This window comes from Chelonia mydas, chromosome 3 (assembly GCF_015237465.2).
Source record: "Chelonia mydas isolate rCheMyd1 chromosome 3, rCheMyd1.pri.v2, whole genome shotgun sequence".
NCBI lineage: Eukaryota > Metazoa > Chordata > Testudines > Cheloniidae > Chelonia > Chelonia mydas.
The window spans coordinates 11,560,274-11,632,362 of NC_057851.1; the positions used below are offsets into that span (position 1 = coordinate 11,560,274).

At 42.4% G+C, this 72,089-nt stretch overlaps 1 long non-coding RNA gene across 1 annotated transcript; it reads left to right on the forward strand.

The window, feature by feature from the left end:
• Positions 1-9,983: 9,983 nt before the first annotated feature.
• LOC122465287 lies at positions 9,984-41,654 on the forward strand. The gene is made up of 2 exons (XR_006290019.1): positions 9,984-10,039; positions 41,531-41,654. It is a non-coding gene; the product is annotated as an uncharacterized LOC122465287 (long non-coding RNA).
• Positions 41,655-72,089: the final 30,435 nt, after the last annotated feature.

A 72,089-nucleotide genomic window follows, 5' to 3' on the forward strand; every position in this document is an offset into this window, starting at 1 on the left:
CTAGTATTCTTCAGACATCGGGTAGGGATCTGGGTGTGCCATAAGGGCAGAGGCAATCACTGTAGCTCAGAGGCAAGCACTGTCGGTGCTCCAAGCACTCGGATCTCCACGCTCTAGCTCTCAGTGGACTCCCATAATGCTGTCACTGAAAATTTGGGTGAGTTTATGAGATTCCTAGGGGCGGCCAGGCATCAAAGCAGCAAATATCCCAGGCACAACTGATTTTTCAATTCGAACTAAAGATGGACCTCACTCGGTTTCTGTCAGGGTTCCTTCCCCACTCTGAACTCTGGGGTACCGATGTGGGGACCTGCATGAAAGACCCCCCCTAAGCTATTTCTGACCAGCTTAGGTTAAAAGCTGCCACCACCAAAGTGTTACACAAAGAACAGGGGAAGTGCCCACTTGGAAACGTCTCCCCCCAGAAAATATCCCCCCAAGCCCTACACCCCCTTTCCTGGGGAAGGCTTGATAAAAATCCTCACCAATTGGTACAGGTGAACACAGACTCAAACCCTTGGATCTTAAGAACAATGAAAAAGCAATCAGGTTCTTAAAAGAAGAATTTTAATTAAAGAAAAGGTTAAAGAATCACCGCTGTAAAATCAGGATGGTAAATACCTTACAGGGTAATCAGATTCAAAACAGAGAGAATCCCTCTAGGCAAAACCTTGAGTTATAAAAAGACACAAAAACAGGAATATACATGCCATTCAGCACAACTTATTTTATCAGCCATTTAAACAAAACAGAATCTAACGCATATCTAACTAGATTGCTTACTAACTCTTTACAGTTCTGACCTGCATTCCTACTCTGGTCCCAGCAAAAGCATCACCCAGACAGAGAGGACCCTTTGTTTCCCCCCGCTCCAGCTTTGAAAGTATCTTGTCTCCTCATTGGTCATTTTGGGCAGGTGCCAGCGAGGTTATCTTAGCTTCTTAACCCTTTACTGGTGAAAGGTTTGTTCCTCTGGCCAGGAGGGATTTAAAGGTGGTTACCCTTCCCTTTATATTTATGACAGTTCCTGACTCTAGCACTCCAGTCCATACTCTCATCATAACCCCTCCATACCATCCGTTGCCTCAGATCACAACCCATGGCAGCTACAACCTGTTTTCATGCTGCCTCTGGCTGCATCCTGAGCTTTTCCCCCATCTGACTTCCAGTTGTACCTCCTTTACCAGTACCCTTGGGATTACGGAGTCCTCTTCCAGATGAGTCTTGAACTGGGCAGCACAGTGCCTTTCCCACCAGCTCAGCCCACATGGAAAGAAGGTAACCAGATCAGGTGTATTACCCTATATTGTTAGCATGAACCAATCATCAGACTTCAAAGAGTGGTTCATAAATTGCTTAGAAGTTGGCCTAATGCAATAACCATTTTATTTCCACAGATAACCATTCATTTTCTCATCTACACTTAGAAAAGGAGAACTGGCTCCTTGTTAAAGTAGGAAAATCCAAAGCTGTTTTCACTGGTTTATCCAGAGATACCGTAAGTCCATTGAGTTCAGAAGCTGACTCATCGTCTCAGTCTTGGAGATCATCGGTTTCTGGGAAAAGAATAGAATGTGCGGAATGGTATAAAGGTCCAGGAAAACGATGGGTTATTCTAGTAACTATTATTGATATATTTATTATTAATTATAGACTTAGAGCAGCACCCAAAATGTACTAGACATCTTACAAACAAAAGAAAGGACAATCCCTCCCTTGAGGAGTTCACAATCTAGGGATGGACAAATACACAAAGAGACAGAGGCCAGAATATATGTATGTCTGTGTTAGCAAAAGTACATAGTTTGAAATTATTATTCAAATTTGTCACTACCTGTCGAGATTAGGCCTGCCTAGATTACCATCAGGGGATGGTAACACTTTAGGTAAAATAGACATACGTCTAGACTGTTTTACAACCCTTTTTCTCTAAAAGCTTTATTCCTACTGCTAAAATAAGGTATACTTTGATTTTAAAAAAGCTGTTTGGTCATTATATAGCACTGGTCACAGACTCCTAAAAGGAAGGACCACAGATGCCAGAACCCAGTTCGACCTTCTGGGTAAGCATGGTTGATATACCAGGCCATGGGCCTGTGTAAGTGTGAAAGAATTGCAAAATTTCACCCTGAGATAAGTAAAGACTGGAGGCCTGACACCTGAGGGGACACACCCAGAGAGACGAGGAAGGGGACAGAGATGCAGCTAGCCCAGTAACCATAACAGTTTGCATAACTGTTTCAATTCTATCTCCCTGTCAAGGTTCCTTCCCCACTCTGAACTCTAGGGTACAGATGTGGGGACCTGCATGAAAGACCACCTAAGCTTATTCTTACCAGCTTAGGTTAAAAACTTCCCCAAGATAGAAATTTTGCCTTGTCCTTGAACAGTATGCTGCCACCACTAAGCATTTTAAACAAAGAACAGGGAAAGAGACCACCTGGAGATGTCTTCCCCCAAAATATCCCCCCAAGCCCTACACCCCCTTTCCTGGGGAAGGCTTGATAATAATATCCTCACCAATTGGTACAGGTGAACACAGACCCAAACCCTTGGATCTTAAGAACAATGAAAAATCAATCAGGTTCTTAAATTTTATTTAAAGAAAAGGTAAAAGAATCACCTCTGTAAAATCAGGATGGTAAACACTTTACAGGGTAATCAGATTCAAAACATAGAGAATCCCTCTAGGCAAAACCTTAACTTACAAAAAGACACAAAAACAGGAATATACATTCCCTACAGCACAGCTTATTTTACAAGCCATTAAGCAAAAGAAAATCTAATGCATTTTCTAGCTAGATTACTTACTAACTTTACAGGAGTTGTAAGGCTTGCATTCCTGATCTGTTCCTGGCAAAAGCATCACACAGACAGACCAAACCCTTTGCCCGCCCCCCTCCAGATTTGAAAGAATCTTGTCCCCTCATTGGCCATTTTGGGTCAGGTGCCAGCGAGATTACCTTAGCTTCTTAACCCTTTATAGGTGAAAGGATTTCGCCTCTGGCCAGGAGGGATTTTATAGCACCGTATACAGAAAGGTGGTTACTCTTCCCTTTATATTTATGACACTCCTTGTGTTGAATTGCTCATAACTTTCATTGTTTTTATCTGAAAATTTGCTCTATACAGCAAATAGGTATGTGAGTTAACTTTTTTCCTAAATATTGAAGTGTGCCTTTAATCTTTGCTCAAAGTTGTTGTTTTTTTTAAAGCTCAAATTTGATAATATGACTTAGTGGGATTTAAGAACATGATTAAATGCTTTCTCAAATCAAGACCTATGCCATGAATGAACCATCCCTGATAACTTTTGTCTAGTCTCAGCCTTGAGTATCTCAAGTGATGATACCACATGCTCTCATGGCAGCTCTTCCCATTCCCTGAATTCTTCTTATCGTTGTTCTTTTGGCTTTTTTTTTAACTGAAATTTAACCTAAATTTCCCTGCTGCAGTTTAACTCCATTACTTCTTCCTCTGTCCTAGTTGACTAATGAGAATAATTATTGAACTATTTTTCAATGTGAATGATCTACTAAGGCTAAGATGAAACCACCAATCTCATTTTCAGTGAAAATCCCCAGGCTGGCCAACAATTTCAATCCCTGAAGTAAAATTACAGGGTTTTATTTACTAAGGTTTTCAGTCTATTCGTTGGTTTTTATTGGCATTGAAATAACATTTGGGTGAGATTATAGTGTAGATTTTTTTAATATGGCTGTTAGAAGACTCACAATTAAAAGCCTCTCTTAATACTCTGAGACTTCCATCAAAAGCAAAAAGGGTTCCAGGGTTCTATGCCCACAAAGCAAGCACAAGGGATCACACACAGGCTCTCTGTGACGTTTACTTCCAGAAAAAGGGGACGTGGAAATCTGATTTTTTTTTTCAAAATGCCCACATTTGCAGAAAAAGGTAGGTCTGTCTTCCAAACACCAGAATTTGGTTGCAGTCAACCAGCTGAGAACTCGCCGTGTCAGAGGGTATAAAGCCAGCATACCTAACTCCTACACCTACCTCCCCTCTATATGGTGTGTGTCAGGGGCAGAGTGCAGTTATGTTCTGCCAGTTCTTAGCTGGTGCATTGTTCTTGAAGACCACAGATAGCTGGCCCAGCCCCTAGGCTGTACTGATTTATTATGAGCTAGGGCCAATGATGATTGCACCTGATGTTGGAGAGGTAAGCTCCACCATGACATAGTTGCTTAGGGTGGCCCAAGGAGATAAAAATATAAGTAGTGGGATGAAAGTGAGAAAAGGAAAATGTTGACACAATACCAGGAATGAATATATATATAGTGCCTTAGTTTGTGGGGTCCTGATCTGGGCATAACAATAACATAACACTATATAATGGCGAGGATCTCCCTTTGACATCACATGGCTATCACTAATCTTGACAAGTGCACAGGTAACCTGTACTGGGGTGGGGGAGAAGGGGGTCTTTCCTCACCCATTCTAGTGTCTAATCCACATAGACGGGTAATACTTTATTACAGTTTTTTGCTGATGCAGTTCCTCTACAGACTTATGCTTTTAGCACTGAAGGTCACAGTTTCATAACCTGCTCTTGACCCAAGCAGGAACTTGGTTACATAAGGCAAGATTAGAGAAATACCAAAGATATTAACACCCCACTGGAATTATATGGTTACACAGGTAGGGCACTAGACTAGGACTTGGAAAATCAGGTTCAGTTCCATACTTCACCACCGACTTCCTGTGTTCTCTTGGGCAGGCCGTTTAGCCACTCTCTATCTCGTTTCCCCACGTGCAAATCTAGGATAATAGCACTGCCTTGCTTCACTGGGGTGCTGTGAGGATAAACATACATTAACAGCTTGTGAAGTGCTTTGAGATCTACTGATGAGAAGTGCCATATAAGAGCTAGGTGTCGTTATTCTAGCTAGCCTACCTTTGGAAGTCACAGCTAACAACAAGCACACTTTCCCTGTAACGCCTGCTTAGAGACATGTAAACCAGGCAGAACAGCTAAGACAATATATTCCTTTTCTGTAACAGCTAGCAAAAGGGAAAGCTATTAGGCTTCCTACAGACTCTGAATTAAGTGGGTTGTTATGACACAAAATGTCAGTTTCAAGGGCAAATTTGAAACTGTTCTTCCATGGATTAAAAACTGTCATCTTAAAATGACCGGTATACCATGATCGCTGTTCCTGAAGGACTTGAGAGCATCTTTGATTTGAAAGTAAAAGAAATTTGGGGCTAAATTCTGCACTTGCTCATGCCAGTATAAACCAGAAAATCTCCACTGATGTAAATGGCATTATTTCAGATTTATACCAGTGTGAGAGCAGAATTTGAGCAACAAAGGATGACGTAAAGTGCTCAAAAAGAAAAGGAGTACTTGTGGCACCTTAGAGACTAACCAATTTATTTGAGCATAAGCTTTCGTGAGCTACAGCTCACTTCATCGGATGCATACTGTGGAAACTGCGGAAGACATTATATACACAGAGACCATGAAACAATACCTCCTCCCACCCCACTCTCCTGCTGGTAATAGCTTATCTAAAGTGATCATCAAGTTGGGCCATTTCCAGCACAAATCCAGGTTTTCTCACCCTCCGCCCCCCCCCACACAAACTCACTCTCCTGCTGGTAATAGCTTATCCAAAGTGACCACTCTCCTTACAATGTGTATGAAAATCAAGGTGGGCCATTTCCAGCACAAATCCAGGTTTTCTCACCCCCCCCCCCCCAAACACACACACACAAACTCACTCTCCTGCTGGTAATAGCTTATCCAAAGTGACCACTCTCCCTACAATGTGCATGATAATCAAGATGGGCCATTTCCAGCACAAATCCAGGTTCTCACCCCCCCCCACCCCCATACACACACAAACTCACTCTCCTGCTGGTAATAGCTCATCCACCTTGATTATCATGCACATTGTAGGGAGAGTGGTCACTTTGGATGAGCTATTACCAGCAGTAGAGTGAGTTTGTGTGTGTATGTTTTTTTTTTTTTTTGGGGGGGGGGGGGAGAAAACCTGGATTTGTGCTGGAAATGGCCCATCTTGATTTTCATACACATTGTAAGGAGAGTGGTCACTTTGGATAAGCTATTACCAGCAGGAGAGTGAGTTTGTGTGTGTGGTTTTTGGAGGGCGGGGGTGGGGGGTGAGAAAACCTGGATTTGTGCTGGAAATGGCCCAACTTGATTATCATACACATTGTAAAGAGAGTGGTCACTTTGGATGGGCTATTACCAGCAGCAGAGTGAGTTTGTGTGTGGGGGGGGGCGGAGGGTGAGAAAACCTGGATTTGTGCTGGAAATGGCCCAACTTGATTATCATACACATTGTAAGGAGAGTGATCACTTTAGATAAGCTATTACCAGCAGGAGAGTTGGGTGGGAGGAGGTATTGTTTCATGGTCTCTGTGTATATAATGTCTTCTGCAGTTTCCACAGTATGCATTCGATGAAGTGAACTGTAGCTCACGAAAGCTTATGCTCAAATAAATTGGTTAGTCTCTAAGGTGCCACAAGTACTCCTTTTCTTTTTGCGAATACAGACTAACACGGCTGTTACTCTGAAACCTGTAAAGTGCTCAGACACATTCATCAATGCTAATGGAATGTCATCTTTCATTAGTAGCATCACAGTAGTACCTACAGTTTCCAACCAAGAGCCTCATTGTGTTAGGTGCTGTACAAATACATGGTAAAAGACAGTCCTTGACCAGAAGTGTTTGCAGATGGAATAGATAACAAAGATAAAAGCTGGGGGAAGGAAGTATTACTGTCCCCATTTTAAGGTGGGGGGAGAAATGATGTACAGAGAGATTCAGGACCGGATTTTAACTCCCATCAAGTTAGGTGCACCAATACCTTTAAAAATCTGGCCCTCAGTGATTTGTCCAATGTCACACAATGGTCTTTGGTAGAGATGGGAATGAAAGTACAAATCTCCTGAGTCACAATCCAAGCATAAAGTCATTCTTCCGTTCTGCAAAGCAAAGTCCTCTCTCTTGTCACTGTTTAAGATATGAAATGGAAAATGTATTTTTAAAAGAAATTATAAAGTTTTCATCTTATCAGTTTACTTGATTTTCCCCATTTTGCTCTTTGAAAATTCCGCTTATTGCATATGTCTCAAGTTGAGATCTTACATAAATGTAAAAGAATACAGAAATAAAATAAAAATAAAATTGCTACCTAAATACCATTACCTGGAATTTTGAACCATTAAGACTTCAAAAGGGTTAATTAATTACATTAGCTGTGTCATTATCCTGGCAACATTCTGCCTCAAGGGCGTATGGATCCATTCAGCGGCTGAGCTCAAGAGAGCTGTGTCCTTCTTTCACAGAGGAAAATTCATCAGACATTAAAAACACAGTCATTAGCAGAACATATTGTTTTCTCTCTACCAGATTGGAGAACATCAGATGAAATAATCAAAAACAAATATCAAATAAATAATTTTAAATCAAAACCTAAGGCTGAGGATTCATTGTAATTTACAATAGAAACTTTCAATGATAAATAACCACTCATATTTACTGAACAGAGAGGACCCGATTCACCACTTCCTTGCATCTTCTGTCATCATTTTCATCTGTGCAAAGGACGTATAAAGTCTACCGTACCAAAATGATATAGTGTTATACTCACTTTGCACCAATGTGAATGACAACACAGAGTGCAAGGCAATGGGGGATGGGGCCCAGAGACTTTGACACCAAAGGAATCTCAAGTGCTTTCCAAACTATGTCCTGATCCTACGTTTGGATTTGTGGGTATGTATTTCTGTACTTGTGTGGAGTTTCCTTGCTGTCTGGGCTGCTCTGCCTAAGCACAAGAGCAGATCTGGTACAGCTGGAGGTCCTATGGGCCAAACCCTGCAAATGCTTACTCCTGTGAGTAATTTGTGGGACCATTCCAGTTAGGGAGTTCTAGTGGGAATACTTGTAAATATACTTGCAACCCTTTCCTCGTGAGAGTAAAGGACTGCAGAATCAGGCCATAAGAGCCTATGTTAGTGGAAGAACTCCAGTTGATTTCAACAATAACAGGCTTGAGCCCTGTATAACTCAGAATCACACCACCACCATAATGCATCCTGCTTGGAGTTGTTACACTACAGATTTTAACTGTGGGCATCAACCATGTTTAGCAGTGTGGGGCCAAAGTGAAGAAGAAAATCACAAACTATCATTTAGGAAAGATGTGAGATAGTGAGGGAATAATAGCCTTGTACCAGGCTGCTACTAAAAAACTGGCAGGAAGAGAAAGGAAGACTGCAAGCCCCGGAGGCTAAGGGCTGTGTAGTGGGGTGAGCACCAGCTCCAGCCCTGAAGGGGTTGGAAAAGCCCTGCAGAGGGCTGGGGCGGGGGAAGGGAGCAAAACCCCAGCTGACTGGGAGAAGTGGCGGCCACTGGGGGCCACGCCCCAATCAGGGCTAGGGTGACCAGATGAAATGAAGAAAATATTGGGACACATGGGGGAAGCAAAAAAAAAAAAAAAAACCAAAATGCCAGAGCGGCCAAAGCTGCAATATCGGGACAAATGGTGTCCCTACCGTGCATTGGTGGGGACACGGGACAAAGACCTAAAAATCAGGAAAGTCCTGATTTTAGTGGGACGTCTGGTCACCCTGATCAGGGCCCAGCTGGCTCTATAAAGGCTTTGAGCCAGAAGTTCCAGGAGAGACTCTCTCTAGCTTGGAGAGAGAGGGACCTGGCTGCAAGGGCTGAGAAAGTACCTAGATTGGGAGCAGGGCTGCTGGGGAAGGCCAAGGGAGCCGGGGAGCTCGGGCCTAGGAAAGCCCCAGGCTGCAGGCCTGGGAAGGCCTGTTAGGTACCGGGGTTGCAGGGGCAGCCAGGGGTAGGCAAAGGCAGCAGGTCCAAACCCCCTCACCTGTGATAAGTGGCTTATACTGCAGTCTGCCCCAGGGAGTGGGGGCTAGTTGGTGACTGGCAGTAGCCTAAGACTGAAGCGAGGTGGGGATAGTGGGTGGGGGTTCCCCTGGGAGGGGGAGACCCAGAACTGTGGGGGTACTAGCAGGGGGCAGCACCGAAGACAAGGGCACCAGGGTCCGGGAGGGACAAGGGGGCCAGGGACGGCGAGACACCGGCCTGAAGGAGGTGCTCCGGAGGCTGGATGCTAATTCCCCGAGATGACCAGCAGGAGGTGCTGCCGGGTGAGTTTGCACCCAGTGACATGCTGATTGACTCATTTTAGGTTAAGATGATGGACTGGACTAATTTGGCATGAGTAGAGGCAGACAAGTTAGGAGAAAGCTGGGACTGTCAGAGAAATTGCCCCAGGAGCAGTTGATAGAAGATTAGTGCAGTTTAGTGCAGGGCCTTAGACAAATTAAAGGATTGGGCCAAAAGAAATCTGATGAGGTTCAACAAGGACAAGTGCAGAGTCCTGCACTTAGGATGGAAGAATCACATGCACTGCTACAGACTAGGGACCGAATTGCTCGGCAGCAGTTCTGCAGAAAAGGACCTAAGGGTTACAGTGGACGAGAAGCTGGATATGAGTCAGCAGTGTGCCCTTGTTGCCAAGAAGGCCAATGGCATTTTGGGATGTATATGTAGGGGCATTGCCAGTAGGTAGAGGGACGTGATCGTTCCCCTCTATTCGACATTGGTGAGGCCTCATCTGGAGTACTGTGTCCAGTTTTGGGCCCCACACTACAAGAAGGATGTGGAAAAATTGGAAAGATTCCAGCGGAGGGCAACCAAAATGATTAGGGGACTGGAACACATGACTTATGAGGAGAGGCTGAGGGAACTGGGATTGTTTAGTCTGCGGAAGAGAAGAATGAGGGGGGATTTGACAGCTGCTTTCAACTACCTGAAAGGGGGTTCCAAAGAGGATGGATCTAGACTGTTCTCAGTGGTAGCTGATGACAGAACAAGGAGTAATGGTCTCAAGTTGCAGTGTGGGAGGTTTAGGTTGGATATTAGGAAAAACTTTTTCACTAGTAGGGTGGTGAAACACTGGAATGCGTTACGTAGGGAGGTGGTGGAATCTCCTTCCTTAGATATTTTTAAGGTCAGGCTTGACAAAGCTCTGGCTGGGATGATTTAGTTGGGGATTGGTCCTGCTTTGAGCAGGGGGTTGGACTAGATGACCTCCTGAGGTCCTTTCCAACCCTGATATTCTATGATTCTATGATTCTATGACTTGTGGTTAGAAAAACACTTTTTAATATGTAAATTGAGTACATTTGATATGGAATCAGGGAGACACAATCAATGCAGAACCCAACTTTGCTAATTTAGAGATACCTCTCAGATGTTTTTAAAAGACTTTGTGAAATAGCTTTACAAGCTTTAGGTGAGGTTTTGCAAGAGTGGGTGGGTGAGATTCTGTGGCCTGCGTTGTGCAGGAGGTCAGACTAGGTGATCATAATGGTCCCTTCTGACCTTAGTATCTATGAATCTATAGCAAAGAAGAAATATACTTTCCTTTCCTGGAAAAAGAAAAGGAGTACTTGTGGCACCTTAGAGACTAACCAATTTATTTGAGCATAAGGTTTCGTGAGCTACAGCTTTTTGCGAATACAGACTAACACGGCTGTTACTCTGAAACCTTTCCTTTCCTGGGGAGACTTTATTTGTGTTCTTTCTTGTTTTGTTGTGTTCGTCAAAGTCATTTGCACAGAAAGCATATGTTTTCTCACTGTGTGTGAAAAACTTAAAAGGAACCACAATTTCTGACTCCAAACACCTGAGAACTTTTGTTCTCAAGGTGGGTCATTAGCTCAACCAATCTTAGCGCTAAAAGGGACTTAATAGAAATTCTGGCTCAAAACATCCACAAACAGTGGGGTGTTAGAAATTTGGATCTAAATCTGATTTATGCAGCTTGGGCCAAACTTATAAAGGTATGTAGGCACATAAAGATGCTGATAGGTACCTACTGGAATTTACAAAAGCACCTAAACCAGTGAAGCACCTAACTGTCTTGACTTTCAAAGGGCATTGACCATCTAATCTGCTTAGGTGCTTTTGTGAAACCTACTGGATGTCTGTCTGAATGGTTAGGCTCCTAAATACCATTGTAAATCTGAGTCTTTTAGCCTTAAAGATCCAAGGGGAATTTTCGTAATAGAAGGGGTATGTTCGGTGCTATGCTGGCTGATATTCCCTCACGTCCCTTATCTGCTGCCAACTCATGCCAAACTTTTCAAACATAGGTGCCTAGGGATAGTTACCTAAATAAGTGAACTGATTTTGAGAGGGGCTGAGCATCAAGAGCTCCCATTGACCATGGATTTAGGTGTCTAATTTTAGGCAACCACATTTGAGAAGTTTGGCTTCATAATTGTCCACCAAGCTGCCACCTTCCACTCCAGAGGTAACAATAGTGAGTGAGTAATTCCTGCATATGTCTCTAGCTAGCTAGCTATTAATATAGCCTTCATTACCATAGTGTCCAAACCTATATGGTGTCTGATGCCCAGATCCTCAAATCCTTGAACTCAATGGAAGTTAGGAGCCTAGATACCTTTGAAGATTTGGGTCTGAGTGCATACTCCCCCTGAACTCAATGAAAGCCTTGCCATTCAAATCAGGGAAGCAGGGACAGACCCACAGAGTGGAAGTCACCACTACCCCTTTGCCGAGAGCCTCTCAAAGGCCTATGCACCATTGAAATCCCATTTTGAGAGTGTATGTGGTACATATGCTTTGTGCCGGGCCTCTGCGCAGGGGTAAATTTCACCTACAGTTTGCAAAATGCTTTGTGATCTTTGGGGATGAAAGGTGCTGCATAATGGCAATTTATGTATGATTCCCTACAGTAAATAATACGAAACAGTGACTCCCTTGGACGGAAAATAAATAACTTTGTCCCATGAATATTCAGCGCAGGGGGAAGCTCGAACTTGGCTTTTTTGCAGATAATTTATTGAAAAAAAATGAAATATTAAGCAGGACTATTGCAGAATGGCTTTTTGTTTCACCAGCGGATGACAAATGAAGTAGAGCAGGTACCTGTTGAGGTTACAGGACCATCAATCAACCCCCAGCATGACCCACAGCTGTCAGCGCCATATAAATTAATGTTTACCATTTTTTAAATATGTACATCTGGAGAGGAGGGGAAAAAATATAAAACCAAGGCTGTGCTTTTGTGGGGAATTGCAGGGAGCCTACTATATCAAAAGCTAATTATAGCTCAAGCCAGTCCGAATGTCATTCTGCAATGGTGAGTTATAGGCATAAGGCTGTGGCGTTTCAGTCTCTTGCTCGTCACAAAATCAGAACCCTTTAAAGTTTGAATTAATCTGCTTAGCTTTAGTTGCAAGAGGAAGGGTGGGAGGCAAATTAACCCTTAAACCGCCAAGCCTCTTCATAGTGTCTCCTCTTGGACTTTTTTTAAAAGCACCTGAGGGAGAGAGCCTTATTAGTCTGACATAGGGGCCTATTAGAAGGGAATGCTTCTTTTCTTTTCTTTTCTTTTCTTTTTAAATTTGCCAGAGTCTAGATAGTTCCTTCTATTTCACTATCAAAAACCAATTAATTTTCTGTAAAAGCATCAAATTAATTACAAAATAATATGGAAATAAGAAGAATGGAGGGATGTCTCTCTTCTCCCATTCCCCTCCCCGCCCCCCCACCTCATTATGGGAAACATGTCAGGCCCTTTGGCAGCAAAGCCCTATTAAGCAACTACAGACTGTTGAGTTCCTTATTTAAAATTCCATGGGTGGTGTCAGGAGACCCCTGGAAGTGTGACGTTAGGTCCTTCTCTGCATTCAGGGACCATCTTCCTTTCCCGCATTGGATCAGAGCATCTTCATCGCTTCTCCACCACCCCGCCGCTGGATGGTTGTCATGGCAACAGCACGTTTTCAGGCAGGGTGGCTGGAAAGTTAAGACTTCTCGAAGGCTGCCTGCCATCCATGGTGCTTGCTTGTAGGGCCCTGTTCTGAAAACGTCGGTGCATGGGCGAAACTTCCAGGAAAACTGCAGAAGGGTAAACATAGCACCAGTCTTTAAAAATGGCAACAAAGAGGACTTGACGAATTATAGTCCAGTCAGAGTTTTTTCCCCAATCTCTGGAAAGATACTAGAACAAATGATTAAACAATCAGTTTTTAATCACCTGCAGGATAATAGGATTGTGAATAATAGCCCGCATGGATTTGTAGAGAAGAAGTCGTGCCAAATCAGCCTAATTTCTTTCTTTGACAGGGTTCCTGGCCTAGTGGATGGGCGGAAGCAGAATATGTGATATATCTTGATTTTAATAAGGCTTATGATATAGTCTCATGTGACATTCTCATAAGAAAACTAGGGAAATATTGTCTAGATTAAATTACTATAAAGTGAGTGCACAGCTGGTTGAAAGACCATATTCAAATATGGTCAAGTATTCAAGTTATCAATGGTTCTCCCTCAGACAGGGAGGGCATACCTACTGTGTCCCTGGAGGGGTCATTCCTGGGTCCAGTTCTATTCAATATTGTCATTAGTGATCTGGATAATGGAGTGGAGAGAATATGCTTATAAAATTTTCAGATGACACAAAGCAGGGAGGGGTTTCAAGCACTTTGGAGGACAGGATTAGAATTCAAAAGCATCTTGGCAAATTGGAGAATTGGTCTAAATTCAGCAAGATGAAATTCAATAAAGACAAGTGCAAAGTACTTCACTTAGAAAGGCTGTAACAAATGCACAACAACAAAATGGGAAATAACTGAAGAGATGGTAGTACTGCTGAAAAGTAATTGAGGATTATAGTGGATTACAAATTGAATATGAATCTACACTAGGACACAGCTGCAAAAAAAGGCTAATATCATTCTGGGGTGTATTAACAGGAGTGTCGTATGCAAGACATACAATTGTCCCGCTCTATTCAGCACTCGAGAGGCCTCAGGTGGAGTAGTGTGTCCAATTTTGGGTCCCACACTTTAGGAAGGATGTGCACAAGTTGGAGAAAGTCCAAAAGGGAGCAACAAAAATGATAAAAGTTGACCTATAAGGAAAGGTTAAATAATCATGTCCGCTAAAGGGCAGGTCAAGAAGCAATGCGCTTAATCTGCAGGAAGGGAGATTTAGATAGATATTAGGAAAAGTTTTCTAATGAAAGGGTAATTAAGCTCTGGAACAGGCTCCCAAGGGAAGTTGTGGAATGCCCATCATTGGAGGTGTTTAAGAACAGGTTGGACAAACGCTTGTCAGGAATGGTCTGGGTTTACTTGGTCCTGCCATAGTGTAGGGGGATGGACTTGATGACCTCTCCATATCCCTTTCAGCCCTAACATTTCTATGATTCGAAGTGTTTTCAGAATGGGTTCATTGTTTGATGCAGCTGAATGACAGATTCTATCAGGGCTATTGTGGTATTTTAAAGAAGATCTGGGATTGTTCACCTTAGAGAGGAAGAGAACAAAACGGGACACAATAATAATAAATGGAATAGAGAAGGTAGATTGAATATTTTGATTCCCTCTCTCATAATACAAGACTAAGGGGATCTTGACTGAACTGGAAAGGTGGAAAATTGACAAATTTAAGACTGCTCGTGTGCAGAAACAGTGCCTATCAAAAGTATTGTCTCTTTGTTTCCTTGTACTCCCCCATATGTAGCCATCTGTTGTCTCTTGTCTTATACTTACATTGTAACCTTTCTGGGACAGGGATTATCTTTTTGTTCTGTGTTTGTACAGCACCTAGCACAATGGGGACCCGGTCCCTGACCAGGGCTCCTGAGTGCTAGAGTAATACATCTAATAAATGATAATAAAGGGGATTTTTTTTCAGCCAATGCACAATTAACCTGTGCAGTTTGTTGCCACAAGGTTTCATAGAGACCAAGAGTTTAACAGGATTCAGAATAGGACTGGACTTTTATAAGGATGAAAACTATCCAGAGTTATCATAGGGCTTAAAAAACCAACAACCAGGATTCTTGGAAGGGATATAAATGCTTTTGATTCAGGGCAGAAGCCAATCTTTAATGGGGAGTAGGGAGCAACTTTCCCTGTGGGCAGGTAATTCTGTAACTGCCAGCCACAGGGTTTTATATACCTTCCTCAGAAGCGGCTGGTGCTGGCCACTGTTGGGCATGGTATCTGGATTAGATAGACCACTCATCTGATCTGGGATGGCAGTTCTGTTGTTCCATTCCCAGATCCGGAAGGGGATCCGTTCATTCTTTTATCTGTTTCAGAGTAACAGCCGTGTTAGTCTGTATTCGCAAAAAGAAAAGGAGGACTTGTGGCACCTTAGAGACTAACCAATTTAGCTCATGCATGCTCAAATAAATTGGTTAGTCTCTAAGGTGCCACAAGTCCTCCTTTTCTTTTTGCATTCTTTTATCTGAGTCTTGAATTCTAAAATATGTCATGGAAGTGATGTTCAGTGAGGGCCTAGAAAAGAGAGGCCTTAATCCCCCTCTTCCCCCACCCCCCCAAGTGCTATACACATGTGCTCATGTGTTTCCAGGATCAGAAAAGCCCTCAATATTAATCACTTTGCTTAAGTTAAATTGTGTTTAACTACTTTGCTGCATTAGGGCCCTAGAACCTCTGATACTGCATTTCAGAGATATACCCTGATGGCATTATTTAAGTGCATAACACTGCTGCTTGGAATAAGGCAAGACATTAATGCTGCGGCATTTCCCATTGTGTTCAGCAGGATCAGACTCGGAGTAAAGAAAGCAGGGTACGGCTTTGACTAGCGATCTGGGACCCAGACCTCCTGTGATTAAACCCTGTCTCTGTGTTCATTCCTTCTGTGACCTTGGCCCTCCCATGTCCCTCAGTATGAGAGGCTGTAATACCTAAATGTCCATCGTGTTCCTGAGAGGTAGGTATCTGCCAATGATTGTGCAGTGCTTTGAAGATGACAAGTGCTGAGCTATCTCCCGGTTTCTAGTTTTCCAGTGTTGGCATGCATGTCAATGGGACATTTCTAACCCCAAGCAGTATTTTAGCCTTTTCTTTGATGGAGATAATTTATACATTTTAGTTCATTCTTTAAAAAAATAAAAATAAAAAAGTCTGTGTGATTCCTAATACGCAGTGATGGCTTAAGCTGGCATAATAATTGCTAAAATACTATTTAAAGCTGCTTTTGACTCAGAGCCAACTTCAGAGGACAAGTCAAAACAGCACTGGATAAATATTTAAAACGTTTAAAGACATTAGGCTCAGACTTTGGGCCAGACCCTCACCTGGAAGAAATCAACCCAGCTCCATCGACGTCGCAGGAGTAACATCAATTTCTACCAGTCGAAGAGCTGGTCCTATTTTTTGAAGGCTTCCTTGAGTGACAAGTCCATGGAATTTGTCAGTAACAGAGTCTCCAGATCCAGCCACTTCCTACTGACCCATTTTTATTAAAAATCTCTTATGTTGAATGTAAATTGGATGTTCAGTAAGGGTGAAGCTCATCCCTGCAAGTTTTGGACCTGCTACATGGGGCAAATAGCTGATGTCACAGACTGCGGCAAGGAGAGTGGAACTCAGTGGTTGGAGCAGTGGCAATCAGGTCTAGTGGTCGGAACAGCTGCGTCAGAAGCCAGGAACAGCACTGATGGTCAGAACCGGGGTCAGGAACCAGGAGTCAGAGCCAAGGGTCCAAGCTGGAGTCAGCAACCAAGCAGGGGAGCAGGGCTGGAGAGGACTTCAGCTGGGCTGAAGCAAGACTCGGAACAAGGCAGGCACAGGAGTGATTATAGCTGTAGGCATAAGCACTGAGCAGCCGCTGGCTTGTACTGCTGCTGGGCCTAAGAGCAGGCCTGGTGATTCCTCTCCGCCAGTCAGGAGTGTTCAGCAATGGTCAATTAGCTGGTCCCACGCTCGGCTGCAGGCCCTGATTCCTGACAGCTGGTGGATCCATGTAGTGCCAGAGCACATATATTAAATGCCACCAGAAACAGATCATCCATTGAATCACCTTTCTTTTACCCAAGGCCTGTGCATCATTAAAGTCTCACTAAAATACTCGGAATATAGGCTATGGGCTTGTCTGCATGGTGCATTAATCCACACGAGAGAGCATGTTGCACACTGACTGGCCTGTGTGGGCCCTGCTGGAGGACACTAAAAGTTCCCCAGTGCATGGTAATGTTGACAGGGTAGCGTTACTGCACACTAGGGGACTTTTAATGTGCACCAGCAGGACCAGACATGCCAGTTAGCAAATGGACCTAATGCACTGTGTAGACAAGCCCTCAGAGGGGCCTCATTGGTGAATACACTTGTCCTCTGTGCAGGGGGCATTTTTACCTTCAGTCAGTGATTCAGTAGGCATAACGAGCACATAAGGAGAAACTGTGGTCCCACTGAAGTTCATGGCAAAGTCCCGTTCACATTAATGAGATCACGATGTGACCTCAGCACAAGATGTTTGTGGTGGGTGATTACACTACTCAAACGAGGTGAACTACACTCCCGTACAGAGGGGCTGCACAAAGCCTAAATCCCATTTAGGCTGTTTTCTGGGCTAAGGTAGGTGCATGTGCGTTGAAATGGCTCTATCTGCTCAGACATGTATAAAACTGAGCTCATTTAGTAGATGACCTATTTGATTTATGTAGCATTTATTATGAATGCTTATTATAACTGATGATAATGACTAGTTTACTTTATGTATAGCTTTTATCCCAAAGAACCCCAAGTGTTTTAAAAACTGGGTGTACGCAAGCATCATCTCATTGGCACTAGATCTTCACCAATTGATTCATAGCGTTTAAGGCCAGGAGGGCCCATTGAATCACCTAGTCTGATCTTCAGTATAACCAGACCATTGTATTAGTCCAGTTACGCCTAGTACAATAACTTGTGTTTGGTTAAAGCCTCTCTTCCAGAAAGGAATCCAGTCTTGATCTGAGGGCATCAAGATATGGGGAAATCCACCACGTCCCTTAAAAGTTTGTTCCAATGGTTAATCACCTTCACTGTTATAAATTTGTGCCTAATTTCTAGTTTGAATGTTTCTGCTTCAGTTTCCATCCATTGGTTCTTGTTCTGCCTTCTCTGCTAAATTAAAGAGCCCTTTAGGACCTTGAAAAGTTTCTCACTGTGAGACATTTTCTCCAGCTCTCAAATTATTTTTGTGGCTCTTCTCTGCACCATCTCCAGTTTTTCAACATCCTTTTAAAAATGTGGACACCAGAACTATGTACCATATTCCAGTTTTGGTCTCACCAGTGCCATGTTCAAAGTTGAAAACCTGTCCTACTCTAACGCGCTACTACCAGGTTTATACATCGAAGGATCGCATGAGCCCTTTTGCCACATCACTACAGTAGGAGTTCATGTTAAGGTGTTTGTCCGTTATGACCCCTAAATTCTTTTCAGAGTCACTGCTTTCCAGGATACAGTGCCCCACTGTGTAAGTACGCCTGCATTCCTTGTTCCTAGATGTACAACTTTGAATCTAGCTGTGTTAAAAACACATTTTGTTTGAATGGGCCCAGCTTACCAAGTACTCCAGATCTTCTCTGTTCTCATCATTAGTTATCATTCCATCAATCTTTGTGTCATCCACATGTTTTATCAGCAATGATTTTCATTTACCTCTGGATCATAGATAAAAATGTTTAAAAGTACCAGAATGTGATGGGGCACTGTCACATGATCCCCAGGGTGCAGCTGGGACTGTGGGACCACTGTGCCCCCTTAACTCTCCAGCCTCGGCTGTCTCACACAGTGCAAGCAGCAATCCCCTCCAGGCACTGTTATCACTCAGCACAACTGCATGTGAACCCCACATCCAGCTAGATTGCATGAATGTTCCCAGAGCCACTCATGAATCACACAGAGAAAGGCACCAGCCAAATTCCCCCCAGCCTTGTACCTCAGGAATATACAATCTTGCACTGTTCAAGACCTTTTCTTGGGCAATGCAAGTTTATTAATTAGTTCACCGCTTCATCAATGGGAAGTGGATATACACCAGCCTTTGTAAACCTGAGCACTTCAGGCAAACTCACCGCTAAAGATCAACAGTAAAAGAAGTTTATTGATTACAAAATATAGATTTTAAGTGATTATAAGTGATAGGCAAAAAGTCAGAGATAGTTACCAAAGAAAACAAAATAGGTGCACAATCTAAATCCTGAACCTGCAAGACACTAGGCAGTATTTAGTTCAGGCAGTTTTCTCACCCCACTGGATGTTACAGTTTGGCCCAGGTTTCCAGGGTGAAACCTGTGTATTATAGTCTCCTCCACTGGAGTCTTCAGTCTTCTGAGCATTCTTGTTGCTTGGAGCGCAAGTGTGAGAAGGAGAAAAGGCCAAGCATGGAGCCACTGTGTTCTGTTTTATACCCTCAGTCCATGTGCTTGGAGAACATAAATCCAGGCACGTCTGGTGGGCATTGCATTCCATACGGCCTATCTTTGTGAGGACTTCCTGTGCACTGTGGGGATATGGAGCAGGTTGAGTGATGAGGCGGGAGGGGGCAGTGGAGAAATCAGTGGCTGTGATACTGCATGGATCCACCAGCCATTTGCCACATGTAGCTGTGGCTGGTCTGGCCTGGAGGCTTGGATATCAGCTGCAATCCAGATCTGATTTTGCTCTGTGACCTCAGGATGCTCTCCAGTACCCAGTTTAGCTCTGTAAAGGGTCATAGGTTAAGACGTATGCCCATAGGTCCCCAAACAGTGCCCAGACCACAGCCACCCAACCACCCAACAGCTCTCTGGAACCTGTGGAAAGGGGAGTAGTGAATATCTGGCCCCTGAGAAGCTCTGCTCACAAAGTTCCTGACGGAAGCAGACATCTGTCCCCACTGACTTACCTGGACACACTACTTAAGCCAGAAGAAGGCACGGGAAGCTGGCTGAACAACTGAGTGATCCTGACCTGGTGTTGTATTGGATCTTGACTGTGTCTAGCCCTGGCATTGGTCAATGACTCCACTTTGATCCTGAGTCCGGCTCGACCCTCGGCACAGCTATCTGATTCTGACTCCATTCCTGACCTTTGGTGTGACTGCTGACACAGATTGCAGCCCAGAACTTTGGTGTGGCTCCTGGCCCTGGGTCTTGACAGGGTCCTGCCCCTGGCTTTGGTTCCTGGTTCTGACCACTAGCCTTGCCAGCCCATACCCAAGTCCCTACAAGCTGCTTGAACTGTATACGGGACATAGGATTTCGAGCAATGTGTAAAATTAGCTATAGCTGCTTCATCACTGGCAACTGCAATGTGCCTTCAGACAGCAAATTGTTTGGGTCGGGGGCCTGTTTCATAGATACTAAGGTCAGAAGGGACCATTATGATCGTCTAGTCTGACCTCCTGTTACTTGTTTGGCACTGACCACGCATTATTTAACCCCATGTACATATAAGTGATTCAAACAATAATAAATACACCCAAGGACAGGACCCGTTTAATTTAAAGTCTCTGAGAAAACAGATTTAAACCCAGGACGATGGAACTTTTATTGTCAGTCTTGGGGGTCAGAAACATGGCCCACAAAGACTGATTTAAAATGAATGGTCCTTTATTCTTCCCCTTGCCTGACTTCTCCTTCCCCAGCTACACCTGGAAACAAACGTCACAAGGGTAATTGCCCAGCTCTCTAAAACCAGCAAAACAAGTGCAAATGTTATGCCGAGGTTTAATGAAGACTTTGGAGTGGGTCGCTCGACTGAGACACATTCAGATGCAGTCATGCTTTCACATCCTCTGACTTTTAACACACACACGCATACAGCCAATAAGGGATCTCATTGAAAATTCAGGAGCTCGGGAGGCAGGGATTTAATAACAAAACTGGCACCTGTCATTTCTTCTACATATTGGATGCACTTGAGTGCTTTGACCATTAAAAATAACTCATCGGGTGGGCGGGGGGGAAGGAATATAAACAGCTTAGTTTATTTCTGTTACCCTGCAAGAGAAGAGAACCTTAGTGAAGTTGCACGCACAGTATTCACAGCTACAGAGTGAGCAGCAACTTCCTGAAAACTTCTTGGATTTCACATTCTCTGCATGTCATTCTCCCATATATAAACAATAATATGCGCCTGATTCTGCAATCTACTACTGCAGTTTTATGCTGATGTAACAGCACTGAAGGAAAGGAATGGGGGCAGGACTAACAGAGTTATGCCAGTGCAAAACTAAGGTGAGAAAATGGTGAATTAGGCCCTATGTATGTAAATACAATATTATTACTTAGTGGCAACCGATACTTCATAATTAACATTAACGATTGCTTTGCATTACTAGTCTGCCCCAGCCTTAGAAGAAGGATGATCCACTGGTTAGGGCAGGAATCAGAGAGCCTGGGAGACTCGAATTCAACTCTCTGCTTTGCCAAAGACTCTCTTGTGTGACCTTTTGGCAAGTCACATGTCTCTCTGTGCCTCAGTTCCCCTTCTGTAAAACAGGGATGATAGCACTTACCTCACAGGGGAGTAGTGAGAATAAATAAATTAAAGAGTGTGAGGTGCTCAGATATTACAATAATGGAGGGCCATATAAGCATCTTAGATAGCTATCACAGAATCATAGAATATCAGGGTTGGAAGGGACCTCAGGAGGTCATCTAGTCCAACCCCCTGCTCAAAGCAGGACCAATCCCCAACTAAATCAGATAGACTTTGTCTTCTTCCTAACTTCTCCATAAAAATCTTTTCAGCTTCAAATTTGGCTTGTCTGTGGCCAGTCAGGAACTTTTTGGTCAAATTTGAGGTTATTGGAATGACAAAGATAGGAGCTGGAGTTGAATCATTATGTTCCCAACATTTGGTGGGGGTTGGGGGAGCTGAATGCGAGCTTCTGTTTTGAGCCCAACATTATTCAGGTAGTCACAATGATTCATAAACAGGACAGTGCAGATTTCTAACCTGGATGTCATGGACTTATACATGACACTAATCTGAATGTCTGCCTGCTGATCTATGCCCTCCATGGAAAAACTCCAACTGAAAATGGATTAGGCCCTATGTGAGGAGATTAGCTTGTTTAGGTACTGATATGGCTCCAGCTACAATCACATCAGAGCTCTTCACAATCTTTAATGCATTTATCTTCATGAGGTCAGGAAGTTCTATTCTTCTTCTTTTATAGAGAGATAAATGAGGCACAGAGGGTGAGAGACACAAAGGGATTTAGGCGCCTACCTCCTACTGATTTTAAAGGAAGTTAGGCACCTGAATACCTTTGTGAACAGCACCCATCTGATTAAATAACTCACCAAAGCACGCATGAAGCCTGTGTGGGAATTGAACCCCTAGTTCTAAAGGACCCATCTAGTGCCCTAACCACTAGACCATCTTTCCCCTCCCTTTGTAGGGGACGGGGGGATATTTCTTTCATTTTAACATGAGTCTTGAGCTATTTGGTGTTCCAGCTCTTGGAACCATCATGTGAGTGCAAGAAAAATCTCCACATTCATTTTCAAAAAAGGAAAATAAATGTCTAGACCTCACACTTACAGACAAAAGCTTGAAACATGAACACTAATGACTCAAAAACCAAATGTGAAATAAAAAGAAGCCAAAACCTGTACACATGTATATAAATATAGTGAGTTTTAAGACAGTTCTACCACTTTGGGCAGGGGTGACTGATGGTTTTTGAATACTTTGGGTTGCCAATATCAAACTTTTGTCCCACTTCTTCAGAAGGAATGTAGGCAAAGACAATGCCCCTTTTAGGAGAGCAACAGACATATGTGAGTAGCTGGAGCAATTGCTGGAGGCAGGATACCACGCCATTGACCAATGATCTATTCTGATCCAATCCATGGCAAATAATATGCTTCTTTGCTGGATCTCAGTTTGTTTACTTATCTGTGCTGCCTTTTAACCCTGAAAAAATATCCCTGTGTGAATGGAAGCTTTTCAAAGGCATAAGTAATGGGTTAGGGCCGTGTGGAACAATTTATGTAATACCATGGAACTTACATGCACCCACACTAATTTACAGAGAAGCAGTTGAGGTAAAAATGGAGCAAATGCACATGGTTATATTATAAAAACAACAGCAGCACTTTCTCTCCAGCAGTTGCCGTTGACGTGTGAAATCCTAGAAGGATACAAGTGGCAATCATCAAAGCCAGTTCAGTGCATGGCTTTCTTTTCATTCTTAAGACTCCGATATATTGTTGTTGGAAGTCAGTTGAGCTGTTTAGGCTGTGTCTGTCTTTATCATGAATAATTTAATAATCGTAATGGGGGGTTCCATTATTAGAAATATGGATAGTTGGGATTGTGATAGCTGGGAGTTTCGCATGATGAATTGCCTGCTGGGTGTGAAGGAGGCAGGTCTCGTGAGACACTTAGCCAGACTTATGTGCAGTGGAGGAGATGGTGGTCATGGTACATGTAGGTACCAATGACATAGGGAAAGGTAGGAGAAAGAACCTAGAGGCCAAATTTAGGCTGTTAGGCAAGACATTAGAGTCCAGGACCAACATGGGAGCGTTCTCTTAAATACTTCCAGTGGCATGCACAGGTCCAGTTAGACAGGCTGAACTACAGTGTCTCAAAGCGTTAATGAGACAATGGTGTACGGAGGAGGGGTTAAGGTTTATTAAAAACCGGGGAACATTTTGGGAAAGGAAGAGCCTATATGGGAAGGATGGGCTCCAGCTAAACCAAAACAGAACCAGATTGCTGGTATGTAAAATGAAAAAGGTCGTAGAGGAGTTTTTAAACTAAGTGCTGGGGAAAGCTGACCGGTGGAGGAACACACAGTTTGGACGGGGGAGTGGGAGGGGGGGGGGGATTCATTAAAGGGGATTCTCTATATCCTAGTAAAGAGGAGAAGATAAAGTTGATAAAGTACAGGTAGAAGCTGAACAGAACAAGTCAAATGAAAAAAAAAATCCCATTCAATTACATCATATGAAGGCAGACAACTAAATATTCACAAATTTTAAGTGCTTGCATACAAATACTAAAAGTCTAAACATTAAGATGGGTGAACTTGAGTACCTGGTATTAAATGAGGATATTGATATAATAGGCATCACACAAACTTGGTGGAATGATGATAATCAATGGGACACAGCAGTACCAGGGTACAAAATATAAAGGAATGACAAAGTAGGTTGTTCTGCTGGGGGAGTGGCACGGGAGTTGCCTTCCTCTGCAGCGTGGGACATGGGTCACTTGTTGGAGGATTCTCTGCACCTTGAAGTCTTTAAACCATGATTTGAGGACTTCAATAGCTCATACATAGGTTAGGGGTTTATTATAGGAATGGGTGGGTGAGACTCTGTGTCCTGCGTTGTGCAGGAGGTCGGACTAGACAATCATAATGGTCCCTTCTGACCTTAAAGTCTATGACTCTATGACTCTAAGTGTGAAAGAAAGCATAGAGTCAAATATAGAAAAAATCTTAACTATACTATAGAATATCTATGGATAGATATGCTTGAATAATAAGTGTATAGCAGTAGGAATATACTACCAACCACCTGACCAGGATAGTGATGGTGATTGTGAAATGTTCAGGGAGATCAGAGAGGCTACATAAACAGAAAACCCAATAATAATGGGGAATTTCCACTATCCCCATATTGACTGGTACATGTCTCCTCAGGACAGGTTGCAGAGATAAAGTTTCTAGACACCATTAATGACTTCTAGACACCATTAATGACTGCTTCTTGGAGCAGCTAGTCCTAGAAGCCTACAAGGAGAGGCAATTTTTGATTTAGTCCTAAGCGGAGCAGGGAATCTGGTCCAAAAAGTGAATATTGCTGACTGCTCAGTAATAGCTAGCATAATATAATTAAATTTAACATCTTTGTGGGGGAGGGGAATACCAAAGAAACTCAGCGCATTAGCATTTAACTTCAAAAAGGGGAGCTACACAAAAAGGAGGAGGCTAGTTAAATGGAAATTAAAATGAACTGTCACAAAACTGAAATGCCTGCAAAGTGCATGGAAACTCTTTTAAAAACAATATAGTAGAGGTTCACACTGTATGAAAACCATAATTTTTTTTTTAAAAGTAAGAAGAACAAAAAAAAATGCCACTACGGCTAAATAGCAGAGTAAAAAAGTTGTTAGAGGTGAAAAGGTCTTCTTTAAAAATTGGAAGTCAAATCCTACTGTGGAAAATAGAAAGGGACATAAACTCTGGCAAGTCAAACGTAAAAGTAGAATTAGGCAGTCCAAAAAAGAATTTCAAGAGCAACTAGCAAAAGACACAAAAAGTAACAGAAAAATATATTAAGTACATCAAAAGCAGAAAGTCTGCCTAGCAATCAGTGGAGGTGTTAAAGGATCACTCAAGGAAGTCAAGGCCTCTGTGGAGAAGCTAAATTAATTACTTGGATCAGCTTTCACTGCAGAGGATGTGAGGAAGATTCCCAGATCTGAGCCATTACTTTTAGGTGACAAATCTGAGCAACTGTCCCAGATTGAGATGTTAATAGAGGAGATTTGGGAACAAATTGATAAATTAGACAGAAATGTCACCAGAACCAGGTGGTGTTCATCTAAGAATTTTGAAGGAACTCAAATATGAAGTTGTAGAACTATTAAGTGTGGTATGTAACCTATCGCTGGAGGATAGCTAATGTAATGCCATTTTTTTTAAAAAAAAGTCTCCAGAAGCAATCTTGGCAATTAGAGGCCGGTAACCCTAACTTCAGTACCAGGCAAATTGGTTGAAACTATAGTAAAGAACAGGATTAGATTAACATGATATGTTGGGGAAGAGTCAACATGTCTTTTGTAAAGGGAAATTGTGCCTCAACAATCTATTAGAATTCTGTAAGGAGGACAACAAACATCTGGACAAGATGATCCAGTGGACATAGGGTACTTGGACTTTCAGAAAGCCTTTAAGCAAAGTATGCAGTGGGAGCAAAAGAGGGAAGGTCCTCTCCTGGATCAGTAACTGGTTAAAAGATAAGAAACAAAGGATAGGAATAAATGGTCAGTTTTCACAGTGGAGACAGATAAGTAACAGAGTTCCCCAAGGATCTGTTAGAAATAATCTGAAAAAAAGGGGTGAAAGGAGGGTAAGCATCTGAAGAAGTGGGGTTTTTTACCCACAAAAGCTTATGCCCAAATAAATCTGTTAGTCTTTAAGGTGCCACCAGACTCCTTGTTTTTGTGGATACAGACTAACACTGCTACACCCTGATATTTGACACCAGTGAGGTAGAAAAGTTGGCAGATGACACAAAATTACTCAAGATAGTTAAATCCAAAGCAATGACTTTAGCCCACTTCTGAAACAGGCTGGATGTTTAATATTCATTTCTCCTCTGACACAGGAGTTTAAAGGAATAGCTGACTCCTTTCCCTCTGATCGCTATAGATTTCAGTGGGAGCAGGATTGGGATCTAAGTGAAATTTACCCATGCTACAGAGTGCTAGTGCAAGGCCCTTTATACCATCTATGTCTGGACAGGAGCTGTATGAGTCTGCCATGGTTCTCAAATTATGGGTCAGGACCCCAAAGTGGGTCACAACCCCATTTTAATGGGGTCGCCAGGGCTGGCTTAGAGTTGCTGGGGCCCAGGGGAAAAGTCTGAGCCCCACCACCCTAGTCCAAAACCTTAGGGCTTCCATCCTGGATGTCAGGGCTCAAGTAACAGCCCCCCTGCCTGGGGCTGAAGCCTTTGGGCTTTGGCTTTGCCCACTGCCCAAGCCAGTGGGGCTCTGGTTTTGACCTTGGGCTTGGGCAGGCTCAGGCTTTGGTCCCACCTCCAGGGGTTGTGTCGTAATTTTTGTTGTCAGAAGGGGGTCGCACTGCAATGAAGTTTGAGGACCCCTGGTCTATGGGGATAGCCAAGCAGGGGTGCCTGTGGAAGGCAGAGATGCTGGTGAGCATTTAGACAGGTCCAGCATCCTCGAAGCCCTATGCAAGAGCCATAGAAGGCTCTATTCTCTAATACTGCAACACTCTGTTCTCTGGCCTTTAGAAATGCCATCTCGTCCAGCTCATATCTATTCAAAATGCTGCTGCAAAAATCATTTTCTTAGCCCATGGCTTTGGCTATGTCACCCCACTCTTTGCATCCCTCCATTGGTTCCCTCCTTGTTGCATGAAACATAAACTACTTATCTTCACTTTCAAGGTCCTTCACGGCCTCTCCTCACCCTATCATTTCTCATTCAGTACCAAAAGGTCGACTCCTGCCACTGATCAGCCCATGACACCAGCCTTCATTGCTCAATTGTTAAATTTCCAAACAAGCACCATCCCACGCTGCTCCTCATGGTTGGGAGAAGCTCCCTTGTCAACATCAGCCAAGCCACTGCATGGTCCTCCTTCAAATCCCTCCTTAAAACCCTCCTTTGCCATGATGCCTACAAAAAACTTGATAATGGTGAGATTGTTGATGTGCTGAGACCACTGCCAATTGTCTCGTTGTTTCCTTGTTATCCACATCAGTCTGTCTGTACCCACCGGTTGTCTCTTGTCTTATCCTCAGATTGTAAGCTCCTTGGGGCAGGGACTGTTTTTTAATTCTTTGTTTGTACAGTGCTTAGCACAACAGAGTCCTAGTCCATGAGTAGGACTTCCACTCACTACAATAATACAAATAATCAATAATAGTTAGAAAGAATCCAGCTGCCGTTGCATAGGCTAGAATGAAGCCATCCACCTGGGCCTTGCTTTGAGAAAGGGTAGAATCCACTCTAGACCCCATCCTTTGGAGCTGAAAGTGTGGGCTGTAGGTGTGTAGAGTAGATTTTGCCTTTAGGAAGCTTATTACATGTAGGTGCCCCCATCCTTTTCTCAGAAAATAAAGGAGACCCATGCAAAAGCCTTTAAGACTTTTTCATTTATTTTCCTGTCAACCGTATAAAAGATCAGATATTAAAATTCCCCACCACTTTGCTGATCAAGCATTCATTGCAGTAATATAGAGCAAAAAATATTCTCAACCATGCAAGGCTCTTTCAGCACAAATCATTTATCCCAGGGAAGAGGCTATGTGGTGAGTTCAGTGCCAAATCATAAATCCTGTGCGCTCAGGGTTCCCCTCTTTGAAAATGGCTACAAATAATCAGAACCTCTGAGAAAGTAAAAGGACCCTTCTTTGAACTTGTTCCCCATGTTATTTGGTTGCTCAGAGGACACTGATTAAAGTGACATTTGCTGTGATACCATTGGGCAAAATTGTCAGAATGGCTTCAATCTAAGCTCTAAAACTGAGCCTTCAGTTTTTCACATCTGCATGTTTGTACTCATATCCAAGTTGGGTCTGACCTGCAGTATGTATGAAGGGAAAAGCAATGCTTCAGATACAAAAGAAATGGCTATTATAATAATGCTTTGCACTAATTTAGGACATGATTCGGGATCCTATGCACCTTTCATCCAAGCCTCACGACATCCTGTGAAATAGGTATTATTAGTCATTTGTAGAGATAGAGAAACTGAGGCATGGCTAGGTTAAGGGAACATATTCAGTTTCACATAAAGTTGGGCTTCCTGACTGGTCCTCTGATCTAACCACTGGCCCATGCTGCATTCCAAAATAATGCAATGAAATTAAAATATCTGCTAAACCAAAATGTAAGTTCGCCGGTCCCCAGAAAAGAAAAAGAAAAATGGCAGCTGGCAACCTCTACCAGTGATCCTACAGCAACTTCTCCCACTCTGAGAGTTTCCTGAATCAATGCAGAACTGGCATTTGGCGGGATTAGATAGGGAGAGCTTGTCCTTCCCATTTTAGCTCCTGCTGAAGTTCTAGAATTCCCCCCCGCCAACGTGTTGCCAATTGGAAAGTATTCTTCCATGAGTGAAAAGGTCTCTATTTTTCACCCACAATCCCAATTCATGTTGGGTACTTATAGTTAGTGTCTCCATAGTTTTCCATCAAAGTTTTAGGCCTCCGCCTATTAAACTTATAATGCACCAGCCTCATATAGTTTTTTCTTCAGGTGGAAAGAACAGTTATAACAAAGAGTAGTGTAAGAGGCAGTGAGGTAGGGCATGGGTCTGGTCATCAGAAGAAATTTCTTCTGTTTCCATTCTTTCACTGACTTGATGTAGCTAGCGTAGTTGTAGCTGTGTGAGTCTCAGAGCATTAGAGATTCAAGGTGGGTGAGGTAATCACTTTTATTGGACCAACTTTTACTGGACACAACTCTGTGTGGCTCAAAAGCTTGTCTCTCCCTCCAACAGAAGTTGATCCAGTAAAAGATACTACACCTCACTCATGGTGACTTGATGTGTCATTTTGGGCAAGTTCCTTAATCTTTCTGACTTGGTTAAGCTATCTGTAAAATGGGACTATTTGTATTGAACAAAACATTGTTTCAATTAAATAAAAATGTTAAATTTAACATTTAAAAAGGGCATCACAATCTAGCTCTTCTTCTCTTGCAGCATTTACTAGATGAAATAAATTATGATTCTGATGTAGGCCATATTGACCTTCATGGAACTATGGGGTCAACTCCTGAGATCTTTACACAGTTTTCATACTCAGACCTTACTCTGGCAGTTTTACAATGAAGTTGATGGGAGTATGTCTGTGAAATCAGTAAAACAGAGGAGAAATTCATCTAGGTCATCTAACCCATTTCCTGCCACTCTAGGTCCTATAGTCTGTTCCCTAGCTCCTGGTTCAGTCCAGTTTGAAAAGACTCAGAACAATGGGATGTTTAGCATTTCCCTTGGGATGTTATTACACACTAATAGCGTAGATCTCACCACTAGGAAATTGTGCCCATTTCTTGGCATCTGGTTAATTCCAGACCCTTATTCCTGCTTATTCTCCTCTGTCCTAAATAACATACTTTCTGTCTTTGGGCTCATGCTCCTTGTATACTTGCTGTAGTGTATTGTCAGGTATACTTGAATTAGCCTAGGCAGAAAATACTGGTTTTGCCATTCAAATACCTAAATGGAAGTCAGAGGTTGGCTGTGAAGTGCTCAAAAGCGGCAATAAAGAAATTCATAATCGAATCTGAGCGTTATCATAGTAAGTCATGTACACACACACACACACACACACACACACACATTGGTTTCACTTTTTAAAATATCTCCTCTTTTTGGAAAAAAGCACCGTCTTCTACTAGATGCTGCTCTGCATATGTTGAGTCCATGGAACTGGTTGATAGACAATATTCACAATGCATGAAGCAGGCGCTACTGCACTTATGGATGTCATTAAAATGGAAGCCACCCTGTGACATCATTGTGCCAATTGGGCCAGATTCTGCACCCGCTCTTTCCACGGAATTTCATCTGTTTTTTAGGGGAGCGGGTTCAACATCGACCACAAAGTAACAAACATAATTCAAATGAGGGAGAAGGGAGGTTGGCTGAAAAATGTCTGAGGAAATATGTGATGATGTCGGGTGAAACAAAAGTGTGACTGTAATTTGGTTAGAAACAGTCACATAACTCACACTGCACTCTATGAGTTTTCTTGTACCTATATAATAGAATATTTTGCATCCCCCCTACATATCTCTATTTTCCTGTCTCTATCTATGTGTATACCTCATTCTATCAGTCCCTCTATATATGTACAGAAGACACACGATGGTGTAGTATATAGTTTTATTGGCATGGGTTTGGGACGGCCACATTACTCATGTATGAGCTATGTAAATCATCCCCCCAAAATTGGCAATGAAACCTTTATACCTTGCCACATCACCGTACAGCCTATATATGCTTCATATGTTTTTTGGGGGGGAGGGGAACAATTTTATTTAAAGATTTTTAATTGGAGTCATAATCTAGACCAAAGTTATATAGATAGCAAAACAGGACAAGTATTTGTATGAATTACTTCGAAAATTCATTTTATTATGTATTCTTCGTAGGGACAATTCTACTACTCTTATTCTTGCTGACTACTTTTTGAGTAATCCCACTGAAACCAGTGGGGCTTCTCTTGAAGTAAGTGGGGCTTCTCTACTCAGTGTAAGTGTGATAAGAACTGGCCCTAAAGTATTGTATAATTGAGCACCTCAGTTTTCTTATATTAAGAATTCTGGTGTCTTAAAGAGAAACAGGGGGAAGGGAAGGAAGAAGTGCTAGTTGGAAGGAGATTATTTCATCATTCTCCTCATTGGCTGGAAAGGCACATAGGCTGCGAGTGTCAAAACATTACTTAGTCCATCTATCATATCCAATGGATTAGAAGCAATTTGTAATGGAGAGCACCATGGATCAATTGAGGTTTTTGAAACTTTGCAATATGGGCCAACTTACTCAGATAGTCTCTGACCATATTCTGAAGCTAGCACTTCAAAATATGCTTCAAAAGCTGCACCTTTGTCTGTAATGACTGGAATTTTGGAAGAAACCAAGTGCTATAATTAATGGTACACCCTATCCCAGCCAGTAAATACAATGTTTGGTTAAGCAGAGAGAAAGAGAGAGAGAGCAGTGTGCTGATGGGTCACTATGCTTCTGCCAGGTGCTAGTTATAATGGAAATGTTCAGATTCCATAAAAGGAATAAGCATGAGGCAGATTCCATTTCTTCCAATGTTGCGAATACAAAGAAACTGCCAGAGCACTGATGGGCATGGTTTTGAATGATGCCTTCAGACACAGATTAGAATGCACAATTTGTGATAAAGTATTCACAAGGAGTCCCTGGCTCAGACTGGAGCCAATCCTTATGCTGAAATATACCATTAAAACCACAGCCTCTGTTGAAACTGGGGAGAGTGATGCAACTGAATAGCAGAGCAAACACAGAGGCCGCTGTGCATAATGTACTAACCAACATCAAAAGTCAGGCAAAAAATGGTTGTAGGAACAGCCATTTGCTGCTATGGGGGAAAGATCTCCCATTCTGTCTGAATACAGATAAAAGCCCTTTGAAATACAAACAATGAATGCACCTCACATAGTTTCTACTGCACATCTGGGTACATTTAGAGTCTTATCTAAAAGGAACCTGATTTATGTGACCGATTGTTGGGAATATATATACAGGTGCCATGGAAAAGTTCAGAAGGCCAACCGGGATCCTACATATGTGTGAAAATTCTGAAGAGTATCCTTCAAAAACTGACCAAAACAGGTTTGTCCAGAAGGAGTTTATCTTTGAACACATGGAATAGGTAATGCTGCTTTGAGCACAAAGAATATTTCTTACATGATTTATCAAATCTAGGATGACCAGATAGCAAGTGTGAAAAATCAGGACGAGGGTAGGGAGTAATAGGTGCCTATGTAAGGAAAAGCTCCAAAAATCGGGACTGTCCCTATAAAATCGGGACATCTGGTCATCCTAGTCAAATAGAGCACTGTGGCCTGGTGATTAAAGCATGGGACTGGGAGACAGGAGACCTAGGATTTATTTTTGGTTCTGCCACTGACTTGTGTGTCCTTGGCTAACTCCCTTATCCTCTTTATGCCTCTGTTTTCAGATATGTCAGTTAGTGACACCAACACCTGCTTTTATAAAGCCTCTTGAGACTTTGGGGTGAAAATCACTGTATAAATGCTGAGCATTACTCTTACATTATTATTATTATTATTACTCCCAGAATCTGTTATCAATCATATTGCCAATCCTGCTAATAGCATCCCGATGCCAAATGCTTCAAAGAATTGTATTACCATATCAGACGTCTCTGAGCAGCCATTCCCAGCAGGACAGCTGTTTTAAGTCAATGGGAGCTTCTGGGCGCTGAGCACCTCTGAAAAACAGGCCACTTATTTTGGTTCCTAAATATGGGCCTACATGCATAAATGGACCTACGGGCACCTATTTTCTAAAATCTTGGTTGTGCTACTTACCTAAATGCTACAAAGTCTCCTTACTTATAGACTATTCATATGCGGCAGGCTGCTTGTAACTAGACCAGGTTAATACTGAAAAGTATTTATTGACATCCATTTTGAATATGAACCACAAATTCAACACAACAATTAGTATACATGATCCATATTACTCATTTCCCAGGGTTCTTCTCAGGAATGATTTTGGTCACTGTAGTGGTTGCAGAAAGAGAGTTTCACAAATTCTAATGCAAATGCTCATGTGCTCATCTGAGGATTCCCACAGGAAGTGTTCATAAGACCATCTTGAAATCACATTGAGACATCTCCTTTGGTCATCTATTCAGGAAGAAGAAACACCATTATGTGATCTATGTGACTAATCACACATTATGAATACAGCTCATTGAAATTTTTTTAAATTTCCAATTTCTGGGGAAAAACCAGGGGGCTGGGGCTGAGGGGTAGTTTTTCCCCCCCAAAAAGGTTTGCAGTTTCTCCCCCACACCTTCTGCATCCAGCTCTTCTCAAGACTAACAAATAGCAAGATATGTTTGCATAAAGCATTGTCCAACATTTCTGAATAACAAATTAATAAAAATCAAAGTCTGATTATCTGATAAAGTTTCCCCAGCTGTATTTGTGGCTAGAATAATCAGATCTGATATTAGCAAACCCTATTGTCTTCATTACAGTATATGTCGGATTGTAGTTATTAGCAGCAGAATCATGCTTACAGGCATTATATGCCAAATGCTGCCTCCAGTTACCCTTGTGCTACTGTTGAAGTCAATGCCATTTTAGCCCTTATGGAAGAATCCTAGAGAATTTAACAGAGAAACTGTTTCCACATTTACATCAGCCTATGGAATTCTATAGCAGAATTCTATAATTCTCTAACCAGTTCTATACCTTTTAGAACAATGTCTGCAGAACACTGTATGTTTTCCACTGAATGCATCCGATGAAGTGAGCTGTAGCTCACAAAAGCTTATGCTCAAATAAATTGGTTAGTCTCTAAGGTGCCTCAAATCCTCCTTTTCTTGTATCTTCTATAGAACCGAACTGGTGTCAGCCCTATTAATTTTCTAGTGGTACTTTATCAGGGATGGGCAGAATATGGCAATTTGACTGGCTTTTTGGAAGGAAGTTTTGAATCTCAGGAAAGGAATAATCTGCTCCAACTGCCCATTAGAAGTGGGCAGGAAGCTATGGTAATCTGTCTCGGGTATGAATATACACAATACATTGCCACTGTGTACCTGGGGCCTTATGTTCAGAGCAGCTGAGTACCCGCAGCTCCGGGTGATGTCCGCTGGAGTCGCGAGTGCTAAACAATTCTGAAAATCAAGGGCTGACCTACCAGATACAAAATCTGCTGTACCTGAGTGTGTATTCCTGTACTGGAATGGTGCTCTGTCTCTATTGCCCATAGTGTGAGTCTGAGTATATTCAGCAAAACATCGAAGCACAGTTAAGGAAACAGAATATTATCGGCATGAGATCATTAGGGCATCCATATCAGCAGTAACTCATCCTATCAGTTTGTTACCAGAGCAATTTAAACCTGCCTTGGGGCTGCTTCAGATTGTCCACTTGCTCACAATTTGAATGTAGACTAGAATTTATTTTTCTGTAACTTGTGCTGTACTATAATTTATTATGCACTGGACTGTAATTGACTTCCTGTGTGACCTATGGCAAGTCACTGCTCACTAGTGAAAATGAGGAGTTTAGTATATGGCCCTTAATCTCTTTGTGCCTTAGCTCCCAATCTTCTGGTTGTACATTCTAAGCCTTTCTCCCACCTTTTGTTTGTCTTGACTATTTAGAGTGTAAGCTTTTCAGGGCAGGACTGTCACTTATTATGTGTACTGCACTTTGCACAGTAGGGCCCTCATGATGGTTTGGCACCTCTAGGTGCTACTATAATATAAGCAACTATAAAACCTAGATTTTTCCTGAAAATATTCTCATGTGAAAAATTCCCCTTAGAAATTTTTCATTTGGAAAATTCTGGTTTTCCCACAGGAAATTCCAAAAATGTGGGAAAGTGGTTTCTTTCCCACTTTCTCACTGTTTCACAAAGTTTTCCAGTTGGGAAAAAGTCAAAAGGTGGGAAAAGCCACTTTCCCACATATCCAAGTTTCCCACCAGAAATTTTTTCTTTGGGAAAATTTTGATCATCTCTAATAATGGTCTTTCCAAGTGTAGTGGGTGGAGCTTGTTCACTTTCTTTCATCTGCCAGACAAAAGAATCAGGCCCACTGACGACTCCTTGGTGACCAACTTTCTTCTAGGGAGACTTCCTGGACCCAATCCGATAAGTGTTTCGTGTTCAGTCTGTGTGTTCAGTCTCCCACTTCAGTGGGAGTTCCAGCTGCTGGGCCCTTGGAGCATGTGGCCCATTCTGTGGCTGAGCACTGGGCTACTGGGCATTTGGCATGAAGTTATTCAGCTAGTAGGCTAAGTGGCTTTGCCTTGTGTATTTAGCTAGTTACAGATAGGTCTGATGAGGATGGCAAAAGATCAAAATCCAGAATAGTTCTATCTCCTGGGCACAAACAGTGTGGGTGCTGTAGAGGACGGGATGGATACAGGAATTGGCAACAGACAGATCTTTACCTCTGAGTCACAAGATAATAAGGAATAAAGACTTTTCTCTCTGATGGTTTCCCAGAGTCCCCTCCCCCATCAGACAGATAGATAGATAGATAGATAGATAGATAGATAGATAGATAGATAGATAGATAGATAGATAGATAGATAGGTTGCCTCCATCCAGCTCTTTGTGACAGATGTCCACAGTCTCATTAGAACTGCTGAAGGATGAAAGGGCATGGAGACTGAATTATTCTGTCCCCCCTAGAGGTGGTTGATCACTGCAGGTCAAATTCAAGGCATATTACTGAGGCAGCCTAGGGGAAGCTTGCTCTGCTGCGACCTGTATTGTACCAGATTTGTAGCTAAAAAGCCTCTTCCAGGGCTGGTTCAGCTCTTACATTGATGTAGATCAGGACCGTCCACTGAAATCTATGGTATAAGCCTGGTGTGATGTCACAGTCAGATCCTCAGGGTCCAGAATTTACATCTACACCATTCACAAGCCATTTAAGGTCCAATTCTACCACTTTACTCATGAGGTGTGTTGTCGTATTACACAACTAGTCCAACTGAGTCTAATGGAGCTGCTTCGGAGGTAGGGTACTACCGAAAGTGAACTGTGCTTACCCTCTGTATAGGTCTCTGCATGTAAAGGATTTTGGTTTTGATACCATAACTCACTTAGCGTTAGCCCCTTACTACACAAGTAGCCCTATATACTCCAGCTCTCACTGTGAGTAAGGTTATCAGTATCTGGCCCCAAAGGCTCAGAGATTTTGTGATCTTGTTTGTCTATTCACTGATAGGCTACAGCTAAAGGAATTGGTTCACCCAACGAGCTGTGCTTTTTGAAACTGGAAGGGTGGAAAAGATGGACAGGAGAAGGAGAGAAAGGTGTTTCAGGGTGTCTTTCCCTATGAACCCCTGAGCTGAGACAGATGGAAATGATCATCCACTGGCAAAAAAAAAAAAAAAAAAAGTTATAAAGTTCTTTTGGATGCAAATTGCCAGCAAGATCCAACTCTTGAAGTTCATATCCCAATAGGAGCAAATATGGTGAAGCTGACTGATGTTATCAGCTGACTTAAAAGACTGTATAAAAATTCGCAACATAAGTCTTTTGTCTACAAAACCTGCATGTTTAAAAAAAAAGTGCCAGTGGATATGGGCTGCTACTTTGATTGCTAAAGCCTTTGTGACCGTCAATTTGATGGATAAACAGTTGTAAATTATGTGCCTTGTTAGACTCACTCAACAATACCGATAATTGCAATAGAAAGCGTTAAAAACAAAGATTAAAAAAAAGAGAAAAACTAAGCAATGACCTTCTCATATGCTTGTTTCTTTATGAGCCAATGTGTAACATTTTTATGGGCTATATGTCTGAAAGGAGGTATATATAATGATGTTTAATGTGTAGTTGAGAGCAAAATTATTATAGTTTTATATATGGGGAAGCCATATAACAAAAGAGCACTAGCTAGTGTTTGCCCTTATATGAGATGCAGTCGTATAATAGAGAGCCTTAAAGCTAGAGTTTACTGTACTTTGGGAATTAATCACATAAACTATAAATTGGGTTCAACAGGCTGGCTGGGTAAATAGGCGCAGCTAATGAGGACACTATGAGATCTTATAAGAGCGCTGACTGCCCCAGGACAAATGTGCCGAGCTGCACCTGATGGAAAACTAGAAGACATCAAAGCATAAAGGATTAGTGCTCTCACAGTGTTGAGAAATGGCCAGGGGGAGATTCACCAACTTATTACCCACATCCAAGCTAATCCTGTTATCTGCAAAATATAACTGTGTTCAGGAACTGCCACCACCTAAACTTGCAGGAGACTAATTCTGTGTTTACATGAACAAAAGTGCAGGGAATTTTCATCTGAGCAAAGAATATAAGAGACAAACATTTTAAGAGCTTCTTTTATATCAAATTTGCTGGGGGGGCGGGGGGGGAGGTACCTTTAGTTATTTAAAGGCTATACTGTATCCTGTGTGTATATCCTATAAGAGTGAATGGTTTTTCAAAAGAATATAGTGCATCAGTCATATATGATTTATCCAGTCCTATCTTCATCTGGACTACAGTTATACTTCTCCAAAGGACAACCAAAATACTTTGAAAGCAACTTTTAATAGAAAGACAAGATGAAAAGGAAGGCCATCAATGCTCAACACCCGCCCCCGGGAAATCTCTGAAATTTATTGTGTGCATCTACCCACCTGATCCCTGAATCAGTGAGTCAGGAGAAGGCAAAAAATATCCTAAGGTCCCTGCCAATGTACCACACAGGGAAATCCTTTCCTGACTCTAGAGTGAGCAGTTCAGCCCTATAGAAGAGAACAAGAGGCACCTGTGCTAAGAATCTAATACAGTTTATACCAAAAATATATCTAGTGTGACCAGCATCTGTGTTAGATAATTGTCCATATTTTTTTCTTTTAATCTCAATAAAGTGGATCCAACCTCTTGGGAAAGAGAATTCCAAGCATTAGGGGGAAAATCCCCACGATGTATTTAATCTAAACACGCATTTCCCTTCCTCTGATGGTTCATCACAGCCAGAGTTGGCTGCCTTCAAGGCAGAAATTAAGGCATAATTACCGAGGCAGGCCTTTGGCTAAATATTTGTATGGCATTAAGGAGTACCCATGGTACACAGCTATAACCGTTAAATCTTGAAGGCAGGGGTTTATCTAATCATCAGAAGGGAAGTGATTAATTTTGTAGGTGCTGATTTTTAGAGTTATGAGGGTGCAAAGGTACTGGGTGATGGCAGAACTTATAGAAGGAAATGCATATATTTCTAGGGGGCATTCATAGGTTTTTCCAATTGTTGCTTCTTTTCAGTACATCAAAACCTAAATTGGTGGAATATTTATTGTTGTGAACATCCTTTCTATTAGGAATTAATAATGAACATCATGGTGGCAACTCTCCAAGAGTTGCTATAGCCAAGCGAGAGGCTCGGGAGAGGAGTTGTTTGTTGTTAGAGGGATGCCTGGAGAGAGATTTGAATTTCCATCCAACCAGAATTCTTTCCCTCTTTTGGGCCCCAGTAAATCAACTCCTCTCCCTCCATTCCTCACCTTCCTCCAGACGTAGAGCAGTATGAGATTTCTGGGTGACCTGTAAACTACTGGCTGTCTCTTTTAGTCCAAGCATTAATGTTCCCTCTTTGTCCTGTACACACATAGCCAGAGCAGGGTCTTCCCAACAGTCAGGGGAGTCTTCTGGATTAAAGAGAGCAAGGAACAAGGCCCTGATTTGTCCATACAACCGGTCCTGCACTCTCCATACTCATCACATATTTCAGAAGTTGTGGGGGGGGGAAGAGAAATGGAGGAGTGAAGAAGAACTTGAGCTGGGAAGCAAGAGGAGCTGGCAAAACGTGAAAAAAGAATTTTAGGAGACAGGGGACTACAAAGAGCCAGATCTTCATCTGGGATAAATCAGCATAGCTACATGGACCTCAGTGGAGCTGTATCAGTTAACACCGTCTGAGGCATTGGTACATTCTTAAAAGTCTCTGGGCTCTTAATCATGTGTGGGACTGAAGCTATCACATTGGTATTTTTCCTTACAACTTAAAGAAACAAAGACATAGCAGAGAATTGTGTGTGTTTTAAGATAATAATGAAGCTGATGATACTACCATCTAACCTTAAACCCCTACCGACCAAAATAAGAGAGGAAAGCAATAAAATCTTTAAAAACCCACCAAACCTCCCTGAAGCAATTTTGACCCCCAAACAGGAGATGTGCCAGACACTCCATGAAGTCTACTAGGCACTTTATTATTGCTATTGATTTGATGTAGAAGACACTCTAATACTACGGTAGTTGGTGGCCATATAAAACTCCAAGATAGGAATAATAATAAGTAGAGGTCATGATATTGCTTTATACAATAAATGTCAAGCATTATTATAGAGAGGGATTAGTGATAAGTGGTCTTATCAAACTCAAACATTTTCCAGTTTTAAATATTTATTATGTATTTAGTATGATATTTGGTCCTATATTTTTTTTTCTGTTAAATGATTCCAGCCTATTCTCTTGTTCCCTATCCCTAATAAGTCACTTTGGAGAGATCATAGATAAAGCTCCAGTGATAAAGCTTTTGCTATTTCACTTTTCTGCTATGACAAGTATGAGAAGGTGATGGATTTGACTGAGAGGAAGACTAGAGTCCAATTTCTCTCTCTATTTATAGCTCTCAAGATTTCATTTGAACACACTTATTGCCAGGAGTTTTGTTTGATTTTTGGAAATGGTTTCACTATTGTATAATAGCGTTTGTCTTCCAAGCATTTGTCCTCTTTGTACTTAGATGGAAACAAATATTCCCTCTCTATAATGTCAGTCTTAATGACAGAAAAGTTCCCATCACAAATTATTATAAGTAGATTTGGTTCCAGTTTATTGGTTTTGTTTCTGAAAACAGCTGTACCTAGCTATAATGTCTCTAAAATATCCAGAATATTCCCTAGAATCCCTGTAATTTCCAAGCATTGTTTTTTGTATGTCCATTTAAAAAATAAAATGGGTGAATGAAGACCATCTGGCATACCTAATTGTTGGCATGAAGACCATGCCGAGAATTAGGCATGTGAACCCAGATTTAGGTACCTAGGCTCTAGAAGGGCAAGGGATTTAAGCATATGCCTATCTTTAAGTTTGTGGATAGTACCATTGACTGCCTTGGAAGACTTTATTAGTACTGCTGACATGCTTAAAGTTAATAAAATGAGAATACCTCTTAGATAGCATTTTTCATCAATAAATCTCAAAAGCTCCTCACAAAGGAGGTCAATATCGTTTACAGATAGTAAAATTGAGGCACAGAGAGGTGAAGTGACTTGTCCAAGGTCACCTGGCAGGTCAGTGGCAGAGTTAGCCATAGAACCTAGGTCTCCTAAGTCCTGGGCCTGATCTTGGGCCATAAATCTGTGCTCTGATTTCCTGAAGCACTGAGAGCTCACATTTCTCAATGACCTTAGAGGTCTCTGTGTGTGCTTGGGACCTCTGAAACTCAGTCCAGAATTAGATACATATACATGGATAGAGCTGCATAATTTTAAAGCACCTGAGTTAGAAAATGTTGTCCTCATTGCTTATGAAAGGCATTGGCTTGACAACCGTGGAGAAGGAAGCTCTCTGTTTACCCACAGAACTGGTAGCTTCACGATGCTGCTTTGTGAATAATCTCAACACTGCTCTGGATAGTTTACTTTCCAGGCTTATTCAGTGTATCATTCCTCTGCTGAGATTGCCAGCAAGGCTGATGATTAGCACCAGATATGGTTGTGGGCTTGTGATGTGGACACCTATCTACATGGAAATGGACTGAGCCCAATAACTAATGGTCAGTGACAGGATCTGGTTGCAGAACTTGAAATGAATAATTTGACCCTTTTCACTTGCTGGTTAGAGAGGAAGGACGGCCTAGTAGCTAGGGCATGAGTCTGCCATTTCAGAGATGGGGGTTCAATTCCCTGCTCTGCTGCAAACTTCCTGTATGACCTTTTCCAAGTCATTTAGCCTCTCTGTGCCCTAGTTCTCCATCTATACAATGGGGATAGTTGCACTTACCTACCTCACAGGGATGTCCTGAGGATGAATACATTCAAGCTTGTGACGTGCTCAGATACTGTGGTGTTGGAGTCCGCGTAAGAACCTATGATAGATAAAGCCCATGGCAGTGAGCCTGGGTCAACAGATTCAAGCTTGCAAGGCTCAAGCTAGCATTCTAAAAATGCTAAAAATGCAGTGTAGATAACTCTTAGAAGTTGTGACTCAGGATGGAGCTTGGGCTTTGAAGCCTACCCAGCTCCCGAGGCTACAGAGCCAGAACTCCACCTGAACCACAACATCTACACAGCTATTTTTAGCATGGTAGTGTGAGCCCGAGTCTGTCAACCCACGCTGGAAAGCTCACGTCCATGGGCTGTACTGCCTTATCTGTAGGTACAAAACCTTTTGCTTTTGTTCCCTAAAGCTGAAGTAAATGTTTAATGTGTCAGATTTAAACTTAGACATGGGTTTTGTTTTGTTTGTAGCTATGGAACTGTGATGTCTTAAGTTTTCTGTGTACTTTTCCTGTATATTTCTAAGACCTGGGCCTACACGCAGAGGCCTCAGTCATGTTGTTCTCAGAGTGAATGGAAATAGAAGACATACACCTGCTGTGCTCTCTTCTGCAGATATCACATTTGTCCTTTCTTGTTTTCCTTCATCTAAACTAAATCACATCTTGTACCTTAAGGCCCGGCTTGATGAAGTCCTGGCTGGGATGATTTAGTTGGGGTTAGTCCTGCTTTGAGGAGAAGGTTGGACTAGATGTCCTCCTGAGGTCTCTTCCAACTTTAATCTTCTATGATTCTATGACCTCACATACTTCTGAAGGGACCACTTCAAACAAGAAGTCATCACATGCTCCCCCACACTGTGATGACTTTTAAAATTGTAGTGTCACAGAAGTATAGAGCTCTAAGGGACCTCAAGAGGTCATCCTAGTCTATCCTCCTGTGCTGAAACAGGATTAAGAATACCTAGACCGTCCCTGACAGATGTTTGTCTAACTTGTTCTTTAAAAACCTCCAATAATGATCCACAACATCCCTTAGTAATCTGTTCCAGTGCCTAACTAGTCTTATAGTCAGAAAGTTATTCCCAATATCTAACTTAAATCTTGCTGCAATCTAAGATTTAAGTCTACCTTCAGTAGACATGCAGAACAATTGATCACTATCCTCTTTGGAACAGTACAAACTATTACCCTATCTACCTTTTATCTCTCAACAATCTTCTCCATATTTAAAAACTATTATTATGTTCTCTCTCATCCTTATCTTCTCTAGATTAAACCTGCCCAATTCTTTCACTCTATTCTGATGGGTCATATTTGCTAAAACTCGTAACATGTTTAATGCTCTCCCCTGGACTCTCTCAAATCTTTCTTAAAGCATGGTGCCCAAAACTAGACACAATACTCCAATCGAGGCCTCCCCAGTGCTGAGTAGAAAGGAACTCTTACCTCTCATGTCTTACCTACAACATTAATGCATTAATGCATCCCAGAATGACATTTGCCTTTTTCCAAACAACTTCACACTGTTAATTCATCTTCAATTTGTGATACGCTATAATCCTCAGGTCTTTTTCTGCAGTACTGCTACCTACCTAGTTATTCCCCTTTTTGCATTTGTGCATTTGATATTTCCTTCCTAGGTGCAGTACTTTGCACTTGTCTTTATTGCATTTCATCTTATTGATTTCAGACTACCATAATTCTCCAATCTATCAAGATCAATATGAATTCTAATCCTGTCCTCCCAAATGCTTGCAACTCCCAGCTTGGTGTCATCCACTAATTTTAAAAGCATACTCTCTACTTCATTATCCAAGTTGCTAATGAAAATATTGAATAGTACCAGACTCAAGACAGGCCCCCATTTGATACATCCTCCCAGTTTTATAGCACTACTCTTTGAGTAAGGTCTTTCAACCAGTTTTGCACATCCACCTTATAGTAATTTCATCAAGACCACGTTTCCCTAGTTTGCTTATGAGATTGTCATGTAGAAATGTGTCAAAAGCTTTACTAAAATCAACATATATCACATGTGCTGCTTCCCCCTTTCTACTAGGCCAGTAACCCTCTCAAAGAAGGAAATTAGGTTGATTTCACATGATTTGATCTTGAGAAATCCATGCTGGCTATTCTTTATAGCCCTATTATCTTGTAGATGCTTACAAAGTGATTAATAATTTGTTCTCTTTCCAGGTATCAAAATTAGGCTGAAGGGTCTATCATTCCCCAGGTTCTCCATTTTCCTTTTTTGAAGATAGGTACTATGCTTGCCCTTCGCCAGTCCTTCTGGGAACTGGTTCATCATCCGTGAGTTTTCAGACATAATTCCTAATGGTTCAGAGATTGCTTTGGCTAGTTCCTAACACACTCTAGGGTAAATTTCATCAGGACCTGATGACTTAAATGTATCTATGCTATTTAAATACTCTCAAACCTGTTCTTTCCCTTTTTTGGCCTGAGATCCTTCCCCCTTGTTGTTAATCTTAATAGTGTTAAGTATTAGGTCATAATTAACTTTTTTAGTGAAGACTGGGGAAAAAATTAAACACTTCAGCCTTCTCTGTGTCATCTGTTATTTGCTTGACTTCCCCATTAAGAAATGGATTTACACTTTTCTTTGTCATCGTGTTATATCCAGTAAATAAATGAGTAGAAAACCCAGTTTGGGTTGGGTATAAGACAATTCTAAAATACAATATCTCACAGGTACTACTAACTAGGGGTTAGATTCTGATCTCAGATACATTGTTGTACATGTTTGACTTCACTGAACTTACTCTAGATTTACATTGGTGTAACTGAGATTCAAATTTGATCCTTACACAGCAAAAGACTCTATTCACAGGGACTCTTGCAGACCTTATCTTCTGTATCCTGACTGTGCACTCTGTATACTTCATTTTGGGGTATGTAGAAAAAGACTCGGAAATTTTATAGTGATCTCACAATGGGTTGCTTGACATTTTCAATGTTTGTGTGAATCTGAAATTCCAAGAAATTGAATATCACAACTCAGGTGAACTAAATCCTTTGATTTTGAGTCACTCAAACCAGTGGGTTTCATTCAGTCCTATTGCTCAGTCCTTTGTGGGCACCATTTGGAAAGGTTTGGCAACTGTTAAGCTCAAGGCTTTGTTTTACAAAAGTAGTATGTATATGAGATTAATATTGGGTGTTGTAATGTGAGATCTCACGGGCCCTGTGATTCTGCCACTGTTATTTAGGGATAGCACCTGTGTGTACTGCAGTTTGTGACTCAAACTGTCTCCCTTGCTAATGTGAATTGGAAATCCAGAGATTTAATTTGATGTTAAAAATCCTGTTAAATGACGGATTAATAATAAGTGGTGATGTCTCTACATTTAAATTATATTTTATTATTATGCAGTGGCACTGGGGCTGTTTTTAGAGTGTGCGTACTGCAGCTGCACTCCCCTTTCCCTCTGTCCGTGCCTCTCACCACCCCCTAGAGCTGGGGCTGGGAGCAGGGCCATGGCTCCAGGAGCGGGAGACGTGGACAGAGGTAATGGGGCCGAGGCTAGGGCCACAGCTGGGGGCAGGTGTGGAGTCCCGGGCTGGGAGCGGTGGCAGAGCCCCAGGTGCGGGGCTGGCAGCCAGGACCCCATGCAAAACCTAGGATGCTCCGCCCCCTCGTTCCCACGCCTATGTTATGTATTCGTATTACAATATCACCTGGCAGTCCCGACTGAGATTAGGGCCCCACTGTGCTAAGTGGTGTGTGTATATAGGAAGAGACATTGCCTGCTGCAAAGAGCTTATAGTCTTAATAGGTAAGATAAAGGGAGCATTTTTGGCCTATTTGTGGAATGCAAACTGATGTATGGAGAGACCAAATGAGGCACTCAAGGTCACACACAGAAAGTCTGAGGTAGAGTAAAGCATTTAACCCACACTTTTTGAGTCCCAGGCCAATGACTTAACCATAAGACCACCCTTCTTCTTAGCTGTTATTCCTGCAAGAGTAACATTTGAAATTTCCCCTCAGAGACCCCGACTAAATGTGTGCTTTAGCAGCATGGGCTGGAACAACCATTTAGGGCAGACTTAGTGCCAACAGCTCCTCCTTTCTTTTCACTCTCCCTGACAAAAAGCTAATTGGTGTAAATACAAGGAGAACAAGGCCTGACATTTTGGGGTCATCACTGGGAGCGGGGAGTAGGAGCTGCGCTAACCTGCTAAAACTGAGAGGAAATACTTTGCAAAGTATATTCAGAACTTTCTGAGGAAGTGGGGAGTAGAAAAGGCCTGAGGTGAACTGCATCTTTGGAGTAGTGAATGTATTCTAGTCCTGCTCGTGGCCATGTTAGGGTGGAAAGCTCTAATTAGATTAGAGATAGTTGGCTAGGAGGCAGAAAGCTTAAAACATTACCCTTTTAAACAAGTGTCTACATTTGGAGTAAAAATTATTCTGTTATTTGGAGATACGTTATTGAATGCAAAAATGCTACCCGTTTTTGGGTACAAGCTTGGCCTTGCCCGTTGCCTTTCATGTGGGCTCATGTCGGAGGGCAGAATTGGGCTTGTGTTTAGGGGGAACAAAAACAATGATGTGTTTGACCACAGTGGTTACAAACATGATACTGATGTCACACCTGTTTCCCACTGGTGACTTCAATGGAGTCACCTTGGATTCGCTCCAGTGTAAATGAGATCAGAATCAGATCCTTCATTTTAAAATAGTGGTACTGGGGTGTTTAATAAGGGAATGCAAACAGATGTGTGTTTCAGTATGCGTCACCAGTCGCACGCTTCATCCAGAGCTAGTCTAACAGTTTACTCTCAGCCCTGTGTGAGGGGTGGGGAATAGCTCTTCCTCCCCAGGAGCAGTCCAGGGAAGGAATTATAATGACCCTCTGAGTGACTATTCCTCCATATCTCCTGTTGTGCATATTGGGGCAGTCTGCTGCACCATCCCATAACCAGACATGGCAGACAGTCCCTCTAGTATTCAGCCAGCTTTGCTGGCTAGCACTTGCAGAAAAGGAGACACAAATCCACCTGCTCCCCACCCCTCCCTGCCCTTCTCTGCCCCCACTTCCTTGCAGGGGGATATTGGTCACATAGACCTTGCTCTCCCCTTCCCCCCGCCGCATCCAGATTCAGGATCTGAGTAGCCCATGCGTACCATGCAGGGTATGTCTAAACGGCAGCTGAGAGCAAGCCTCCCAGGCCAGCTAGCCAGACATGGGCTAACTGCACTTGAGCCAGCATGCTAAATATAGCAGTGTGCATAAGAACATAAGAATGGCTATACTGGGTAAAACCAAAGGTCCATCTAGCCCAGTATCCTGTCTTCCAACAGTGGCCAGTGCCAGAGGGAATGAACAGAACAGGTCATCATCCAGTGATCCATCCCGTCGCCCATTCCCAGCTTCTGGCAAACAGAGACTAGGGACACCATCCCTGCCCATCCTGGCTAATAGCCATTGATGGATCTATCCTCCATGAACTTATCTAGTTCTTTTTTGTATCCTGTTATAGTCTTGGCCTTCACAGCATCCTCTGGCAGTGTGGACACTGCAGTATGGGCAACGGCTTGAGCTATCCACCTGAGTGCGAGCCCGCCCAACTCCCTGGGTCCGAACTTTGGTGACTAGTCCAAGCTGCCATTCATGCTGCAGTGTTCACGCTGCTATTTTTAGCACACTAGCTTGAGTAGAGAGGCTTCCTCTCAGTTACAGTATGGACATACCCACAGAGGGCAGGGGTAGATGGATGGGTGAGGGGTCTTTCACCCCCTGGCGCCCCTGCATGCTCCTGTAGGGCCAACTGTCAATCTAGCTCATTGTGTTTTCATCTCATTCCAGATCTCCCATTCGACCTGCAGACAGAAAACTAAGGTCTAAGGTCAAAATCCATTCTTAGCTGCAATAGTGTGAATCTGGAAAAACTCCACTGATGTCAATGACGTTACTCGAGATTTTCACTGTCGTAACTGAGAGCAGAATTGGGCCGAATGAGTCTGTGATGTGGTAGCATGCATGGCAAGGGCTATAGAGGAAAAGGCAAGTAACAGGAGGGTGTAAAAATGTGGAACCTTTTTGTGCACGTACTTCAACTTATACCTGCTCACACTTTCTTCTGGCCCCTTCATTGATTTCAATTTGAGGGTCAGATGCAATTCTGAGGGCACTATGTAGTCTAAAATGATGGAATGTGTGGTTTGCAATTTGAAAACACGGTTGGGAAATATTTATGTTACAAAGAAAAAAAATCTTCAGATACTACAATAGGGATCGACAACCTTTGGCACGCGGCTCATCAGGGAAATCTGCTGGCGGGCCAGGACGGTTTGTTTACCTGCAGCATCTGCAGGTTCGGCCGATCGCAGCTCCCAATGGCCGCAGTTCACCGTTCCAGGCCAATGGGGACTGTGGGAAGCAGCAGCCAGCACATCCCTCGGCCCGCGCCGCTTCCCGCAGCCCCCGTTGGCCTGGAACGGCGAACCGCGGCCAGTGGGAGAGGGGATTGGCTGAACCTGCAGACGCGGCAGGTAAACAAACCGTCCCGGCTCGTCAGCGGATTTCCCTGACTGGCCACATGCCAAAGATTGACGATCCCTGTATTACAGCAATCTTTCCAAACCTCCTTTTCCATACCTAGTCAGTTACTATTTTTAATAGTAGTAGATAATAGTAGTAGCAAATACGTACACGTAGGTGCTTTTTTAGTGATTTTATTTATTTATTTTATTGCACTAGTGCCTAGGGACCTCAAATATAAACCAGGGCCCCATTATGCAAGGTACTGTATACACAGAACGAAAATAAGTCCCTTGCCCAAACACAGAACAAAAATATGGCCCCAAGGAGCTTACACTTCAAGGTCCCAATCCTGTAAACACTTCCATACAAGTGTAACTCTACACATCAGTAGTCCCATTAAACCCAGGGGAGTGATCACACAAGTAAAATTTTTCCATGTATGTTATGTTTGCACAATCAGTTTAAATAGATTTCCAAAAGTGTATTTTAATCCCATTATGTATTTCCCTATTATGTAAATTATTATAGTTGTATTTTGTTGTTCATTATGTTTTATAAAAAATATATAACAAATAAAAAGGCTTAAAAGTTGACCATCACAGGGCCCAGCTCCTGAAAATACATTGTAGTCAATGGGAAATCTCATAGAAAGTAGCACTATAATTCTCAACAGGAAGGCCCTCTTTCAAGAAAGCATTCCTACTCAGGAAAGCACTTAACCGTGTGACAGAGGGCTTGTCTCCACTTACCATGGATTGATGCTGCAGCGATCAATCCACCCGCTAAATCAACCGCCAGTCGCTCTCCCGTTGACTCCGGTATTCCATCGGAATGAGAAGCATGAGGTAAGTTGATGGGAAAGTTTCTCCCGTCGACCCAGCATGGTGTAGACACAGCAATAAGTCGATCTAAACTATGTTATTCCTGTAGCTGGATTTGTGTAACTTAGGTCAACTTAGCCCTATGATGTAGATCTGCCCTGAGTCCCATTTAAATCAGTAAGACGTAAGCACATGCTTAAAGTTAGTCATTAAATTCTTTCCTGAGTAGCATGTTCTTAAGCCCTGACTTAGGAAAGCACTTAAGGGCCTGATTCTCATTTACGCTAAGATTTTTTTACACCCTCATTTACACTCATGTAAAGAGGACTTGGTGTCAAGGAAAAAGAAATGGAGGGCCATATCAGATCATCAGTTTTTAAGCAAAGGTTCCCATAGAAATCAAGTAAGGTGTTCCATTTATATGTCAATGGCACAATAATGACTGGGTTTTTTTTTTAAATTTAAATAATTAAAAGCTGCAGTACTGCCATGCCAACAGTTCAGAATGCATGAGTCAGCCCTCTCCCCCCAAAATCATGAAACTGGCTTAAAAAATCATGATTGATATCTATATCTCTCTATCTATATCTATATATTTGGAGTTGGAGAGTGCACTGGAGGGGAACTTGGGAGACCTGGGTTCCCTTGGGCAAGTTACTTCAACTCTGTACCTCAGTTTCCCCATCTGTGAAATAGGCGTAATAGTGACCTCCTCTGTAAAGCACCTAGAGATCTACTCATGAAAAGTGCTATAGAACAAGTAGGCATTATTATTTTTTGTTTACCTACTTGGTTTCTGAGCCTGTGGGGTGCACTCAAGTCATTTTAAAGCTTTTGTCTACCACCACATAAGCCAGAGTCTTACTTAATTTTATGAAAGATTAGGGTCTTACATAATAACATGACTCCAGGAGCTGGGGAATCTAAGAAAAACACCAAATATCCTAAGACTTGCGATAAAAACAGAAGAGTTGGCAACACTGATTGGAGCACAAACAACTCCCACCTCCACTCCACACTTTTTTTTTTTTTGAAGTATCCTGACAGCATTTCTAGTCATCTAGAGTTTTGTCAAGCTTTTTATTATTTCTATACTACACCTAAAATGTTGGCCCTAAAACTCTCTGATAGTGTCCCTTTAAGGGTGGCGTTTTGTCCTTAACTCACACTGCAATGTCTTAAAATAAGACCTGGTCTACACTTAAAAATTAGATGGACATTGCTCAGGGCTGTGAAAATATGATGTGCCCTGAGTGCTTTCGTTATGTTGACCAGATCCCCTGTGTAGACACAACTGAGTCGATGGAAGAATTCTTCTGTCGACCTAGTAACTGACTCTCAGGGAAGTGTATTTACTACATCAATGAAGAAAACCCTTCCGTCCATGCAAGAAGCATTTACACCAGCAGAGCTGCACCACCATAACTGTGTTGCTGTAGTGTAGACATACCCTCTACAAGGTTAACAAAAAAGGCATGGTTTAGCATGGGCCATTTTGAAATATCTTGGGCTTGTAATTCCCTCACAGCATAAGGTGGGGGGTGGGGGTTGAGTATAATGGTCTAATAGGCACAGACAAGCTCAGTGTTGTTTGTTCTTATGCCATCTCTGGCTGAACTGGTCGGAAGCTATTTTGCTCTTTGTCCATCTTACCACAGTTAAGACCCAATCCTGCAAACACTTATGCACTGGAGTAACTACTCAGGGAAAGGTCCTGTTGACTCACTGCATAAAGTTACTCACGGCGAGTTTGCAGAATCATGCCCTTAAGCCAGAATATCTTACATAAAAGGCTGATTCCAGATACGCTGCTATATCTGGATGGATATCTTGTAAACTCTGTTGCTGTGATTGTATCTTACATCTGTGCTAGCTGATTTTGCAGACAATAATGGGACAGATTCTCTCCTCCATACAGCTCCCATATGCCTCTCTGGAGCCAGAACGGAGCTGGAATTGTGCCATAAGGGATCAGAGGAGAATTCCTTCAGTATAGGCATCACACAGGGCTGCCTCCTTGAAAGCCACAGAGCTGAGGTAACATGTCAGGGATGAGAGTGAGAGCCTCCATGACTCATGCCTCTATAGAGATTGCGAGGCACTAGGCTCTAAAGCGCTGAATAGGTTGGTGTAAATTAGAGCACCCCATGAGCTGCTCTAACTTACGCATAAAGCCACTTTTATCCTGCTCCCTTCCTGGGCTGGGCATTCTCTGGTGCACCACGTTCCGTAGAGCAATGTGGCTCTATGGATCCGAGAGTAGACTCAGAATTAAACCAAAGCAGAATACTGGCTTCTTTACTGCTCCAGAGCTGTTCCCGCTTCACTCTTAACATGACACGTAACCCTGAACTGTCACAGTTTGCCTCGTGCTGTGTACATACTTTTAATGATTATTGCAGCCAGAAGGCTTTCCTATTATGTTTGAGTTGCTGGCTCTACCTTTCCACTGGTTCTAGGTAAAGTGGTAGTACAATACCCACAATTCCTCCAGCCCCGCTACGCACTGTAGCATCAGCTATAGTAGCTGACAATGTAATTCTCATTCAGCAGCTGATTATAATTAAAAATATCAGAATAATTAAAGTCCTCAGCTTGACAAGCAGAGCCATAACTTTGCCTTCAGACATTCCTATCTAATTAGTTAATTAATCCTAATGCAAATTATAAGCAATAATTAGTCAGCCAAGCTTGACATAAAAGTCTGCTGACTTACAGCTAAAAGGCTTTCTGGTTGTTGGTTTGGAGCTTCTTAAAGAGTCTTTTGTCCACTCATGGTTTCTGTGGCTGCGCTCCTGCTAACTTGGAGTCAATATATAGATATGCAAATTAATTTGCACAGTAGAGAAAACACAGCTGTAAAAACCTGCACTACCATTGACATTATTCTGTTTGCCTTAATAAATGGACACTTGCTACCTGTATTGAATATCAACATATGTTATCCAATGTGGGGAAATTAGATATATCTCCTCCACTCCAAAGTTTCTGGTTCAATATGTCTCCCTTCATGTGCTTTGGGTTATTCTGGACATGACATAATGTTAATTCCAATGTGATTCTGAGATTAAGATAGGCTGTGATATACCACTATCATAAATTAAATCAAATGCTTTTGTAACAAGATAACCGGTATCTGATCCACATTTCTCTGTAGGTTTAACAGATCCGGAATCCGTTAAAGTGAGATAATTTGAATTATCATCAGATAAATCAAAAGTGTGAATATTGCATTTCATATAGCGATGCTGCTAATATTGGTGTATTGCATTCCAGAATGGAAGTGTTAATATATTACAGAAATGTTCAGATTCAAAATTAACTTTTTTAAAAAATTGCTTAGAACACCCTGAATGTGAGAAGTGCCATATAGGAACTGTTTATCCATTTAACTAGTTGAAGCACTAACTTCTAAGGCCTTCAGGATCTTTGTCTGAATATGCCCCCATTTAAATAGAACAACAATTACATTGCTTAAAAGAAATAAATGGCTTAGGGTCCAGCAGTACATGGTGCTGAACGCCTCTTCTTAGGCACTGACACAAAGGCTCTGATCCTGCACACATCAACGCTTGACTTCATGGGGGCTGCTCTGATACTTAAAAGTTAAGCATTTTCCTATTAATAAAACCTGGCTCTAAGAGAGCACTTTTCATCAGTAGATCTCTAAGTGCTTTACAAATTAGGTCAGTATTACCCCCATTTTATAGACGGAGACACTGAGGCAAAGAGCAGTGAAGTGAAATGACGTTCCCCAGGTCACCAAGCAGACCAGTGGCTGAGCCAGGAATAGATCCCAGGCCTTCTGAGTCCCTGTCCGGTGCACTATCTCCTTTAGTGTTTGTAGCCTCAATGCCCAGCCATTTCTCCCCATGCACACACTGGTATTCTGCTGGTTTTCCAGCAAGGGCTCAGTCTTGCAATGTACCAAAGACTCTGATCTCCATCCAGCAAAGCACTTAAAGCATGTGCCTAACTTGCTCCTTCTGGGGCATAATCCCCAAAGCATTTGCTGTCTCATCAGAATGTAATAAGTATGAATAAATAAAAACACAATTTCCTTTTTTTCTGAAAATACATGAAGACTAGAAATGGTATGAAACAGAACCACTTATCTGATCCCCCTGGACTTTGAGGGTTGAGATACAAAGAGACTGAGATTGGAACTACCCGTAGTTTGGGTTCTGAAAAACAAAAGCCGCCTGATGAAGTGTCACAGAACAAAAAACAAATTTTAATTTCTCCATTTATTTAAAAAAAATAAAAATAAATACCTATACTTAGTAAAACAGCTCATTTGACCCAAGATGTGACAGTTTGATGGTGCTGGTATACTCAGCATTAATACACAGGCACTCTGTATATTTGATAAAAGGACTTCAGTAGAAAAAAGTATTTTATTCAGTAAAAGATGCTATGCATTTCAGAAGTGTCCACTTTGTGTCACTGCATCCCGGAAACTGTACATTGCAAAGTGGAGAGTCAAGTCATCCAGCTAAACTCTCCTGGACTTTAATGGCAGGTCCAGACCTTTGGAAGAATAGACTCTAAGACTTTAGGAAGTTGCTTTCTAATCTCAAATACATGAAGTATACCAATGCATATCTTAGCACAGTTGCTGGGGTTTTTTCCAGATACTTTGGCACATGGTGATCTCACTTGATGGATTTTCTCTGGATTTATACCAGTGTAACTGAGATCACAACATGACCCACTGAATCTGCGTCTTTTCCCACTAGGATCGGTTGTACACGTTGGGCTAGATTGCCTACAATGGTGAAATCTGCTCATCACAGGAGGGCTAGGTCATTAGGGAGGTAGCTTGGCTCTGTGATTCTCTGGCCTGAACAGCTCCATCCCCAGCATAGATTAGAGAAGCCATTGGGGCTGATCAATTTATGCCAGCTGGCAATGGTCTCTAAGGGACTATCTACTAACCGAGAATAGCTAGATCTCCAGCTAGTTCCTCTTCTGCCACTGATCCACTTCTTATACTGGAGTTAAAGAGGTGATACAGGATCTGGCTATACCAGCGCTCCATCAGATAAGAACACCATCCTGTGAAAGAGAATTCTCAGGGTGCTATCAAGAGGAGAATCAGGCCCACTGTGAAAATAATGGGTAATAATCTGCATTCTGTCATTTAAATCTTTATATTTTTTAACTTGACTTTCATTATACTCAACTTTATATGGGAGATTTTTTTTCCCCACAAAAGAGAAGCTCTGTGATTTTGGGTGCTAGTAGAAAGTGGGAGGTAATTAATAAAAGCCAAGAAATGAGGGTATCTTCTCCTTTAAGTATGAGTGTGTATGAATGGGAGTTACTCTGTCGTGTCAAGGGGAGAATAGATTAAGCATTTTGGAATGTACAACCCAAGAGGGATAGTTAATCCTGTTCTTGACAATAGCAAATGTGATACGTACAAATGAGGGGAAGCATTATGCATGATTTTCCTCATTTTACATACAGAACAATATCTTATTTTCCAGCTTCTAATTCACATCTTCATTAAGTAAAACTGCTCTAAATCTAGCTGTAACATGCTGTAGATCTGGAATAGGACTGGCATCTACACAGTGGTACCTCCATGTTTAAAACAAAAATGTTTTCGATGATGGGCATTATATAGGAGAGGGAAATGAAAGGGATAAACAGTGAGGTTGCAAAGTTTGCAGACAATACACAACAACTCAAGACAGCTACGTCCAAACTGGCCAAGAAGAGTTATAAAGTGATCTAACTAAACAGGGTGACTGGGCAACAAAATGGCAGAAGAAATTCAATGCTGATAAAAGCAAAGTAATGCCCATTGGAAAACATAATCCCAACTATACATACAAATGACGGAGTCTAAATAAGCTGTTACCACTCATGAAAAAGATCTTTGAGTCATTGTGGAGAGTTCTCTGAAAATATCTGCTCGATGTGCAGTAGTAGTCAACAGAGTTAACAGAATGTTAGAAACTATTAAAAGACAGATAATAAAACAGAAAATATGATAATGCCACTATATCAATCCATGGTATGCCCACACCTTGAATCCTGCGGTTCTGGTCACCCCATCTCAAAAAGATATATTAGAATTGAAAAAAATACAGAGAAGGGCAACAACAATTATTAGGGGTCTGGAACAGCTTCCGTATGAGGAGAGATTAAAAAAAAAACGGGACCATACAGCTTAGAAAACAGACAACTGAGGGGGATATGATAGAGGTTCATAAAATCATGAATGGTGTGGAGAAAGTGAATAAGGAAGCATTATTTACCCCTTCACATAACACAAGAACAAGGGCCACCCAATGAAATTAATCGGTAGCAGGTTTAATACAAACATAAGAAAATTCTTCTTCGCACAATGCACAGTCAGCCTGTGGAACTCATTGCCAAGGGATATTGTGAAGGCCCAAACAATAAGAGGGTTAAAAAACAAACTAGATACGTTCATGGAGGATAGGTTCACCAGTGACTATTAGGCTCTGACTGAGGTCTGGTCTACACCAGTGGTTTTTAAACGTTTTTTCTGGTGACCCAGTTGAAGAAAATTGTTGATGCCTGTGATCCAACGGAGCTGGGGATGAGGGGTTTGAGTGTGGGAGGGGCTCAGGACTAGGGCAGAGGGTTGGGGTGCAGGGTGAGGGCTGTGGGGTGAGCCTGTGAATGAGAGGTTCAGGGTATGGGAGGGGGCTCTGGGGTAGGGCAGGGGTTGCAGTGCAGGAGGGGGTCAGGGCTCTGGGCTGGGGGTGCAGGCTCTGGGGTCGGGCCCAGGATGAGGAGGGTTGGGTGCAGGAAGTGGCTCTGGCTCAGGACTTGGGCTGGGTATTGGGTGCTGGCTTACCTCGGGCAGCTCCTGGTCAGCAGCACAGCTGGGGTGCAGAGGCAGGCTTTCCACCTGTCCTAGCACTGTGGACCGTGCTGCGCCCCAGAAGTGGCCAGCAGGTCCAGCTCCTAGGCAGAGGCGTGCAAGCAGCTCCGTGCAGCTCTCTCCTGCAGCACTTCTCCTGCAGTTCCTAGCCAATGGGAGTGCAGAGCCTGTGCTCAGGGCGGGGGCAGTGCTCAGAGCCCCATGGCACCCTGGCCTACGAGCCAGACCTGCTGCTGGCCGCTTCCAGGGGGTGCAGTGCGGTGTCAGAACAGATAGGGGCTACTAGTTTTTACTGGCCGGCTGCCAGGGTCCCTGGGTGTTGAGCAAGGCGACCCAGTGCCTTGCATTCTGCGACCCAGTACTGGGTCGCGACCCAAACTTTGAAAACCACTGGTCTACGCTACATAGTTAGGTCAACGTAAGGCAGCTTACGTCAACTTGTTTATGTCTGTGTACACACTACAGCCTTGTCCAGCTGATGTAAGTGCCCTACTACACTAAAATAACTCCACCTCCACGAGAGGTGTAGCCCAGTGTCTGTGTAGACACTGTGTTACTTACCTTGGCTGTCTTTTGAGTTTCATGGCTCGGGCCTTGCACAATAGGGTCTGGGGCTCAGTTGTGGTTTCTAAGCACTACTGTAATATTAATAATAATTCCCAGTGGTACAAGACTCCCATTTATATTCATGAAATATCAGACCTTGAACATGTGACTACCCAAGGTAGTGAATACTGCCCATCATGGACCCCATACAAGTCAATTACAGGTGACAACTTCTGTGGTGTAAAGAGACCTCAACCAAGTCTTATATTAACATTCCGCATTGTGGGGAAGTCCTCAGTTGGTATAAAGCCAATGTTATTTTCTGATACTCCATCCTCCCTTCTGGCAGATGTGGCATAGGGGTAGTCTGGGGAGGGTAAGGAAGATAGAACCAGAAAGCAATATGCCCCAGTTGGCCTGGGCCAGCCAGCAGAACATTTCCTTGGGGTTATCATAACTGCTGTATGCTAGAGCAGCTCTGGGGCTGCTCTAATTTACCATTGGGGCCAATTTTGACCCGGGTCAATCCCAGGATTGGGGGAGGCAGAAAAGTGCTTTAAAGTCACTTCTTTTACCCGCTTGTGCTGAGCATAAATTCAGGGAAGCTGCAGATATGGCACAAAGGGTGAACGTTATCATAGAGTTTCTTACTACTACTTAAACTATGTCTGTTTTTAACTATTTACCTACTATTTAACAAGCAAATTAAAAAATGTCAAAATAAACATGTTCCTATATTAGGAGCAACTGCAATTACTTCAGGTTAATTATTGTCAAGATCTGCACAAGCTGGCAAGGTAGCTATTAAATATTAGCCGGCGAGATATTTAACAGTAAGGTTTGACAATAACAGAGAACATTCTTTTCTTTTTCAAATTGCCAAAGACTCCAAGTTTACTCAAAAGCTATTGTCTAAACAACACACAATAGTGTCATTATTATTCAACATATGAATGAACACTTTTGAAGATCAAATTGCATTCCTTCCTGGTGAGAAACAAAGCACAGTTTCTTCATAAGTAGTGCTGGTGACAGGTAAGGTTTGACATGAATTGTCTTAATCCACCTCTGGGTGAAAAAAAAAAAAAAAAGATACAGACTATCTAACGTTGCTCTAATGGCTGCATGGCACCAGATGAGAAAAGTATTTATAATCCGAGAGCTACCACCAAAGGTGACACAGAAATGACTAGTGGAAGTGTTGGTTCCTCAGATAACAAAGCATAATAATGAATGCAATGCAAGATTTCTGACTGAAGATTGTTTCAAATACTGAATCTGTTGAACTCATCTCAACTGACTAGATTGGGACAGGGATTATGTTTGTACAGTGCCTCGCATTATAGGGAACCATTCTATACATATTGACAGGTTTCAGAGTAGCAGCCACGTTAGTCTGTATTCGCAAAAAGAAAAGGAGTACTTGTGGCACCTTAGACACTAACCAATTTATTTGAGCATAAGCTTTCGTGAGCTACAGCTCACTTCATCGGATGCATACTGTGGAAAGTGTAGAAGATCTTTTATACACACAAAGCATGAAAAAATACCTCCCCCCACCCCACTCTCCTGCTGGCAATAGCTTATCTAAAGTGATCACTCTCCTTACAATGTGTATGATAATCAAGTTGGGCCATTTCCAGCACAAATCCAGGTTTTCTCACCCCCCCCCCCCACACACACAAACTGTAATGAGAGTGATAACTTAAGGTGAGCTATTACCAGCAGGAGAGCGGGGGGGGGGGGGGGGGGGGGGAGGGAGAAACCTTTTGTAGTGATAATCAAGGTGGGCCATTTCCAGCAGCTGACAAGATCATCTGAGGAACAGTGGGGGGTAGATAGTTTAGTGTCCTTTTTCTTTTGTAGAGAAAAGAAAAAGCATTCTTACAACTACAATACCCACCTGCTGAAGTGAAGAAACAGATTGACAGAGCCAGAAGAGTACCCAGAAGTCACCTACTACAGGACAGGCCCAACAAAGAAAATAACAGAACGCCACTAGCTGTCACCTTCAGCCCCCAACTAAAACCTCTCCAACGGATCATCAAGGATCTACAACCTATCCTGAAGGACGACCCATCACTCTCACAGATCTTGGGAGACAGGCCAGTCCTTGCTTACAGACAGCCCCCCAACCTGAAGCAAATACTCACCAGCAACCACACACCACACAACAGAACCACTAACCCAGGAACCTATCCTTGCAACAAAGCCCATTGCCAACTGTGTCCACATATCTATTCAGGGGACACCATCATAGGGCGTAATCACATCAGCCACACTATCAGAGGCTCGTTCACCTGCACATCTAACAATGTGATATATGCCATCATGTGCCAGCAATGCCCCTCTGCCATGTACATTGGTCAAATTGGACAGTCTCTATGTAAAAGAATAAATGGACACAAATCAGACGTCAAGAATTATAACATTCAAAAACCAGTCGGAGAACACTTCAATCTCTCTGGTAACTCGATTACAGACCTAAAAGTGGCAATTCTTCAACAAAAAAACTTCAGAAACAGACTCCAATGAGAGACTGCTGAATTGGAATTAATTTGCAAACTGGATACAATTAACTTAGGCTTGAATAAAGACTGGGAGTGGATGGATCATTACACAAAGTAAAACTATTTCCCCTTGTTTATTCCCCCTCACCACCCCCCACTGTTCCTCAGATGTTCTAGTCAACTGCTGGAAAGGGCCCACCTTGATTATCACTACAAAAGGTTTCTCCCTCCCCGCCCCCCCGCTCTCCTGCTGGTAATAGCTCACCTTAAGTTATCACTCTCGTTACAGTGTGTATGGTAACACCCATTGTTTCATGTTCTCTATGTATATAAATCTCCCCACTGTATTTTCCACTGAATGCATCCGATGAAGTGAGCTGTAGCTCAGGAAAGCTTATGCTGAAATAAATTTGTTAGTCTCTAAGGTGCCACAAGTACTCCTTTTCTTTATTCTATACATGTGGAGGTCAATAGAAAGCCTCTAGTTGATTTCAATGGGGACTGGATTAGGCCTTCAAGTCAGGGTCTTCAGGTGTGGCATTCACAGCAGGAATACAAGTAAATAATTGTCACCCACTGAACCTTTGGATTTCACTGAAAATTAGCTGATGCTGCAGAACGTCACCTGGATTAACTTAAAGATGTTAGATTTGAGACACTTATTCAAACAAAACCCAAACTACCCAGCTTTGTGTTTCCACCATTTAGTAGTTCAGATGAGACTGAGCCAGAAATTTTCTATCTGGATCAAGATTTTGAATACCCCTTAGTTTGGCCTGAAACAGCATCGTATTATAAACATAAGGGACAGCTGCAAACTTCAAGCATGGATCCAGGTTCAGAGTCCAAGTTCAGCGATGTCAAGATTCAGGGTTTGGTGTTAATCTTAAAGCTCATATAATTATCATAATTTTTGACTCTTCATATGTACCTCACAACCACCACAACCTTTCACAGAACATCCGCATTCCCTATCCCTCCAGAAATGTTTCGAATACAGTTCAAAGGGTAGGCAGAGCTGCAGGATTGTTCTTATTTTATCTGAACCAGTTTCCCCATTTCTTTAGCCAAAGGGATCAGGTAAACGTCTAACAAATTCGATCCTCTCCTACAAAACATTTTTGAATGAGTGCATCAAAGTGCAAGAAACTGAAAGAAAACTGCCCGGTAGACAGTGTCATATCACAGTGCAGTGTGTGCGTCTAAAACAGATTAGTTTAACAAGAGCATTAGTTTACAGAGTTGCATTTCTGGAAATGTGTGCCAGCTGGCCACAATCATTCTTAATGTCCCAAGAAACTGGGTGAAGTATCTTTGACAATTGGGTTTCATTGTTCTCTCAAGACCAATCCCGGCAGTTCTCAGATCTCATTCCTGCAGCCCTTCCTCAGGCAAAACTCCCATTAGGCCAAATCCTGCAAGATGCTGAGTAGAACTGGGTGACATTTTTTCACCAAAATGTTTTTTTTTTTGGGGGGGGGGGGGGGGCGTGGGCGGGTTGGCTGAAAAAATCCACATTTGGTTCACTAGAAATGTTTCACAAATTTGCATAGATTTTTGGCAAATTGTTTCAGTTGAAACAAAAAAAAATTGGAAATGTCACAATGATTCATTACCAGAATGAACTAATTTGATTTTGGGGGCTAAAGTCACAAGGGTCTTTGGGCACCATTCACAAAACTGGAGGTGATGCCCTTAAAACCTTTAGACCACTGCTTAGCACATTCATGTTGGACAGGCATGTCTGTATTGCTGCTCTGGAATAGGGATTTGAGCCAAGGCACTCCCTCATGAGACACATACCTTCACCACCAGGCTATAGAATATTCTCAGTTATGACTCCCACAATCTCTCCCAATGAAGCTTTTCCACTTTGTGTAAATGCATATTTATTGGAACAGGGACTTGAAATCTGGTGTACCCTGTCCCCCCGCCCCAGTGGGGTGACCTAACCTTTGGTTTAGAGAGCCATTCCCAGTCACTTTTTCTGACCCAATGACTATTCAAGTGGAACAGTTTTACCAGGAGAGATTGAGAGAGGGCCACTCCTAGAAAACCCAATAGTCTGATGATTAGCAGAAGACCTGGATTTAAGTCCCTGCTGCAACATAGGGATTCCAATGGGGTCTTCTTGGGTGAGTATTTTAACCACTGGGCTAAAGGTTTTAACTGTGTGGGGGTATCCTCCTCCTTGGTTTTTGTGCATCTAGCCCTTCATTTTCATTTTTAAAAGGTTAAAAATACCCCAAAATGAAACAAAATGTTCCATTTCAGGTCCAATGTTCTAACTGGAATGTAGGCTGGGACCTAATTCTCCATAGCCTTGCACCTTGAACAGTCATCTGTGCAAAGCTGATTGGAAAACACGACCTATTCAGCCAGTTCATGCTCATTTGCACATGGGTAAATGCCTACACGAGGTGCAAGGCTGTTGAGAATTAGGCCCCAAGTTCACTTGAGAGATACTAACAGGCGGTTTGGTGCTGGACTTCTGTAAATCCATGGGAGTTATGGGTGCTCAGCAGCTCCCACGGTAGTGCCTGACGGTTCCCAAGTACACTCCAGACCCAGGACCTATCAGAGTAAGAGATTCCATGAGTATTCGCTGATCCCACAGATGAGCTTATTTATCTCTTCCCCTTGCTAACGTGGACTGACAATGTTTAAAATGTGGCTGTTATGGGTTCTTATTTCACCAGTGTAATTAAAGTTACTTTGACCCCGGTCATAAACATGCTACTGTCAAGGTTCCTTCCCCACTCTGAACTCTAGGGTACAGATGTGGGGACCTGCATGAAAGACCCCCCAAGCTTATTTTTACCAGCTTAGGTTAAAAACTTCCTCAAGGTACAAACTTTGCTTTGTCCTTGAACCCTATGCTACCACCACCAAGCGTGTTAAACAAAGAACAGGGAAAGAGACCACTTGGAGATGTCTTCTCCCCAGAATATCTCCCCAAGCCCTACACCCCCTTTCCTGGGGAAGGCTTGACAAAAATCCTCACCAATTTGCATAGGCGAACACAGACCCAAACCCTTGGATCTTAAGAACAATGAAAAAGCAATCAGGATCTTAAAAGAATAATTTTAATTAAAGAAAAAGTAAAAGAATCACCTCTGTAAAATCAGGATGGTAAATATCTTACAGGGTAATCAGATTCAAAACATAGAGAATCCCTCTAGGCAAAACCTTAAGTTACAAAAGGACACGGAAACAGGAATATACATTCCATTCAGCACAACCTATTTTACTAGCCATTTAACAAAAGAAAATCTAACGCATTTCTAGCTAGATTACTTACTAACAGAAGTTCTGAAGAGCAGTCCTGACCTGGTCCCGGCAAAAGCATCACACAGACAGACAGAGGCTTTGTTCCCCCCCCTCCCCTTCCAGCTTTGAATGTATCTTGTCTCCTCATTGGCCATTTTGGGTCAGGTGCCAGCAGGGTACCTTTGCTTCTTAACACTTTACTGGTGAAAGGATTTTGCTTCTGGCCAGGAGGGATTTTATAGCACTGTGGACAGAAAGGTGGTTACCCTTCCCTTTATATTTATGACAGTTATATATAAATATGAGCCAGGAACAAAAATCTATGCTGACTCAATAAAGCCCAGAAGAATCTTTTCAGCACCATATGCTTACAAAAAGGCTTTGCAGAGGTGATGAATCTGCATCTCTGTCTGAGGTGCTTTTTACCTGCAGACCTGAGTTCAGTCATGAGACTACCTGCCCACATAACAAATGGAAAATGTTAAGGACTATTGAACACTCTGCAAATTTTCCCAGAGGATCAGCAAAAAGTTTTTTAGCACAGGTGTTTAATAACAATCCATCAGGGAAAGTCATGGCGTTCAGTGGTCCTCAGACTCATGCTCCCACCTGAGTAGTGGTCTAATGTTAGCAAACTAGGCTGCAACAGGAATGTCGGAGGAATTTTGTCAGGTTCCAAAACTGCTCCAGGGCTTTTCTTACTCTGCGTGGTGCAACCACGCTCATTGCCAAGCCACCACAGGTACACGCCACGTGAGCAGGGGCGTAATGTGAGATTATAAAATTCTTTGAGGTTAGCTCTGCTGGAACTGGAGTCTGCCTCGTGAACGGTTTTGATCAACAAGCAGAGCTGAGCATTTGTGGCCTGGAGTATGAAAGAAGAATCCTATAATTCATGGGAGTCATTAATTACCTTCTGGTGCAGGAGGTGGATATTGCCCTCTGGATGCATTAATTGGGTCCCCGTGGCAGAATAAGATCCTATAGAGTTAGAGGGCCTAATTCAAATTTTAATATGGAAGCTGAGATCTTCAGAGCAACCGGGAAGATTTGGGCACCCAGATGGGAAACGGGTGCCAAAATTCCTTAGGGAGCTTTGAAAATCACAATCAGCATCTAGATCAAATGGGTGTGATTGCAGGGAGTGGTTTGTCATGTTAAAACAAACAGCAGCAGTAATCACTTGCACAAAGCGCATCAGTTTGGCATTGTATGGTTCCTGCAAATATTCCTTTGGTTTTGACCCATGATGTTTGTATCTCTGAGATTCACTTTATATTTCAGCTATGAACAAATCCCAAACCTTGACTGTGAAACTCAGCAGAAACTATTGGGTCTCCTCCAGGCTTGTGAGGAAAGGGAAGATGGTGCTATGGTTTAGGTAATGGATTCAGATTAACAAGGTCTTTGTTCCGTTCCCTGCTAGGCTACAGCTTTTCCATATGATCTTAGGCATGTCACTTTGACTCTGTATAGATGGACCTCTGAACCCATGCTGAGCCCATTGACTTCAGCAGGGTTCTATGTGGGCAGAGAGGTCTGCTTGTACGCAGCTAGTTGCAGGACTGGACCTTTCAAACCAAGCATTTTGCAATAAGAAACTATAATTCCCATAATGCACCATGGCAGGGCAGCCACAGAAAGAGACCCCAGTGGAGACATTACTATTGATTAGAAAGTAAACATTTAGTTTCTGGTTTACAACTAAAACAGAAAGTTTTTATCCATGAAATGTTAAAATGTTTCCTTTTGATCATTTCAATCTACATTTTTTTGGCATTTTTATTCCATGAAAATGTGACATTTTGACTTTTTATCCTAACTCAAGATGAAAATAAGTGCTAAAATATCCAAACTTCCTGCAGGATGGAATTTCTGTTTTCTTTCAATCTTCTTGTGCCTTTGTTCCCTAGCTATATAATGCAGACAATAATACTTCCCTACCTCAGAGAATTATTTTGAGAATAAACTCTTTCATGTCTTTGAGGCATTCAGACACTATGATGAGCACCAACAGTAAAACCTATAAATAAGTGAAATAAAATCACACACAAAACAGTGAATTTGACCCCAGTCTATAAACTGATTTACACAGTCACTCAAAACTGGACCTAGATTGGTCCAAAAGACTTGCAACACTTAGCAAACTTTTTGGCAAATATGGTTTGAGTTTAAAGTTTGTGATGAAATGTGAAACCAGGTGAGTATTGCCTGGTTTTAGTCTTCCCTAGTGTGAACTTTTCACCTGGAGTTCAAGTTCTGCCAAGGCTTAAGCATCTGGCAGTGAATATTGGTGACTTTAGTAGTCAAATTCAACCATGTGTATTATTTCAGGCAAACTTAAATCTACTTCTCTACCATGCTTACCGGTTCTCGGCAATATTGCTCCACCCAGTGTTTGCAGAGAGGAGAGCGTAGCAAAACTGGTGACGAAATTGCATGATATGCCACCACATGATCGTCTGCCCTCACGGCACCTGCTGTGGATAAGTTTAGCAGGTGAGGGATTTATGGTAGAGGACTCATGGCGAACTTCATGATATGCAGAGAACGTGACAAATAATTATCTTGTCTTGGACCCTATTCAACATCAACCCAGGTTTGATTTACCATGAAGGCAATGGAGCCTTCTTATAGTTGAGGAATGCAAAATGACTCAACTTCCTGGAGGTCATCATGCCTTGAACATTGTTGATAAGAACACTGTGGCTTGACCAGATTGCATACACCAAATAATAACAACAACAACAACAACCTGGTTTTAAAAATAATTACCCCTACAAACCTGCAACCTTCCCTTCAACTGATTCTGAACTGAACTTGTTTGGCAGTATGGAAATGTTCAGTTAAGTATTATCCAGTCAAGGGAGGGGCAATTTGGTCCGTTAGGTCAAGCAATAACAGTCCATGCCTTTAGACTCACCTGTTGCAAGTTGTGTCCCTGCATAACTCACAACAAGGTAGTTGTCTGTCTCATACACACAGATAGGGAAGTGAATTTGGAAAAAAACACAACCCCAAAACAATCCTTTGTAAATCAAAAGATAGGTCACTTTGTGATCTAGGCAAAAAAATACAGGGTTGGGGAGGTCTGTGGCATCCTGTTTGATATTAACCAGTTGACTGATTCTCAGAGCAATCTCAGGAGATATTGATTTTCCTAAAGAAGTGGCAATTGTTTTATTGTGTGTCTGTGTACGTAATATCAATCTCATGTTTATTTATATGTGTAAAGATTTTATTATTTACATTTAAATATTTATAACATTTCTGCACAAGCAGCCAAAAAAAAGTTCATCTCTGCCCTTTAGGAGCTAAGCAATTTCATTTTACCAGATAGACTTTATTCTATCTAAATAATTGACATTGTGGAAAGGATGCCCTGATTTATCACATTTTTGTCTTGATACTATTTATATAATTCCCTAAATGAAGGAGGGTAATGAACTAACAGTCTGACCACTCTGTCCCTGGGAAAGGGAGTGGTGAGAACATAATGAAGAAAATAATATTTAATTCAATTATAACTTGGTTATTGCAGCCTTTACTAATCAAATCAATGCCAGTGTTTTTGGTTTCACCAAGATGGTGCTAGATGTGAGAAGACCGACATTTTTTCTTGACATGATGTGGAGAGTGCATAGCAGCTGTATCTTCTGGTTCAGCAATACTATCCTAAGAATTACTTTGCAGAGATGAAGCCTTTTAAATGTCATTCCTCACATAGGGCTCTGAATTGACATTGAAAAGTCACATTGAAGTTTTCACTACTCTCGGCTTCAATGTGTGATTTGTTTATTCCGCATCCAAGTTGCTTAGATTGTAAGGCCACCTTCCTCTCATGTTGTAGGGTTCAGAAGATAGTATTTATTTTCATGGATTACTCCTCCTAGTTTTCATTGTGTTTCATGTTTGAAGGAACTAACTAGCTAACCCATCAACTCCAAACAAAATTCTGCCCAAAACATTGATTTTCACCACATTTTGTGATGAAACCATGAAAAACCATAACAGCCATACTGGCTTAGATCAATGGTCCATCTAGTCCAGTATCCTGTCTTCTGACAGTGGCCAGTTCCAGGTGCTTCAGAGGGAATGAACAGAACATGCAATCATCAAGTGATCCATCCCTTGTCGTTCATACCCAGATTCTGGTGAACAGAGGCTAGCGGCACTCAGAGCATGGTGTTGTGTCCCTGCCCATCCTGGCTAATATCCATTGATAGACCTATCCTCCATGAACATATCTAGTTCTAGTTCTTCTTTGAACCCTGTTATGGTCTTCGCCTTCACAACATCCCCTTGCAAAGAGTTCCACAGGTTGACTATGCCTTGTGTGAAGAAGTTCTTCCTTTTGTTTATTTTAAACCTGCCATCTATTAGTTTAGTTGGGTGACCCTCGTTCTTATGTTATGTTAAGAGGTAAATAATGATTCCTTATTTATTTTCTCCACACCATTCATGATTTCATAGACCTCTATCATATCTCCCTTAAGTTGTCTCTTTTCCAAGCTGAAAAGTCCGAGTCTTTTTAATCTCTCCTCATATGGAAGCTGTTCCATATCCCTAATCATTTTAGTTGCCCTTCTCTGTACCTTTTCCAATTCCAGTATATCTTTTTTGAGAGGGGGCATCCAGATCTGCAGACAATATTCAAGATATGGGTGTACCATGGATTTATATTGTGGCATTATGATATTTTCTGTCTTATCTCTCCCTTTCTTAATGGTTGCTAATATCCTATTAGCTTTTTTGACTGCCACTGCACATTGAGCAGATGTTATCAGAGAACTTCCCACAATGACTCCAAGATCTCTTTCTTGAGTGGTAACAGCTAATTTAGACCCCATCATTGTGTATTGGAATTATGTTTTCCAATGTGCATTACTTTGCATTTATCAACACTGAATTTCATCTGCCATTTTGTCATCACAAGTTTTATGTGCATGCAGCTTGATACATATGCAGATCAAAAAGCTGGATTCAGACACCAGCGATATATGTGATGTTCAGAATCTAGGGAATCAGATCTGCAGTTTTTAGGCCCATCTCTAGTTTCTACACTGAACTACTGATTGGCCCAGGTCTCCTCAAAATATTTGCAAATTTTAGGGATTTTTTCCATAGATTTTAAGGCCAGAAGGGACCATTGGGATCATCTACTCTGATTTCCTACACAACATAGGCCATGGGTTAATTTGAATTAATTCATGCTTCATGTCCAATAGCTGTGGCTGAACCAGTGTGCATCTTTTAGAAAGACAGCCAATCTTCATTTAAAGCTTTCCACTGATGGTAAGCTTGTTTGAATGACAGTAAGTTTTCAGTCAAACTGCACTGAGTTTCAAGTCCACAACAAAACCAAGTGGGGTTTTGTATTGATTCAGGTCTCCAAAAACTATATCACATAAGCAGGTCCCTGATACAGCAAAGCATTTGGGACCAGATTCTCAAATGTATTTAGGCACCTAACTCCCTTTGTCTGGGCCTTAAGCCCTATCCTGACATTCATAGCACGAGTTGTTGTGCCTACATGGAGCGCCATTGTCTTCAGCAGGGGTCCCTGCAGACACAGCTGTCTGCTTATCTGCAAGAACTGCAGCATCAGGGCCCTACACATGTACCTAACTTCTACTGTGTGTATTTCTGTTGAAGCTGATGAGACTACTCACATGCTTAAAATGACACGCATGCTTAAGTGCTTTGCTGGATCAGGGCTTAAGAAAGAAAGGAGAAATAATCCTCAGTTGAGAAAAAGCCTCTTTTCAGTCTTCTTGTTCCACTCTGCCACTGCTTTTGGTCTATATAATCAGCTAATGAGATTTCCAGCTCTCCAGGCAACGAGACAAGTTATGCTCTGAGAAGAGCTGTTCCTTGATTTATTGAGATGCTTTCATATACTATTAAGAAATATTTTACAGTGAGTGCGTTTAAACAAATATTAAATTCACACAATTGTTAATCAGTGTGCCATCTGGAAATATTAGAAAGTTTAGACTCTTAATTGCCTGAATCTCATAAATGTTCAAAATTGTTGCATACTACGGGCTAACATGCATTTAGGACTTTTTACTGTATAAATACATGTAATTAAAACCTGAGCTACGAACACCTTCTAGCAGCTGTTGTGAGAGCCATAACCATCTTTCCTATTAATCTTCGGGGATTTGAAGTATGTGATGCTCAGCATCAGGGTCAGCGACATGCCACTACATTTGAATCCCACCATTTGACGAAGCATCAGCATTCTTTTTCCAAATTCTTTCATGTGACTGACAGCTACATCCATTTCTTCCCCAGGCCACTCTTTAAATTCCTTTGTACTTGTAGAAGCAAGTTTGCTGGCTCAAGAATTTTGTCTTAACTCTGCCTCTAAGACTTATCAACGGCAAATTAGAACACGAAATTCTAATTTATGTTTCAAAGGCTCCTATGGTAGTAAGAGGAACGATTTTTATTTACATTTTTTTAAAGTGTCAAATCAAAGACCCCTATAATTATATGATTTCAATAGGTGTCATATTATGTTGACTTTGGGGTGGGAGAGGGTTAAGCCTGGTAAAATCAAGTGAAATACACAAAGGACTCTTGTCCATGGGAAATGTTACTCACAAAATTAACCATCTTAGTAAGGAAATAGAAATATCTATGACAAAACCAAACAAGGGCTGTAGACATCCGAGCACAGGAATCCTAGAACACAGAGACTGAAAAAGCCTTTTGGGGTAGGACATCCTGTTCACCCACTCCAGTCAATGGAGGATTCTGCCCGTACATTGTACCTTCAAGAGTTTTTGACCAGTCTAGGTTTACAGGATTCAAGTGGTGGAGCTTCTCTTGCCATGCTCCTCATCCAAATGTTAACAGCTGTTTTCAGTAACAGCACTGGTTTTGTTTTCTGCTGTATAGCGTAAATATTGAGGCTGCTCAGTAATGGAGTACACCAACCTCCTCAGGTGCCAGTAGCATGCTAAGTGTATTGTGGCACAGAGGCAAGCATAGCAGGTGTTTCAGCACCTAAGCCTTGTAGGCATTTGGTTAGCCCTGGTGGTTCCCAATAACCATTCAGACAAATGACTAAGAGGAAAAGGTATTTTACTAGAGCTGGCAGGAAAGGGATAGGTTGTTGATACAGTAGAGGCAGAGGCTCAAACAGTGACAGTTCAATAGTAGTTCTCGTTTGGGTCCCTGGGGCGGTCCAGTAGAGACTCAGAGCTCTTCAAGCCTACTGTGTGGTGTGGCCTCTCCAGTCTAGACTCTATTCAAGTAAACAGGTTTCCAGGCCAGGCTCATTTAGTGTCTTTCACTGGGGCTCCTCTACATTGGCTCCCTGCCCAGCTGCTGCTGATCCCTCATAAGTTCCACACAGGTTTGCACCCGGCTGTAATATCTCGCAATCACAGCCTATTCCACACGAGGCTCTGCCTACAGTTTCTGGGGAATCCTTTCTGCATCCATCTTCTCTGCAGCTCCTGGCTTGTCACATCCTACCGCTTCATAAAATAGAGCCCAGCCACTTCCTAGTTTAGAGCCTGTCTCCTTATCATGTCAGGATGAAGGGGATTCACAGTATTACTAAGGGGAGTTGAAGTCCCCTGCTTAGCAGGTCCTTCACACAGCCAATACACCCTACACTTCATCACCACTCACAAACTCATATTGCGGGGCCCAATCTACTCTCAGCTTCACTAGGAGTAACTCCACTGTTTTCACTGATCTGTGCATCAGTTCTGATGATCCTTCACAGTCAAGCTGGAAGGGCATATCAAGTGGGGTCCCTCAGGGATCAGTCCTGGGTCTGGTTCTGTTCAGTATCTTCATCAATGATTTAGATAAAGGCATAGAGAATACGCTTATAAAGTTTGCAGATGATACCAAACCAGGAGTGGTTGCAAGTGCTTTGGAGAATAGGATTAAAAGTCAAAATGATCTGGACAATCTGGAAAATGGTCTGACGTAAATAGGATGAAATTCAATAAGGACAAATGCAAAGTACTCCACTTAGGAAGGAAAAATCAGTTGAACACATACAGAATGGGAAATGACTACCTAGGAAAGAGTCCTGCGGAAAGAGATCTGAGTGTCATAATGGATCACAAGCTAAATATGAGTCAACAATATAACACTATTACAACAAAAAGCAAACATTCTGAGCTGTATTAGAAGCAGTGTTGGAAACAAGACACAAGAAGTAATTCTTCCTCTCTACTCCATCCTGATTAGGCCTCAACTGGAGTATTGTGTCCAGTTCTGGGTGCCACATTTCAGGAAAGATATGGACAAATTGGAGAAAACCCAGAGAAGCCAATAAAAATGATTAAAGGTCTAGAAAACATGCCCTATGAGGGAAGATTGAAAAGTTGTGGTTTGTTTAGTCTGGAGAAGAGAAGACTGAGAGGGGACATGATAACAGTTTTCAATTACATAAAACGCTGTTACAAGGAGGAGTGAGAAAAATTGTTCTCTTTAACCTCCGAGGGTAGGACAAGAAGCAGTGGGAGTAAACTGCAGCAATGGTGATTTAGGTTGGACATTAGGAAAAACTTCCTAACTGTCAGAGTGGTTACGCACTGGAATAAATTGCCTAGGGGGATGGTGGAACCTCCATCATTGGAGATTTTTAAGAGCAGGTTAGACAAACACCTGTTAGGGATGGTCTAGATAATACTTACTCCTGCCCTGAGAGCAGGGGACTGGACTAGCTGACCTCTCGAGGTCTTTTCCAGTCCTATGATTCTATGAACTACTGGCACTTGCCGGTGGCCTGCAGAGAGCTGTCTGCAAACATAGTGCTGGCTCCACCTCATTGTATCCATCTGCTAAACTGTATTAAGAATCAGCTAAATATTTTCCTCATCTTATTTTTCCACAGAAAAAATTGCAACTGTTGCCATAGGAATGTTGTGCAGTCAGGAAGGAAAGGCGGTCCATGTGGTCGTGAAAGGGACTGTAGGTGTACCATGTGATTGCACGAGGGAGGGGAGTTTGCCTGTATGGTCACCACTGAGAGAGAGGATGTCTATATGAATGACAATGGGACGTGGAGGTATTCAAGAGACAATCTCCCTATTAAGAGTCCTCTCTATGAACAAAGTTAGAGAACCCTGTGTCCAATAGATCCCTGCCAGCTGCTTTGTCCTGTCCCCTCCCAATCCCAGAACCCCAGGGGCTAGGTGGAAGCATGCTGTGGAAGTAGCTTGTCAGGAATAAGGTCCTGCATCTGCACCTGCTCAGCCTCCTGGCAGGCTAGTGAGCACAGCTGGTCTGCATCATCTAGGCCACCTGAAGGAAAGCCCTGCCATCATGGCTGAGGAAGTGAGCAGGCTTGCTTATAAGCCCAGCAGTAGCAACAGTTCAGCTGCTGCTCAAAGCATTTGTCTGTGGCTGTGATAACTCCTGCCTTGCCCCACCCTGTGTAACCTGGTCCTGATTCTTGGCTCTGGTGACTGGCCTCTGACTAAGGACCCCTGCTTTAGACACTAGGCCTGACCACCTAAGTCCTGGTCCCTAACAGAGCTCTTTTCTATGGGCTGGTCACTGACTCCCAAAGAGTTACTCTGAATTGGAAGGAGACTAGAATTTGGCCCATAATTTTCAGGCAAAAATTACCATTCTGTAGGCCCAGTGCTACCGCTCTGCTGCTTCGAGTGGAAGGGAGTCTGGGTTCCTGGCTCAGTGGGGTGGCATGGAAGTAAGAGGGTCTGTGGCAGGGTCCTCCCTTTCCCCCCAGTCCCATGGATGCTCTTCTAGTCGGTCTCCTCCTCAGAAGGTTTGGAGAGGTCTGGAAGGTATCCACCAGGGAAAACTGGAACAAGGTACTATGGCCAGGGTCTACTGTGACTTGCCTGGCTTCCCTCCCCCTGCTGTGAAATGTGGTCTCCCTGGGTAGCTTTCAGTGGCAGCTCTGGCAATGAGAACTGTGATGTCCAAGGAGCACATGGAGGGGGTGAGAAGGGGACAACGGCATAGATAGGAGACATTTTCCATCTGGATTGCCTGTTACCTCCTGCAGCTTTCCTAAGACCACACATACAGGGGAATGGAACAACTAATCTCTTCTGCAGGAAGGAGTGGGGAACAGACCTGCTCACCTGCATGAAGAATCCAAAGGAAACTGTGAATTGAAACCTTATTCCCTTTCCAACAGTAGCTTGTGTAAGGGAGAATGGGGCCCAAAGCCTTTTCCTTCTGGGCAAGGTATAGACAGTTCTACTCTGGACATCACTGGAAACATGCAAAGGGAGGGAAAAAATAAAGCTGTAAAGCAGTGTTTCTGTGGCACAGCTGACAGAGCATAATGCAAGTAGGGCTTCCATACCTTTGGGTTATGAAATGAGATAGACAGGACCTGATTTATGAGTGTTAAATAGAAAGAAAAGTGCTGGTATAGCAGGAATGGAAAATTCCCACCAGTTGAGTCTTGCAGGCTTTTCTGAGCACAGAACCAGCTTACAAAATCAGGGGTAGAGAAGGAAGATCACAGGTATATTTAATATCCAGAGGCCCATCCTCCCTTCAACTTCCATGAAGTGTTTTTCACAGGGATGAAATTCTGGGTTCCTGGGGATCTGTTCCCTGCCACTGGTTCACTCTTTGACCTGAGGCAAGTCAAAAGCTCTCTGTTTATCCAAGCATCGAGCAGTTATTGACAAGCTTTGCTTAATTTTGACACACTCACATGCAACAAGCTCAAAAGCTCGACCTGCACTCAAA